This window comes from Macaca mulatta, chromosome 10 (assembly GCF_049350105.2).
Source record: "Macaca mulatta isolate MMU2019108-1 chromosome 10, T2T-MMU8v2.0, whole genome shotgun sequence".
Classification (NCBI taxonomy): domain Eukaryota; kingdom Metazoa; phylum Chordata; class Mammalia; order Primates; family Cercopithecidae; genus Macaca; species Macaca mulatta.
The window spans coordinates 72,073,189-72,145,277 of record NC_133415.1 but is presented as its reverse complement, the minus strand read 5'-3'; the positions used below and the strand labels follow the sequence as shown (position 1 = coordinate 72,145,277).

At 38.1% G+C, this 72,089-nt stretch overlaps 1 protein-coding gene across 10 annotated transcripts; it reads left to right on the top strand.

The window, feature by feature from the left end:
* Positions 1 to 33,563: 33,563 nt before the first annotated feature.
* On the top strand, positions 33,564 to 69,199 carry BTBD3 (BTB domain containing 3). 10 transcript variants are annotated; one of them, XM_077949120.1, is made up of 6 exons: positions 33,564 to 33,701; positions 34,749 to 34,823; positions 60,930 to 61,197; positions 61,686 to 61,776; positions 62,316 to 62,434; positions 65,230 to 69,199. In XM_077949120.1, the coding sequence occupies exons 3-6, from the start codon at positions 61,055 to 61,057 to the stop codon at positions 66,260 to 66,262; spliced, it is 1,386 nt and encodes a 461-aa protein (XP_077805246.1). In that variant the 5' UTR covers positions 33,564 to 33,701; positions 34,749 to 34,823; positions 60,930 to 61,054; the 3' UTR covers positions 66,263 to 69,199. The 10 variants fall into 10 exon arrangements, with proteins under 10 accessions (XP_077805246.1, XP_001082699.3, XP_028684018.1 ...); XM_001082699.5 differs by lacking the exon at positions 34,749 to 34,823; XM_077949116.1 differs by lacking the exons at positions 33,564 to 33,701; positions 34,749 to 34,823 and adding an exon at positions 33,749 to 33,839.
* The last annotated feature ends 2,890 nt before the right edge of the window (positions 69,200 to 72,089 follow it).

Sequence of the window (72,089 nt, the reverse complement as noted above, 5' to 3'; positions counted from 1 at the left end):
TGGGACTATAGAATTTTCTACCCTTCTCCTCTCCCCAGACTTTACCACACATCACCAAACACCTGTTAACAGCGGTTCCTTTTACCAAAAACATCACATCTGGCTATCAAGAAAAAATGACAAGGCAGACTAAAAGGTAAAAACCATAGTTTGAAGAGCTAGAATGAGCACTGAAACCAGAGTCAGTGATGGCAGGGATGTTGGAATTATTAGATCAGCAATTTTAAACAACTGTGATGATTATGTTAAGGGCTCTCATGGAAGTAGACAACATGCAAAAACAGAGGAGTAATGTAAGCAGATCGCTGGAAATTCTAGGAAAGAATAAAATGGAAATGGTGAAGATCAAAAACACTATAACAGGATTGAAGAATGACTGAATAGATTTATTGTTAGACTGGATACAACTGAGGAAAGAATTTCCAAGCTTGATGATATGTCAATATAAACATCCAAAACGGAAAAGCAAAGAAAAAAAATACCTAAAAAAGAGGACTAGAATATCCAAGAACTCTGGAGCAACTACAAAAAGCATAACAAATGTGTAATGGGAATAGCAGAAGAAGCATAAAGAGAGAAAGAAATAGAAGAAATATTTAAAGCAATAATGCCTAAGAATTTTCTTCAAATTAACGTCAGACATGAAACCACAGATTCAGGATGCTCAGAGAACACCAAGAATGACAAATGCCCAAAACCACAGTTAAGCATATCATATTTAACCTGCAGAAAATCAAAGATAAAGAAGAAAACCTTTAAAGAAGCCAGAGGGAAAAAAACTTCTTATCTATAGAGGAACAAAGAGAAAAATAACATCTGATTTATCAGAAACCATGCAAGTAAGGAGAAATAAATGGATCAAAACGTTTAAGTGTTGAGAGAAATTAAAAAAAAAAAAAGCCCACCAACCTAGAATTCTGTATCCTGCGAAATTAATCATCAAAATTTAAGGAGAAACGGAGACACTCTCAAACAAGTAAAATGAGAGAATTTGTGGCCAGTAGGCCACCCTTGCAATAAATGTTAAAAAAAAAAAAAAAAAAAAGGTGGCCCAGTGTAGTGGCTCACGTCTGTAATCCCAGCACTTTGAGAGGCTGAGGCAGGTGGATCACCTTAGGTCAGGAGTCCAAGGCCATCCTGGACAACATGGTGAAACCCCGTCTCTCCTAAAAATACAAAAATTAGTTGGGCGTGGTGGCATGTGGCTGTAATCACAGCTACTCGGGAGGCTGAGGCAGAAGAATCGCTTGAACCTGGGAGGTGGAGGTTGCAGTGAGCCAGGATTGCACCACTGCACTCCAGCCTGGGTGACAGAGTGAGACTCTGTCTCAAAACAAAACAAAACTAAACAAAACAAACAAACAAAGGTTCCTCAGAGACTGGGAAAATGATATGGGTCCGAAAGGAAGAGCATTAGAGAAGGTATAAGTAACGATAGAAAAAAAGATTATAACAAAAACAAAATTAAATCACCTCAATACATATACATATAGAAAGGATGTTACATGAAATTAAGCTTACATTCACTACGTTTATTTGAAAAACTCTTGAGCAAATTAGGAATAGAAAGAAATTATGCTGATTTGATAACAAGTAGAAAGAAGAAAGAGAAAGAAAGAAAAGAAAGAAAGAAAAAGAAAAGAAAGAAAGAAAGGAAAGAAAGAAAGAAAGAAAGAAAGAAAGAAAGAAAGACAGACTATAGCGAGCATCTAATTTTATGTGCAGATTTTAAAGTGTTTCAGAACAGGAAAATAAATAAATAAATAAATAAGCCTGCTATTCCACCTCTATTCAATATTACCCAGTGAAGTAAAGTAAGAGAGCTATAAAGCATAAGAATTGGAAGGGAAGAAATAGAGCTGTCAGAATTCAGAGCTAATATGATTGTCTGCAGAAATTTCCCCAAAATCTATAGGCATATTATTAGAATGAATAACAGAGTTTAGCCAATTTGCTGGAACAAAATCAATATGGAAAATTTAATTGTATTTCTATAATCCATAAATATATTAGTATATATAAAACATTATGTCAAAAAATATTTAAAGTAAAAGGCAGAATTGCTTGTGACTTTCTATGAAAACAGCTAGATAGAATATGGAGTTAATTTGAATCTATAGATCTATTTAGGCAGAATTGACATCTTAACAGTATTGAGTCCTTTGATCCTTAAAAGTAGTATATCTATTCTCTTATTTAAGCCTTCTATAATTTTCCTCAGCAGTGCTTTGGAGGTTTCATTATACAAGTTTTAAGTATTTCAGATTATTATGTATTATACATGATAGATTTTTCCATTTTATTTTCCAGTTGTTCATCACCAAATTCACTTATTTCTAGTAGTTTTAATCCTACTATGTTATTGCAGAAATGATAGTATACATCAGTAGAGATAGATCAGCATTTAACAGCTATTCCTATGGAAAAAAAAAAAGTGGATCCTTTACCACACACACACACCCACACACACACACACACACATAACACACAACACATAAAAACACACACAAAATCTTCAATGGACTAAAAATTTGAGTGAAAGACAAAACAATTCTCAGAGACAGTCCAGAAACCTTTATTTATTACATTGGGATAAGGGAGGGTTTCTTAATTAAGACATAGAAAGTGCAATCATTGAAGGAAATGATTTTGTTTGTTTGTTTTTGTTTTGTTTTGTTTTGTTTTTTTGAGATGGAGTCTCGCTCTGTCGCCCAGGCTGGAGTGCAGTGGCACGATCTCGGCTCACTGCAAGCTCCACCTCCCAAGTTCACGCCATTCTCCTACCTCAGTCTCCCAAAGAAAATGATTTTTATGTCCATCATAAAGAAGTGTACAGAATAGGGATTAGTATATCATACTCTAGAGACTAATGGCTTCTTTTTGAATCCTAGTTCTGTTACTTACCACCAATGTGAACTTGGGCTATTTACTTATGCTCTCTGCATCTGTTCCCTCAAAAGTAAAGTGGGGTTGATAATAGTATCCACATCGTCAAGTTGAGATGAGAATTAAATGTGTTATTATAGGATAGTAAGTGTTATACATAATATTGTAAATGTGTATACAATAAAATGTTTTTAAGACAGAAATGAGAGTGAAAAGTCAAGCTAAAAACTGTAAGGTATTTGCAACACATAAAACTGACCCAAAGTACTGGAATATCTGTCTATCTGTATTCATCCAGCCATCCATTCATTTATTCATCCACTTATCCAACTATTCATCCATCTATTCTCTTCCTACAACTCAAAATGAAAAGGCAGTGAGCAAGAGACACAACAGGCATTTCCCACAGAAGGAAGCAAGACTTTTCGAGAAAATTTTGTCATTGTTCAAGGAAGTTAAAGGTGACCCAACAATGTCACTCTTAGGAATATACCCTGGGAGAAACTGTTACAGCTTCGCCTCAAGAGATTTATACAAGAATGTTTACAACATTGCAAACACATGCACACACACAAAAAAGAAAACAGACAAAAATTTCTAGTAAAAGTAGATTGGATAAATAAGTTGCATAATTCAACTTTTAGTAAAAGTGAGCAATTGAATATATCCACAAGGATGACCCTCAAAAACATATTAAGCAAAAAAAAATAAGTCACAGAAAAATACCTAGAGTTTTATTCCATTGATATAAAGTTTAGAATGTGCAATATGAAGCAACAGGTTGTTTAGGCATAAAATATATGTGATAAATGAAAAAGAAAGGAGAATGGTAAAACAGAGCATTCAAGCTAATTACCTCTGAGGGGACTGGTAGGGGTGGGATTGGAACAAAACATGGGGCATGGGGTACTACAATTCCAGTAGAAATGTTCTGCCTATCAAATTGGGTGACTGGTACTAAGGTGCTTATGGCATTATTTTTCTTTATTCCCTCATATGTCTTATACTATATTATTTTATACATACTCAATGTTCGATAAAAACAACCACAATCAAATGCTAATGCCATCACTAGTAGAAAAAAAGTATTATCTACAACGTTAAAGAGACTACAGGAAATAAAAAGGAACAAACATTGATCAACATAGCAAAGGACAAGAAAAAGAAAATCCCTCCAAAATCTGGCAGTACAAAAGTCAAACTACAAAGTGACACAAAAAGATCAGCCATAACAATTATAAAAATTTTAGTTATAGCTGTTTATTATAAGACCATCATTTTCAGATTATTCAAGATAAATTTTAGGAGAGAACTTTATGACAACAAACAGAAAAAGAGAATTATAGAGTTAAATTTAAAATTTTAATTAAAAAATAAGAAAACAAAACAAAATTCAGCTATATGGAGAAATGTATTTCATGAAAATACAAACAACACATAAACAACAAACAAATAAAGAATAGCAATATAAGCACTAGCCAAAATAAAATTTGAGACAGAAAAGTTTAATTTGAGCCAAAGGGTTCATTTTATTTTCCAAAATTATTTTTAAAAACACATTGAAAATAGTATAGTCCTGACTCTGCCAATTAACAATCTAAAAATGCATAGTTGTTTTTTATTATTCATGAGGTAAATAATTGTGTTTGTCTACTTGCTAAAATGTATTTGCAGCCCTCAAAATCAATACTTGTACATTTTCAGTCATTCACTGGCAAGTACAGAGCAGCAAAAAATGTACAAGTTTTTGTTGTGGTTAAACTAAGCAATGCTCTACCTTCTTATTTCAGCTCTCATACTCTAAACAACTATCTTTTTTGTGGTCTATTTAGCACCTTTTTTACATTTCTGTGCTTATTTCTTATTGATCTCACTGTTTAAAATGGCCCCCAAGATTAGTGTCTAGTACTTCTAAGCTGAAGAAGGCTTGAATGTGCCTTATGGAGAAAATATGTGTGTAAGATAAGCTTTGTTTAGGCATCAGTTATAGTGCCATTGGCCATTGAATATTAATGAATATATATATATATATGATAAAATGTCTTTAATCAGAAGCATATGTAAAACAAAATTACATATTGGTTAGTTGATGAAAATATGACCAGAAGCTTGTAAGAACCTAATACAACATTTCCCCTAGGAGCAATGTTTCAGTGTTTGCTAATCGTCTTTGCACCATATTGATAGAACGTAACTGCCTTAAATAGGGAGAATCAGCTGTGTAAAGCACAAATCACAATCATAGTAGGAGAATTTAACATGTCTCTGAGAACCAAAAAATCAATTAAATAAAATTTAATTGAAATATAGAGATCTGAATAATATAGACAATAAACTTGTTTTGGCTCTTGGTGTTCCTCTCCACCCAAAGGAAGTTCTACAGTTACCTCACACAGATGAACTCTCCAACACCGCAGACAGCTGGATCCTTACCTCTTTACCATCAATATCTTTTCTCTAGTCCAACTTAGTCACCCACTCCACTGGTCACATCTTAGATATTGGCATCATCAGAAACTGCACTATTTCTGAAATCTTGATTTTAAACATCTTAGTCTCTGTGTACCATCTTTGCTCTACCTCACTCACAAACTCATAAACCCCCACTGCTACAATTCCTTAACTCTTCAGAGACTGCCAAAATACAGACCCCATAACTTTTTTTATTCTCTCCTGCCCAACCCTATGTCCATGACTGCTCAAGATAACCACTCCCTTGCCAGTATCCCCAGATCTCTTTTCCTCTCCCAGTCTCCCTCTAACAAATGATCTCTCTTCAAAGCTCCAATTGGCCAGCAGCTTGTAATTTTTTAGGGCTCCACCAGAGTGTCAGTTCTTCTGGACAGCCTTTCCAGACAAGCCTATACAAATTGAGTACAGCTTGGTCTCTGCATTTATTCCTTTCTTCTTTCAAAAAGCTTATAGAGGCTTGTAAATATTTTAATAGACATGTGCTTTTTCCTCCAGTCTTTTATACTACAACTTCTGTACTGTCTTTTAGACACAACTTCTGTACTCATAAGTTTCATGAGTACAGAAACCCTGTCTTGTTCTCCCTTCATTCCCAGTACCTAATATAAAACCTCGCATACATTAGAAACTCAAAGGAATGGTTTTCTAAATTTTTACCCTATAAACAAAATACATCATTTTTAAATGTCTATCAGTGGAATGACTACAAAGTTTAATTGCATATATAGATATCCATATAACCTTAATTAATTCTATCATGTGGGAATTGTGCTACCTACATGCTTTTTCCATGCCATAATAAAACTAAAAATACAATAAGGATAAAATAACCATAGCTAAATCTAACTAACTGGAAATCTAAAAACCTTGTTTTTAATAATTCTTGGAGAGGAGATAAAAGGAAGATTAATGAGGACAGTTAAAAACATTTTATAAATTAAAGAACATTATGTATCAAAATCAACTGCATAAACCTAAAATTGTCCTCAGAAAAAAATGTGCAGTGTAAAATGCTTTCTATTATTAAGCAAGAAAAATTAAAATAAATTAATTAAGTATTCATGAAAAGAAGCTGAGGGTAAAAAGCACTAAAATGAACACAAAGTTAATTAAATTGAACTAATCAAGATAAAAACAATATTGGAGATAAAAAGGAAAAAGAGAAAATTATTCGAACACACCAATTCAGTAGATAATCTATTGTCAACTGCACAAAAGGAAATAAAACATAAACAGGTATTAGAAATAAAATTAGGCATATAAACAAAAGGAGGAAAATAAATTTAATTGCAGGAGAGTCTTTTTTTAGCTAACATTTCCTCTTTGCTTTTTCTAGACTTATGTCTAAGAGCCAAGCTAAGCAGGAAAGTTTCATGACAGTTCACACAATGGTTTTCCTATATAGGCAAAGATGTCAACTTCAAAACAGCCTCAACAATGCCTGAAAAATCCTGCCAAGTTTCTCTGTCTGGTCCTCAATGACAAGGCTTCTACATTTTCCCATTGGGCCTTCCCAACTCCCTGCCAACTTCCTCCTATCAATAGCCTGACCTTCAACTTCTCAGAGAAAAGTGCAGCGACATTACCTTTTCATGTTCAAGCCCTTTAAGATGTTATACTCTGTTACTCACCGATGCATCTCAAGCACCTCAGACAGTGCCTGGCTCAAAGTTACTACTGAAAATACATTCAAGGAGCGAAGGGATCTCAGATCTGCACCCATCTGCAATCATTCCCTCTCCACCATCTTCCATTTCAAGGGGAGCAGTGTCTCTCCTCCCAACCCTGGCCAAGACTTCAACCCATGCCTGAACTCCTATCCTTTCCCAGCTTCTCAGGAGTATTATATTGACAGTTAAACTGTTTTGCTTTATTATTTAAACTCTAAATCTAATTATTCCCAATAGTTTCTCATTTAAAACATAACTTAAGTCTTCTCATTTAAAACATAACTCTCCTCAGACCAACATCTTCCCTCCACCTTTTATCTCTCCTTCTTATCAACTTCATAGATTTCCTGAAGAATTGTTTACATTGGTCTCCATATACCTTGGATCTCTGTGTATCCAAGTGTTAGCAGCATCTCATTTTGAAGAATAAAAGCATAATGTGTTTCAATTTTTTTTCTTCCTGTGACTTCATTGAAATTGTTCTTGTCATGAATGGTCTATACATCCAAAGATTATTTTTTCAGAAGTCATCAAATATAAGCCTTAGTCCCCATTTGGAGTTGTTAACTGTCCCTTCCTTCTTAAAGTACTATCTTCCCTTTGCTTTAGGAAACCATACTTTTCTGGTTTTCCACCCACTTCTTCAGAATCTTTTTCTGAGTTTATTGCAGATTCATTCTCTTTTCCCCAGCCAGTAAATACAATGGTCAGCAAGACACTTACTCTCCAACTTTACTCTTGCTCAAGTCTTACAACTCAGAGTTTTAAGTACTACCTACAAGCAAATGGCTTAAAGTTTCAGCAACAGTTGAGGTCATTTCTCTGACCTCCAGACCTGGACATACAAGTTCCTTCCTCTATCCTTGCATACTCACTACAAATTTCTTCAAACTCAAAATCTTTGAGAATGTTGTCCTATCCGGGTAAACAACAAAAACAGTTTATCTACTATTTACAACATATCTGACACCAAATTTGTAAGGTTTCTTTTTCATACCAACCACTTGTTTGAATGATGGTATCCCCTCTCAAATTTATGTTGAAACATAATCGCCAATGCAACACAACTAAGAGGTGGTGTGGCCTTTAGGAGGTGATTAAGTCATGAGGGCTCTGCCCTAATGAATGGAATGAGCATCCTTATAAAAGGATGCTGGGTTGAGGGGAGGGCTCTCTTACTCTTCTGCTTTTCACCACATGTGCGCACAGCAGATACAGCAACAAGGCACCATCTTGGAAAAAGAGATCGAGCTATCAGACACCAAACCTGCTGACACCTTGATCTTTAACTTCCCAGCGCCCAGAATTGTGAGCAATACATTTCTACTGTTTATAAATTACCCAGTTTTTGATATTTTGCTATGGCAGCAAAAGCAGACTAAGACATCAACCAATTCTCCAACTCTGGGGACACCAACTGAGTTTCAATTCTGACATTGACTACCCAGATTTACTATAGATCCCCCAGGTTAAGGACTCAGTCCCACAGGACTTCTCTCAATTTTATACACCAACTGCAAGTCCCAGGTTGTCATCCTGTACTTCTAACCAACTGACTATAAATTAAGGGTTCCCAGACCTCCCACGTCAGGTTAGATAATTTGTTGAATGTCTCACAAAACTCAGGGAAATATTTACTTATGTTTACCAGTTTGTTATGAAAGATATTATCAAGGATCCAGATAAACAGCCAGAAGAAGAAGTCCACAGAGGAAGATCTGAAAAGGTCTTGAAAGCAGGATCTTCTGTCCCTATGGAGTTGGAGTATGCCACCCTCCTGGCATATGGATTCTTGTACAAACTTGAAACCTCTCCAAAATCCATCCTTCAGGGTTATAGAGTCTTAATTAGGTATGATGGATTAAGCCAATCTCCAACACCTCTCCCCTCCCCAGAGGTGAGAAAGTAAGGTTAAAATTTCTAACTCTCTAATCATGTCTTTGTCTTTGTGGTGACCAGCCCAGTTCCTACAGCTATCTAGCAACCGCAGCCATTAGTCATCTAATTAGCATTAAAAAAGTCACTCTCATTTCTCTCTGGAGACTCCAAGAGTCTTAGAAACTATTACGTAAGAAGTCAGGGACTAAGATAAAATATTATAACAAAAGATGTTCCTCACCCCCTACCATCTTCTAAAGGATTTTAGAAGCTCTGTGCCAGGAATCTGGAAGAGATTAAATATATATTTCTTATTATGTCATACCAAGTCAGTTCTAAATAAAATTATATACAATCAAAGTAGAAGAGTCTAATCCATTTGACTGCATTTAAATTGGCCTACAAAATATTGCGTATGCCTTTGGGTAATATGCAATATTAGGAAAAAATAAACTGATACTAGTGATATTGATAAATTAATATTAACAAATTTCTCAGTCACAAAACAGATCTCACTGACATCAATTTTGGGAAAGATTTCCATCAGGGGCATGAGAGGTTAGTGGAAATCTATGCAACCCTCATTCCCCATGTTTTATCCATCGCTAAGTTCTGTAGCTTGTTTTCCTTCCATAGGCTTCTTGCTCCTTAAACTTCCAGCGTGCGTTTTATTCCACTCTCGGCTCATAACTCATTTATTTTAATGACAAAATTGAAGCACCCTAAAACACTCTTTAAGTTCCCACCACCTTAACAAATTTAGAAGCAAAAGGGCCCATGCATCCTGGTTTCTTTTCTGTTAATTAAAGATAAAGTTTCTCCTCCTCCCATCTAAGGTAATTCCTCTCCTTGTGCCTTGGATGTTTGCAATTTCTCTCTCTCTTCTGCATCCTGTCTTTACCCTCCTCACAAATCATTCCCTTCAACATTCAAACATATCATAATTTCTCACAACTTAAAAATGTTTTCTGTGTTCCGATTTCCATTTCAGGTAGTATGTCAGTTTTGTTCCCCTTTGTACTAAAGTTTTGGGGGAAAAAAATTGTCCCCTCTTTCTCTATACTGCCTTTAATTTCTCTTCTTCACCTCTTAGGCCATCAGAATTAGACTTTCAGGCCAGGTGTTGTGGCTCATGCCTGTAATCCAAGCAATTTCGGAGGCCAAGGTGGGCAGATTACTTGAGGTTAGGAGTTTGAGACTAGCCTGGCTAACATGGTGAAAGCCCATCTCTACAAAAAATACAAAAATTAGCCAGGCATGGTGGTGCATGCCTATTCCTAGCTACTTGGGAGGCTGAGGCAGGAGAATTGCTTGAACCCAGGAGGTGAAGGTTGCAGTGAGCCAAGATTGCACCACTGCACTTCAGCCTGGGTGAGAGGGCTAGACTCTGTCTCAAAAAAAAAAAAAAAAAAAAAAAAATTAGTCATTCAGCCCCATCATGCCAACCAAACTGTCATCTCTAATGTAGAGTTCAGGAAGCAGAGCTACATCCAGCAAAAGAGGCTGAAAAGGGCACGCCAGTGTGATAGGAGGAAATAAGTGTGCTGCCCTGGAAATCAAGGAGCAAAAGTAATTCAAAAGGAAGAAAACGATGGCCTGATTCAAACACTGCAGAGGATGGAATAAGATGAGGAATGGAAAATGGCCATTGGACTGGGCAATCTGGAGGTCACTATGACCTTGATAAAAGTGAATTCCATAGAGACACTGAAATGAAAAACTTAATAAATGGGCTCAAAAGAGAATGGGAAGTGAGGACTGTAACAGAGTCCCCAAGGTCACAATACTCAGGGAGAACGCACAATGCTCAGCATATCGTTGTGTTTACGGTTATGATTTATTGCAGGAACAGGACACAAAACAAATACAATTGGCAAAAGGAAGACGTGTAAGGAGTGAAGTCTAGGGGGAAATCAGGCATGAGCTTCCAAGTGTTCTCTCTCAGTAGAATCACGTATTTAATTCTCCCAGCAATGAGTTGTGAGAAATGTTACCAACTAGAGAAGGTCATTAGAGTCTCACAACCCGAAAGTTTTATCGGACACTGGTTGTGTGGGCAGTCTTTGACTGATGCATACCAAAATTCCAAATTCCCAGAGTGACAGCAGGTGTCTGACATGAACCATATTGTTTGTGTAAACAGTTTGTATCCAATGAACCACTCTTATGGTTAATGGTGGTGGGAACTCTCCTGAAATCCAAATTCCATTATAAGCAGGTCATTTAAAGTCAGGCTTCTCATATGAACTCTTTTCTGCACAAGCAGAGAGAGTAAGCAGACAGAAACTACTCTTCTGATGAATTTTGCTACAAAAGAGTTAAGAGAAATCAGATGGCAGTTGGAAAGAATATAGAATGTTAAAGGATTTTATTTTTTATTTCCTTATTTTTAATATGAGTGAGTTTCCCGGATGTTTGCATGATGACAGCAATGATACAGTAGAAGAGGAAATTTGGTGAGGCAGGACAGAGGGGGATATTTGAGTGGAAAAGGAGAATGGGATTCAACTCAGAATTAAAACATAAGCCTGGCGGGGTGCGGTGGCTCAGGCCCCTAATACCAGCACTTTGGGAAGCCAAGGCCCCCCGCTCTGATCACGAGGTCAGGAGATGGAGACCATCCTGGCTAACATGGTGAAACCCCGTCTCTACTAAAAATACAAAAAAATTAGCCAGGCGTGGCAGCGGACGCCTGTAGTCCCAGCTACTGGGGAGGCTGAGGCAGGAGAATGACCTGAACCCAGGGGGCAGAGCGTGCAGTGAGCCGAGATCGCGCCACTGCCCTCCAGCCTGGGCGACAGAGCAAGACTCCATCTCAAAAGAAAGAAAGAAAGAAGCGTAAGCCTACGAGACAACAGGGTAAGTTCAACCATCATATGAGTAATTATGATTGTCAATAGACATACTAAATATGTGTCTACTTTAGTTATAAATTGTATTAACAAGAGAGTTTTGTATGGTGACAACTAATATGATTAAGTATACAAAATCAATAACTATCCTATTTAAAAAATCTAGTGAGAAAGGAAAGATCACCATTCATGGTATCAGTAGGAAAAATACACTTATTTGGTACATGGAGAACTTATATGAAAAAATGCTGTAAAATATCACGAACAGGCATAAAATAGGCAAGAATAAGTGGAGAAATACATCAATCAATGTTCTTGAAAAGAAACACTAAATATTGTAATAAAGTATTTTCCCCTCAAATTAATTTAATCAAATGTACTCATTCAAATCAAAACCAATTTCACAGTGAGGAAGGTTAAAATAATGATTTAAAACTTTTTATTAACTAAATTATCCTCAAGTTATCTGAATCAAATTAGGTTTATTGATTCACATCAAAATTAATTGGATTTTATAGAAGTCAAGCAAGTACTAAATTTTTTCCTCAATATCATTTATTTTGTATTATACAAATAATATATATTGATTGTAGAAAATTTTAAAGTACAAATAAGAATGTTTTAAAAAACACAAAATACAACTATCCGGAAATGTAAGACCCAGCAAACAGCCCCTTCCTCTTTACATTTTATTGCATGTTCTTCCAAGTTTTTCTTAGGCTTGCAGTCCTTGACATGCATGGTTCTGATATGCAAAACTTTCTGTTACCATAGTTCTGTTGTAAGTCAGTCCCGCGCATCTTAGGTTGGAATTTCAGTCACTGCATTATGTTAACTGTGAGTAATTGCATAAACTACAAACTTTACTTCTTGCTCTTCTGTCCACCAATCCCTTTGCATATAACATATGCACCTCAAAAATCAGTGACCAAAGATAACACCTCTTTCAAAGTCTGTCAGTAATTAGTCACTGCACATTTGTTATTCAGCTCATACACAGACAGCAAAGCTTATATGATGCCTCTGTGTTTCCCAGTGATAAACCCATGTAACGTTTTATAGAAATGGATAATTGAAAGAGAGAATTGACCAATAAAGTGAAAGATCAGCAAAGAAACGAAGAGTCATCACGTTGGAAGTGCAATTCAAATAGAATGTAAATGGAATTATAGAAGAAATAGCTAACCCTGGGAACACTGGCACTGTTGCCACTGAAGAGGAGTTTAGTGGGGGCAAGTATATACACATGAATGAGGAGTGTAGTTGTGACAGGAAGGATGAAGATGTCCCAGAGAGGATGATGCCAGTAAAAATACTTGTGTTAAAGAAACTCTCAGAAATATTTCATGACATTGAAAGGGCAAAAGATTTCATGTTGGAAGCCCATCCAAACTTAAAGGGAATATGACAATTGGCCAAGGCATAGAAAAGATGCTTGCTCCATGTCAAAAGTTACGTGACTTCAAGGCAGGCACTATTCAAACTACTCTTCATAATTTTTTTTTTTTTTTTTTTTGAGACTGCATCTCGCTCTGTTACCCAGGCTGGAGTGCAGTGGTGTGATCTCGGCTCACTGCAACCTTCACCTCCTGGGTTCAAGCGATTCTTGTGCCTCAGCCTCCAAGTAGCTGGGATTAAAAGCATTTACCACTATGCCTGGTTAATTTTGTATTTTTAGTAGAGACAGGGTTTCACCATGTTAGCCAGGTTGGTCTTGAACTCCTGCCCTCAAGTGATCTTCCCTTCTCTCCCTCCCAAAGTGCTGAGATTACAGGCATGAGCCACCACACCTGGCCTATAATTTTTATTAATCAATAAAACATTTTAATTCCTAATGCTTCTAATGTGTTATATTAGAGGGTATTAAATAGACACGGTCATGCCTTGTGTAATGACATTTTGGTCAACAATGGACTGCAATGATGGTGGTGCCATAAGATTATAGTGGAACTGAAAAATTCCTGTCATCTAGTGACATCATAGCCGTTGTACCATTACCATGTAGTGCAACACACTGTATTTTTTATGTTTAGATACACAAATATGCACCGTTGGGTTACAACTGCCTACAGTATTCAGTACAGTAACATGCTGTACAGGTTTGTAGCACAGGAGCAATAGTCTATATCATACAGCTTAGGCATATAGTAGGCTATACATTCTAGGTTTGGGTAAGTACACTCCATTATTTTCAAACAATGATGAAATTGCCTAAGGAGGCATTTCTCAGAATGTATTCTCATTGTTAAGCCACACATGACAGTATTTCATTTCTGTATATAACTTAGACAGCAAGAAACAATTTGTGTAGTCATTTTTACAATTTCACACTACCATACCATGCAAGGTGTGCCAGTATATAGGAAATTATTTCCTTCTTTCTCTTTCCCTCTCTCTTTCTCTCTTTCTTTTTCTCTCCTTCTCTCTGCTTCATCTCTTGACCATCTCATAATAGTGTATGTACTTTAACAAAAATGGGGCCATAAGGAAACCATTGTTTTAAATTCTACTTTATTGTTTCACATATAATACATTATTTTCACATTAACAAATATAAATAAACATCATTTTACATTTAGTAAATGCAGAATATTCCACTGATTGACTGTGCCAAAACTCATTCAACTATTCTCTCTAATAAACGTTTAAATTATTGCTTTTGTTTAGTAGTATGGGCAGAGCAGCAAAGAGCTTTCTAGAAGCTTAATTGCTGAATCAAACAGTATATGTATGCATTTTTAAATTTGATACATACTGTTGAACATATTACTAAACTGAATTTCCAAAAGTTACCCCAATTTATACTTCCAAGAGTGAAGAAGAATCCAACGCTCAGAATCCATATCAACAGTAGCTATTTTTAGCCTTTTTAATCATTGATAATCTGAAAAGTAAATTTTTTTGCATTTTTTAAATTGTTCCACTGAATTAAATTTGTGTGGTGTCATGTTATATATATTGGTTTTTATCCACAGTTCCTGTCTCCTAACTTCTACGGTACTTTTTATACTCTTGAGCCACTTTAGGCCTCAGGAAACAGAATCTCTCTCTCTGGCCTTCTCCTGACTTCTTTCACCCGCCCAAGGCAGGACTCTAATCTGATCGTGAGTCAAAAGACCCTCATTTCAGAGAGAGTCCTGCCCATAGTCTGGAGGAGGGAATGCTTCATGGAGAGACCTAGAAGAATCTGAACAGACAGGTCTTTCTGGGTTTAGATCATACTGTTTTTGCCCAATCACATTTTGACACAGTTACTCATGCTTCCATCATGGACAACCGATGAAGTCTCCATAAAAGGCCCAAAGGACAGGATTTGAGGAGCTTCTGGATAGCTGAACATGTGGAGCTTCCTGGAGGGTGTGTACCAATGCATCTCTTCATTTGTATCCTTTGCAATATCCTTAATAATAAACTGGTAAACGTAAGTTCTGTGGGCCATTCCAGCAAATTAATCGAATCCAAAGAGGGGATTTTGGGAACCTCAACTTGAAGTTGGTCGGTCAGAAGTTTTGGAGGCCCAGACTTGAGACTGGGGGGAAAGAGGGGGTGGTCTTGTGGGACCGAGCCCTTAACCTGTAGAATCTGATGCTATCTCTGATGCTATCTCTGTCAGAACTGAGTTGAAAGACGTCGATGTGGTGTCCACTGCTTGGTGTGTGGGAAAAAGACCCACATCTTTGGTCACAGAGGTCTTCTGTGTTGATGATTATTGTGATGTGAGAGCAGAGGACAAATTTAGTTTAGGAGAGTTTTTCCCCAACACAATTTGTATTGGAGCAAAATGAGAGACCGTGGCAAATTTCTGTTTTCCATTCAGAAGCATACAATTTTAGGTCATATGGTTTAAAGTTATTCATATTCAAAGAGACTTTTTTGCAGTTCTTCAAAGACAGCTTTTATAGAATCCGATGTTATCTCAGCCTTTACAGACTAGAAAATAGGGGCTACCAGAAACAGAATACAAGTTTTAGATTCTATGTATTGTTCTTTTTACTGACCTGTTTGCCATAGATGTCTAGGCATTCATCATAATCCACTTGGATGTTGTTGTATGCTAAAAATGCTTCCAACACTGGAATCCCTAGAAAACAATGCAGGGATTGACACATATTGATTTTGACATTGACTTTATATCAGGAGTAAAAACATAACACTAAGAGTGGACAGAAGTAAGGAAAAAAAAGTTAAAATAAAAGTGAGCAATAAATCAAATGTACTTAAATATCACAGGGTTAATTATCAACTTTATTACAACAAAAACATCTTCAATGTTTAGCAATAGCTTTATATTTATTCTGTGATAAAATGATACCCTTGCTATTTATGAGGTTTGGGTAGCATAGTAGATTTTTAGTAGTTGGGAAAATTTTAACACTGGAAATGTTCAAATTTCCAAGTTTTCTTGAATCCTCAAAAATTCTGATAAGATGAGAACTCTCATTCTTACATGGCAAATACAGACAGGAGCTGAAAAGTAACTGCTTCCTTTACTAAAGAACAAATTTAGTAATGTCTAACTTAACTTCTTTTTTCAATTATATCGCCTGCCTACCCTTTGCTTAAGAAAATAAATCAATCTCGAACCTCCTTGTAAATTTATATTACTAGAAAAAACAAAAGAAAACTCATTATGGACCTTGATTAACCTATCAATTACACTTCAAAGGGATAGCAAATAAGCTTATTATTCTCTTTAGACATTTTATTTCAGGAAATTATTTTTTTCTTCAACGTTGTTCTGCTAAGTTCTTTCCAACTACCTGACCAAAGAGATGACCTAATGCTGACATACCCTGAGTAAATGTGCTGTTTAGGGCTTACACAGGTTTCCACAGAAGTTTCCATGGTCCTAATGAAAGCATTTATCCAACTTGATGTCACTGGACTCTGCTTTGCAGCTGAGAAACTTAGTCCTTTTATTTATCAGCCCCACAAATATCAGCCCACTTTTCCCTAAGAAGAGGGTATATGTAATCTGCCTAAAGTCACTCTCAGTATTTTGTAGGTAAATGTCAATGTCCTCTGAGAAGGTTATGCTCTTCCACTCCAGATGTAAATTATTTGCTTCAGAATTGACTTGGCTCTGAGAAAATTCTTAAAATGTGTGTTTTAGATAAGTAAGTAAACTTATGGCCCTTATTCCTTTCTACCCCCAAGTAACCTTCAAATTCTCAAAGGAAGGAAATAAAGAAAGACAGGGTACAAAAATATTTAACCAGCCATCAGGAGGATGATCCTCCTCTAACCCTTCCCCTGGATCTTGCTGAGGCAGGACACTTCACACCCAGGTATAACACACACTGTTGGAACTGTGCTGAATTTCCCCCCAGCTTCTGCACACTCCCTCCTCCTCCTCCTCCTCCTCCTCCTTCTCCTCCTGCTAGTTCTCCTCCTCCTCCTCCTCCTCCTGCAACTGCTGCTGTTCCTTCTCTTCTTCTCATTTTCCTCCTCCTTCTCTTTCCTATTCCTCTTTTTCTTCTCATCCTTCTCCTTCTCCTCCTGCTTCAACTTCTCCTTCTTCTCCTTGAAATAAGGATCACATAAGTTTATTCCTGTACCTACTCACAAAAAAATCAACACGAATTCCAAGAAAATACAAAATTGGTGTGTTGCTTTGGTCACTTAGTTATCACAAGTTACAATCAGTGTTGTGATTTGCCAAAAGAATGAACATTTCTTGTTAAAGCTCTACAAATAACAAAGTACAATATTCCCTTAACTTCCACTACCATTCCATTTCTAGAAAAATCAATCTATGCTAAAACCATGCAAAATGTATAATTTGTGTTGATATGTAAAATGGGGTTAAGTTCTAGGTTAAGATAAGTGGTTTTTTACCTCAATGAATGTCTGGTGGAATATTAGATTGCCATGCTACTGGGGACTTTTTCACTGTATGATGATGAAAACACCTACATCTTTGTCTCTAGCCTATTAAATGACACTGTTGCCTCCTATTCTTTTGACAACTAGTAAAGCCTCTGAAATTTTTTGAGACATGCCCTAGGACTGAGCAGTATCTCCCTGTTGAGAATGATTGCCCCAGACTTTCTCGTTAACAATAGCTGGAAAACCCCCTTCATCCCAATTTCAAGAGTTCTGCTCTCTCAGTGGACATTACTTCTCTCTAGATCATTTCCTACTACCCTGGTACTGGCAATTCTTTAATTCCAGTAGGACCTACAATTCAGTAAACATAGTGCTTCTTCGCTGTCCCTCAACCTCCTCATGTCCCTCTTCGCCCTATTTAAAATCCATTTGTTTCTTACACTTTGTACCTGGGAACTCCTTCCAAAGGCTGCGCCTGAGCTCTGCAACCACTTTCCCCATTCATAGCAAGCCAGAAGTGCCTGGGAGTATGGCGTGTTTGCCATAGGCAGTCAAAGACTGATTGGTCCCAGAGTATAAAAACCTCGTTCCTTTGCTCCAAGGCTTGACAAGGCCTAAGGTGTGATTAATTTATTCTCCAGAACTCCCCCACTGAATCAAGGCAAAGCAGGGAGTTCACCTGTAATCACACCACTGTGTGGCTTATTCTCCTTCCTTGCCCTGCATCCTTCACTCCTTTGCTGGTCTTTCCTGGGGAACATCTCTTTGTTAACAATTTGAACATGCCTATTCATCCCGAAGCCTGCTTCTGGAGAATCCAACCAAAGATACTGAACAGAATAACAAACAACCTCACTTCTGAAGATACGTGGCAGGACTTCAAGGAATGGTCTTGTACTGCTTTACAAAGTCGAGACAATGAGCACCTGGAATCTTAACTCATCTCTCCCTGAGTCTATCTGCCCAGAGTTAGTTATGCTACCCTAATCTTTCTTAGATAAGGAACCCTTGGAAGATAAGCACATCCCTCAAAGCAACCATCACCGAGCAAAGACACTGTGCTGGCCCAGCCGTTTCTGTAAGAAGATTCTAGAAGAACTCCAATTTTGAGTCTTATTTATTTTACAAAGATTAGAGAGAATAAAAGATAGCTAGCTGGTTTCTCATTAAGGAAATAGAATTCGTCATGGCAATGAACAGAGGCAAGAACAATCTAGGGTTAGAATGTTGTTTCTCAGCTCCCTAAAATGAATGCTTGTTAATTAGGTCCAATCACTCTTTTCTCGAAGATCTCGTAGCACATTGTGTGTTCCTTAATAAAGTCTCTTGTTTTGATTCTGTGACATACAGCTACATTTTTACTAATTGCCAGGGGTCTTTATCTTCATCATCTTTATAGATGCTCCACAACAACTAACTACTTGGTCCTCCCAAAGTAAGCTCTCAGTAAATGTCAGTCTGTTGACTGACTCACATAGTGATTGACTGAATATCCTTTTCATGCTCCTGTTGTGGGAGGGTATAACTCTCTTATTCATCAAGTCAATCACATTCTCCCATTAGCACTAGTGTCTGTCTTACCCACCCTTCTCTCTCACTTCATCCCTCCTGTCATAGCCCAGGATCAGGGCTGTGGTATATCTCACCCAAACTCTTGAAATTTCAGCCCTGTTGTCCTCCCTGTCACTGATCATTTTCAGCTCCAGTCCAACTTTCTTATTGTGGTCTCACTCTAAAATCAGAGCATGCCACTCATGTAAACCCTTTAGTGCGCCCTACACGCCTCTCTAACTTCATTTCCCATCACACCTGTGATCCTCTTATAAATTCCAGCTTTTCTGAACAATGTCCCAACATGCCACCTCTTCCAGAGGCATTTCCACAGGCCACTGCCTCGAATTGGAATGTGCACCCTCTTCCTGTGAGCTTGGGAATGCCCCCTCCCCTCAGTTCTTTTCAGCTCCCAAGTGCCTTCTTTGAAACCTTGTTACTTCTCTAGGAAAACCCATGAAAATTCACTATTATTGGCACATATCTCCAATGCAGTTGTCCAGACATGGTAATGAAATTTCTGTTTGGAAGTGTTTTTCACCCATAGACTGTGAATTCCTCCAAGAAGGAGGTTGTCTCTGTTCTGATTTGCATTCCTGGAACTTGGTAATGACAGGTTGAGGGAGTTTTGCACAGAAAAGGTACTCAATCCATTCTGGTGGAATGCAGGGAAGAATGAGGGTTGACTAGCCATTTCTTGAGAACTTCGTTTATTCATTCATTCATTCTTCATTCATTCATCTCTTCATTTTGATTATTATTTTATTGGGTGATTCCTAAAAATGGGTAGAGTATTATAATGGAAGCTTGTGAGAGACCTAATATCATAAAACATGAGGCTACTTGTCAGAGCCAGAAACACTGAAAGCCAAGATCACTTATCTCAGGATTTTGCTTACAGCCAACCATGTAAATATAATATAAATTTATGTTATTATAATATAAATAATATAAATAATATAATTTATTATAAATATAATATAAATAATATATAAATATAAATAATCATAATAACATGATCTCACATGCATATATCACTTAACAGTTTTAAAGTACTTAAATGTTTTCACTCTATTTATCACATTTTACGTCATCAGAAAAATTTGGGAGAGGCTTCTGGGTTATAATCACCCCCATATTATTGACAGCAGAACTGATTACATGACTTGTCTAAGTTTACTTGTGTGATGGAGTGTGAAAATAGGTCAGTTTTTCACCCATTTTGGTGCCTATGGTTCTGGCTAGATAACTTTGCAATACTCCTACTCGGACTCCGGCTCCAGCCACATGACTTTCTTTAGTCCATGGAATGTCAGTGGGTCTGACAGGGTCTTGAGGGGTCTTGAAGAGATCCTGTACAACTAGGCTTGCTCACTTTTGCCCTCACCATAACCATGGAAAGGACCTGACCAGGCTAGGCTGCTGTTAACAGGGAAGAAAGAAAACTACCTACAGCAGAGACCAGCCACATCAGTCATCCCAATCAAGGTTAAGAGTCCAGATATATGAGTGACCCAGCCAAGACTAGAAGAGCTGCCCAGATGACGTCGGACTAAATCACCAGCCCTCAGAGTCATTAGTTAATTATATCTTATTGTTTTAAGCCTCTTAATTTTGAGGTGGTTCTTTATAAAATATTATTGTGATGATCCATCCATTTAATAAAAGCAAAGGTAGAACTAGAGAAGATAATGACTAAAATGTTATTTTTATAGCAGTATCTCTTTATAGATACTGGATGCTCTGTTGGCCATTAGTGGCCCAGGCATTGAAGATGCAACATATCCAATTTAAAGAGTTTCTATTTCCCTCCATTCCCTGAAGGATTATCCATCTTGAGTAGCTCTGTGACTTCTCAGTGGGAAAGTACAGAGATACTTATTTACATCATGGACTTCTCATGATTTTCTAACTTCCAAATTATCTTTCTTATTGGAAATGTAATTTTTTAATAGCCAATTATCCCTAGCTACCCTACATTGAGAAATATGTACCTAGTCCAGTTGTGAGTGGCGACCTATGGAGATGATGGCATTCACTCATGGGAGGCAAGACAGAAGTTTTATATGTAAGTTTCAGGGGCAGAAATGTAAGATATGAAGAGATGGATAGAGAGTCTGTAGAGGAGGTTTATTCCAAGTTCCCTCTTACAATCAGGTATGAAGAGCCCAGAGAGAGAGAGAGAGAAGAAGATCACAAGGCATGAGCTGAAATGAGGGATTTGGATGGGGCTTGGCCAGCTGGATCATGGCAGGATTTGGGAAGGAGGCAGAGATAATGCTCTGGAGCCCAAGTAACAACCTTTTTCAGTGGAACATGGGTCTCATGAAATGAGAACAGAATGGAACACAGCATATGCTTGTCAGTAGCCTTGGACTTTAACAGCAGTTGAACAACTGACAAAATCCATTTTGGTGGGGGCACAATACTTACTTATAGGGCTTGGCATCCATGATTCTGATGCAAGCACTTGTCACATGCCTTATGGGTACCAAACACTGATGAAATGAGAAGATTTCTACAGATTCAATGGATAACCCAGAATAATTGCATGACTTTGAAGTGGGCGTTAACGCCCTGCATTTATGTAGGTGTGGGCAAGGGGCAGCAAGTTTTGGTGTTAAAATAAATGTTTAACCTACAGGCTGGTGATGTCAGAATATTTGGGTTTCAATTATTAAAATTAAAATTGAAACAAAATATCACCATGATGTGTTACCATATCTAAGAGAATGGCTGTGATGAAAAAGGACAGATAATACCAAGTGTTGACAGGGATAAAATGCAACAGAAAGTCTCACAGAATGTTGGTAGGAGTGTAAATTTGTACAAACACTGTTGCCCAGTACCCACTAATGCAGAATCTATGCTTATTCTCTGACCCAGCACTTCTGCTCTTAGATATAAACTCAATAGAAATATGTACCTATGTTCACCAGAAGATGTATAGAAAAAAAGTTCATGGCACTTCTTCTTGCCATAGGCAAAAACTGAAGACAACACAAATGGCCATCAGATGATCAAATGAATAAATAAATTCTGAATTGGTCACACAGGAAATAGTATAGAACAATGAGAATCAACAATTTGCAGCAACATTCAATAATCTGAATGAAGCCCACAAACTTAATATTGACCAAGAAGAGAACATCAGAGGACATGCGATATAATTCCATTTATATAAAATTCAAAAACAGGCAAAATGACACAGAGCTGTCAGAAGTGAAGATCATTGGTTATCTTGAGAGAAATAGGCAGTGGTATCTAAAAGCGGAATGAGGGGTTTTGGAGAGGATGGCTATGCTCTGGTTCTTGATCTGGGTGCTGGTTACGTGGGTGTTTTTAGGTTATGAAAATTCGTAGAGTTGCACGCTTTTGATTTGTACACTATTCTGTATGTATATTATATTGGAATTAAACATCAAGTGAAAGTAATATGATGTGATAAAAATGTGGTTGTCTTACAAAGAGTTGACACTCTGTGTCTTCATTGCTGAACTAGTAAATTACGATCTCTGAGTTTTAGCTTTCTTGTTTTAAAAATGGGGATAATGTTATCTGTTCTGTTTATTCATGTGGTTGATTTAAAAATCAAGTGAGTTAATGGACATTTAAATAAAAGAAGCTTTGTAAATGGTATAAATGTATACACATGGAAGTTATCCTTATTGGAACAAAAGCAAAAGAGGGTTGTCATTTTAATGTTTAAATGATTTTGCACTGTTAAGGAATACCTCCCTTTGGCAAATGATAGTAATTGTACGTGTTTTGGATCAAGTTTTAAAAAGCAGGTTTGTCAATTATATAATAGTCTTTAATGCACCCAGATTGTTGCTTTTGTTTCAGAAAACAGAAAATTACATGATAGCTTGTAAATGGCACACTCAATTTCACACACTGAGAATGCTTGGAAAGTGAAAGGTCCACACATAATGCAGGAACTCAAATTTAATGGCATCAAATGATACATAATTTGAGGCGTTCAACCACATTTGCAGAAATTAATCACTGAGTGTCAGCGTCTTTCCATCCTTCATGACTTGGTACATCAAAAGAAAACTGCCCTTTTTTGCCATTGCATTACTAATCAGTAATAGTTAGTTCTTTCCATTTAGCATTTCAATCCTATGTTCAGCATCTGGAAACATTTTTAAAGGTTAAACTGCTACTCCCTTATTCAATGTAGTAAAGTTTCAAAAACCATAATGAGCTTTCTTTTTGTGCCTCCCAACATGCTTAGAATCACCTTTAGAAATCAATGGAAACTTTGCATGTTAGAGTAAAAACTGAAAGTAAAGATTAGGAGAGAAAACTAGAATGCATGACCTGCAGTTTCTTCCTCTTCCACTGATGTTTCTTTAGATCAGGGTTTTCCAACAGCATCACAATGGAACTTTGAGGATGGCTATGGTTATGTGCATTGTCCTGTGCCTTGTAGAATGTTTAGCAGCATTCCTGGCCTCTAAGCACCTGATGCCAGTAGCACCTCTCCCCCAACTGTAGCAAGCAAAACCAAATATTTCCAGCTATTGCCAAATATCCCTGGGGCAGGGCAGGTGTTGGATAGTCTGTAAAATCTCCTCCAATTGAGAATCACTGTTCTAGATGAATATCTGCTAGGACCTTTGTCTTCAGATCTGCTTCCTCACATCTACGCCTTCATGCAATTTCTTCCAGACTTTCTGGAAATCATCTGCATCTAAGGTGCCTTGATCAGAGAGTATACACGTAGCCTGATGGTTTCGCAAACCCTGTATTTTTGCCTTGTTCACTGGGCGCAGTGGGTCACTGTCTACTATCTCCACCTTCAGAGCATACTTCTGTTGAAGGTATTAAAATTTGAGAGGATCAGAGAGGGCAGTAAAGACAATATAGGAAAGAAGGCAATCCTTTAAGAGAATAAGGTAATATTCAGGTGTGCCTGGGAAAGACCTTCATGATGCTATGCTGTGTGTCTCTGCGTACCTGGTGCATACTGGTGTAAGAGTCTCTTACACATTCAGGTGCAAGAAGGATGACTTCCGATTACCAGCAAATAAGATTCTTTGCCTTTTCTTTTCTTATTTTTTTTTTTTTCCGGCCATAGAACCATGTTCAGCTCATGAGCAGGGGCTGAATGTAGGTGCCAGGAAACTAGTTTTCTGAGAACAACCCACAGTCTTCGATAGATGGAAACTGGCAGATAATGATTTCAGTTCTTTTGTCCCTTGATGAATGGGAGTTAGTAAATAATGATTCCAGCTCCCTCCACCCTTCATCAGGATCATCAGGATATCCCAGCCAATTCCCCCAGGCAGGATTGAGCTCCAGCTGACCACAGTAACATGGTTGCCTCCTCTTGTTTGTTTCACTTCCCTACTTCACTACAGTTTCCTCTGATCATTGCAGAATAAATTACTTTCCCTTGAATCCTGTTTAGGAGGTTGGTTCTGAGGAAAACTAAAGCAAGAGCATGTGGTGGGATATGGATTTGTGCTGTTACATTTGCCTCCTGTATGCTCCAAGACTGTGAAGCTCATCTTGAGAGAATCCAAATCCATGGGGCTTCTCCTGGTCCAAGTATTATTTGATCAGAAAGAATACTTTCTCCAGTTATACACAGAGAATTTAGTCTTTTCTTCCTTGCTAGGATTTGCATAACAATACATATTTTCAAAGGGTAAACAATATAACATAACTAGGTGATGTTTTCTTAGTCTATTTTGTCATTTACTCAGATAGGCATAAAATGTTGCATGGTAATTCAAAGCTCTTTAAATCTTATAAGGTTATATTCTAGGAACAAATAATTCACGATGACTGTATAACGGGGAAAAGATAATTCTATAGGATTCTGAAACACCACAGACACAAAATAAGTCATCCTAGAGGAGAAAATGTACTTGTTTTACTTTTTAAACATAGTTTAGTCATATTTCCAGTTGATAAAATGCAATGCTTTTTACTCTAACGTCCAAGTTTGAGAATCTCTCCATATACAACTCTTTAGCATGTTTGCATCAAAATTCAACCAGAAATGATTTTACATGATGAATTGAGCTGATTGTGAAAGACTGCAGTTGAAAATGTACATGCAAATTACAAACGTTGACTGGACAATGAGTGGCAGGAAGGGAACATTTATCAATACTGTATGCCTATGAGGTCTTATTTATCTAATCTTTTTGAAATTAGGTTGTCTTTAAACATTTTTGGAATTCAAGACAAAGCATAAAGTCTTTTAAACACATTGCATCTGTTTACTGACTGCTTACTTGAGCAAAGATTACAGTCATTTTTATTATTTATTCATATACTCAAGTTTAAACAGGCATTTTAAAAGTATAAAAAAGACTGACTCACAAAAAAAGAAATAGTTCCAAACAACAGGATACTAATAAAACTTGAAGGGAAGACATTTAGTTTGAAAAAAAAAAAGATATTCAACACTGCAATAACTAAGATAATGTTTCAGAATGAGAGCAACTGGAATGGACAGAATAAAACATGGTAGGGCTAATTGCATAAAGCACTATGCATAGCAGAGTGAATATGCTAATACCGGTATCCATTCCCTTTGGTAGTGTACTCCCACATTGACTCTGGGCTTGTCCTTGGGAATTGCTTTGGCCATTGAGACAGTGGAAACCTGATGCAATCAGACTTGAACGTGTACTTCCTGCTCCACATAGTCTCTCATGCTCCAGCAGGCTAGCCTGGTTTTGTTCTCAGAGCAGTGGCAGCCTTCCAACAGAGACCATATGGAGCAGTACTGAGTTGTTTCATTTGAGGCTGTCCTAGACCAACTAGCCTCCAGGTATCCACCAGCTAAATGTCAATGCTTGAGAGAGCCTAGGAGAGATTACTGGAGACTGACCCAGAAACAAAACTTTCCAGCAGACCCACAGACTTAATGGAAGTAATGAAGATGATTTTAAAGTCACTAAGTCTTGAAGTACTCAGCAATATTAAGTATACCTACTAGGTACAGATAATGAATAATCACTGGAGTAGAAAATAAGATGGGAAATATTTGTTAAGCAGGTGGATTAGCCTTCATACTTATCATTCAGGGTATTGGACGCAAGAGTTAACACACCAAATAAATATAGCCATGATGAAAAGTTTTCCTGACCCACTGTCAGAGACACTTTCTCTATTAGGAGGTTTGCTAAACAATTACAAAGTTAAAAAATCTTTGGGACCAACTTGGGTTCCAGAATTGATACAAAAATTATTTTAAAATAAAGATATTTGTGATTCAACAGATACAGAAAGAAGGTTTCCCAGGGCTTCCCTTATCTCAGTAAAAACAAAAGTTCTGGGAATGAGGCTGCTATAAATCCCCTCTCTGAGGGAGTTTTATGGCTATGAAGAAAAAAATGGAGAAGACCATTTGGATCTGCATAAACAAACAGCGTCACAAACTTTTATCTCCCATTGGTTTTCCTAGAAACCCATTTGTTTTTCCCATAGAAGTCTTTTCTCCACACACCATAAAATTATGTATATAAACCCTCATCTTTAGCTATTTATAGAGCCACAGCTTTCGTGCATTCCCACATGCATATGGATACACTTTGTTTATTTTCCTGCAAATATGTCAGTTTCAATTTAGTTCACATGTCCCCAAACACTGAACTTAAGAGGGTAGATGCAGTTTTTCCTCCTCAATAGAACACACCCAGAAGTCCCATTACTCAACAGTTCAAGTGCTGAGACTAAATTCTCACCTGGAGGCTAGGCATGATGTGGCTCAGGCCTCTAATCCTAGCACTTTGGGAGGCTAATGGATCCCTTGAGCTCAGGAGTTTGAGACCAGCTTGTGCAACCCTGGTGAGAGCCATGAGGAAACCCTGTCTCTAACAAAAAATTAAAAAATTAGCTGGGAGTGGTGGCCTGCACCTGTGGTCCCAGATACTTGGGAGGTTGAGGGCCAGGTGGAGGTCTCAATAAGCTGAGATCGTGCCACTGCACTCCAGCCTGGGTGACAGAGTGAGACCCTGTCCCAAAAAAGAAAAAAAAAAAGGAAAAAATCCTTACTTGGAATCATTCATGTTACATTTGAACCCATGGCCAAATTAAAGTGTTGACATTTTATTAGCAATTATTAATTTTATTAAAATATACCAGTGATGTACATATACCATGTATGCTATTTCAGCACCAGTATGTTTCAACATGATTTTTAGATAATGTTGGTTTTAAATAAAGAAAATGTAAGAATAATTGCCACGGATTTCATACTTGCCACAGATTTCATAATATCAAAGTTCTGATCATGCTTTTCTAAATATGTAAATAAGTGAGACTAGCAATTCTTAAACGTTGCTACATATTAGAATCACCTAAATACCTTTAAAAAGACTCTCAATGCCCCAGTAGCACCCCAGAACAAATATGCTGGAATTATGGAACTGTGATATAGATATCAAAAGTGTTTCCCTTGAACCTGGGAGGCAGAGGTTGCAGTGAGCCGAGGTCATGCCATTGCACTCCAGCCTGGGGAACAAGAGCCAAACTGCATCTCAAAAAAAAAAAAAAAAAAACTTCAAGTTTGTCAGGTAATTCCAATGTGCAATCAAGTTTGAGAATCAACAACTTAGTCCTAGATCTGTGCTTTCCAATACAATAGCCCTGAGTCACATGTGGCTAACTTTAAAACAGTTTTTTCCAATTCTGTGAAGAAAGTCATTGGTAGCTTAATGGGGATGGCATTGAATCTATAAATTACCTTGGGCAGTATGGCCATTTTCACGATATTGATTCTTCCTATCCATGAGCATGGTATGTTCTTCCATTTGTTTGTGTCCTCTTTTATTTCACTGAGCAGTGGTTTGTAGTTCTCCTTGAAGAGGTCCTTCACATCCCTAGTAAGTTGGATTCCTAGGTATTTTATTCTCTTTGAAGCAATTGTGAATGGGAGTTCATTCATCATTTGGCTCTGTGTTTATCTGTTATTGGTGTATAGGAATGCTTGTGATTTTTGCACATTGATTTTGTATCCTGAGACTTTGCTGAAGTTGCTTATCAGCTTAGGGAGATTTTGGGCTGAGACGATGGGGTTTTCTAAATAGACAATCATGTCATCTGTAAACAGGGACAATTTGACTTCTTCTTTTCCTAATTGAATACCCTTTATTTGTTTCTCTTGCCTGATTGCCCTAGCCAGAACTTCCAACACTATGTTGAATAGGAGTGGTGAGAGAGGGCATCCCTGTCTTGTGCCAGATTTCAAAGGGAACGCTTCCAGTTTTTGCCCATTCAGTATGATATTGGCTGTGGGTTTGTCATAAATAGCTCTTATTTTTTTGAGATACGTTCCATCAATGCCGAATTTATTGAAAGTTTTTAGCAGAAGGGTTGTTGAATTTTGTCAAAGGCCTTTTCTGCATCTATTGAGGTAATCATGTGATTTTTGTTGTTGGTTCTGTTTATATGCTGGATTATGTTTATCGATTTGCATATGTTGAACCAGTCTTGCTGAATAAAATCTTAAAGGAATAAGGGAGATAGAACTTCTAAACAATAATCAATATTGTTCCTGCTAGCCATTTTATTAAATTCGGATTTTTTCATGGTCAAATATTTTTCCACAGATGCTCCTCAACTTACAATGGAGTAACAGCCCAAGAAACCCATCATAAGTTGAAAGCATAGTAATTGGAAAATGCATTTGATGTACCTAACCTACAAACATCGTAGCTTAGCTTAGCCTATCTTAAATGTGGTTGGAACACTTAGCTTAGGGTTGGGCAAAGTCATCTAACACAAATACTGTTTTATAATAAAGTGTTCAATATATCATGTAATTTGCAGACTGTAGTACACTGTAGAGTATCAGCTGTTACCCTTGTGATCAAGTAGCTGGCTGGGAGCTGTGGCTGACTTCTCAGCATAGTGAGAGAGTGTCGAACCAAATATTGCTAGCCTGGGAACACGCTGTAATTCAAATTACAGTTTCTACTGAACTCACACCACCATAAAGTCAAAAAGTTGTAAATCTAATCATTAAAAGTTGGGGACAATTTGCTCTAAGAAACCCCTACATTACTATTCTCTTTATTGAGTGGACAACAGTCTACCTGCGATACTGATGTGGTTGAATTTTTTTGAACAGCATCAATAAAAAGAAAGACCATGAAAGGGAGAATGCTGCATATGAATAATGTATGGCTAATTCTGTTTTCAGTCTAATTTTAAACCATTTAGAGCTAGCATACACACACACATACACATATATATATATACACATATATATTTATATTTATATATAAAACTCTGGCCCAGGATATATTTTAACTTATTTCACATCTCCTAGTATCATGCTATTATTCATCAGGTATGGAGACAAAAGTGACTCCATCTTGGATGCTAATCTACAGTGTTAAATTCTGATCAGCCCCAGTCCCGTGAACACCACCTGATTGCTACTTTATTTACTGTCCCTAGTGTAAGAAACTCTACTCCTGCTTTTAGAGTAAAGCAACCTTGATGTTATCACACAAATTAGAGATTGTGACACACATAGCATTCTTTCTTGTTTTGGAGAGCTGCCTTTCATTGTCTTGCTGGAAGATGTATACCTTTTCCCTATAGTAGATAAACCTTGGGTCTGGGGAGTAACAGGTGCAGAGATCTACTTGTCTTGTGGCTACCCAAGGCCATGCTTCTGTCTCTAAGTCCCCTAATAAATTCATCAACACCAACAAACTAAATTTGTCTGCCTTCTCTTTGGCTTCTTGGCTCCTTTAGCATTTGGGGGTCACTTTGCTTATATGACTCTTTCATGGAACATCAGATGAGAATTATCATCCATGGCTTGAGACCATTTCTTTCAATTTCTAAAACATTTTATTTTGTAGTACAGGGCTTCCTTTAGTTCCAGATACATTTATTTCCCAAGTCACTGTGACAAAACTTGTAAAATTAATATATTCACAAATTCTCATAATAAAATACCTTTCTCATTATTTAAAATATACTAAAATGTGTATTTTCCCCAAATCATTTGTTTTTGTCACTCCTGGAGTTTGTTTGTACTTATGCATGGTGGAGTATTTCGTTGTCAGCCAAAAGGAAAAAGGAGTCACCTTGTGACAACGCTGGTTATAGGACAAACATGATTGTCATCTTTGTCCCCCTGGTTAATGGTTTCCAACTCAATCATTCATCACCCTTTCATAAATCTAAGCCCTACCTTTTGTTATTTTCATGTTAGTTTTTATGTATTTTGCTCATAAATCTTCATTAAGTCAGAAAAATTACCTGTATTTTTTGTTTTTCACTCTAAAGTTAAATCTGCCTTAAATGAAACAGCCAAGACAAATAATGAGGAAGAAAAGGATAAACTGTTACATTTGAATGGATTGTGCTTCTCCTGCTTCACCCTCTGAATGTGAACTCAGAAGTAAAAGAGTCAGTGGAATGAGAATGTTGACTTGATATTTACCAACTTTGCTCAAAACATATTTACACGATGCTCATGCATTTCATTGGCTTTCACCATAAGAAAATATGCAAAGCTGGGAACCACTGTGGAGACATGATTAGGAAAGTGAGCCCTCAGCATTAAACTACCTGAGCAAGGTACAATTGGCCCAACCATTTATGTTCCCCTGAAGGCACTTGTCACATTCTGCCTTAAATTATAGTTACAGTTATGCATTTTTCTATGCTATTTGATAAATTCTCTGAGGGCAGGATGCTGCCTAGTACATAAAAACTGGTAATATTTGTAGAATAAATGGAATATTTTAAGCACTTTTGCATGCTCCCCAGAACAATCAGCTCATCCAGAAGCCTATTCACCAAACACATTGATTGAGTGCTCTAGCATGCACCTACTCTGTGACATTGGAATTATTTCAAAAGTAAACTCCTTCCAGGTTTCTCCTTCCTAGTAGCAAGCAGAGTGAATTCAAGTGGAACTCAAATTGGAGTAAACTGTTTAGCTATGACTTCATATCGCTGCTTTGCATGTTTGGTGTTGGAGAGTACAGCTAGAGTCTATCTTTAGTTAATGGTTCTTAAGGAATTTATGCAAGTAATTGTAATATTTATCACATTTTTAGTGTGTCAGAGCTAGGGACACCAAAATTTTCTTTTACCTCTTAAATCTGTTTTTTACATATTTATTACCCAGTGAACTGAGAAAAGGCTTTCAAAGTGCTAATATCTATCCTATCTCTTTGTTTTTTCCCTTCAGTGTTCATTCACAAGTAATAGTAGCTGTCATTTACTCAGGTTCTGCTATGAACTGGGTGCTTCACGCACTTGTGTTTAATTTTTTACAGCCTCACAAATTAAAGATTATAATGCTTGTTTTTCAGATGAGAATTAATTTACATAATTTTCACAACCTTTCAAGGTGTCTTAGCCAGAGTTCTCCAGAGAAACAGAGGCAACAGGATGGATATGTATCTGTGTATCTATTTTAAATATATGTCAATTTAAAAAATTCACCAAATTGAGTTTCAAAAATCTGATTGGCTTTTATTAGCAATTCATGAACTGGGCAGCATCCAGTCTACAAACTAGAAAGAAACTGATGAGCTAAACAGAGTGGGTGAGTTTTATCAGCAGAAAAAAGAAGAGGAAAGCAGAAAAAAAGAGCAAATAGATGGTTGGTCATTTCAAGGTTACTTCTACAGATGTAAGCAACATCTTGTTGGTCTAATTGGATTTCACTGTTATCTCTCTTCTGATTTCTCACAAGGTCAGATCTTGCAAAGAAATAACGCAAGTTTTGGTTTGGTTATGTGACACTAGTATGAGTGACTCCATTTTGGACCTGCTGTCTGTTTTTTTGTTTCGTTTTGTTTTGTTTTTGCAGTTTAAGAGTGAGAAAAAGAGAAGGAGAAAGGTATTGGCTTGTATGATTGTGGCTTATTTTAAGGTATTGGCTTACATGATTGTGGAGGCTTGGCAACCCCAAAATCTGCAGAGTAGGTAGGCAGGCTGCAGGCTCAGGCAAAAGGTGCAAGTCAATGGCTGTTTGCTGCCAGTCTTCCTTCTTGCTTAGGGGAAGTCAGCATTTTTCTACTAAGGTCTTCAGCTGATTGGATGAAAATCATACACATTATTAAGAGTAATCAGCTTTACTCAAAGTCTACTGATTTCATTGTAAATCTCATCTAAAAAATACCTTCACTGAAACATCTAGACTGTTTGTCCAAATATCTGGATACCATGATCTAGCCAAGTTGACACATAAAACTTACCATTATACAAGGTAAATATCATGATCTCATGTTACAGATGAACACAGGAAGGCTCACAGATAATAACTAATTTGGACAATATAGTTTATTATGAGGTATTTGGACTTTATCAAAGGGGTTTTTGTTTTCCAAAGCCTAGGTGTCTTTCACTATATATGTTGTCTCTCAAATTAATGATTTTCCAACTGAGCAGAAATATGTTCTCCCAGGGCCAAACTCATGCTAAAAGAAGCATCTACTGGTCCTAACAGTATTGTATAGGTCTAATTTATCCACTGATACACATTTTGCCAAGGATGATGATCTAATCTAATGAAGTAGGCGCCTGTCATGATAAACATCTCAGCAGTGACATAAGTAAGGGCATCATTCTGTCCTTCACAGTCTCTGGAAACTTTTCGACCCTTTCCATGCCTGATACCAACCCTTGAACTTAGGACTCTACTACTTATTACCTAGAACATACACTACAGCATTTCATATCTCTAGCCTTCACTTTATATTCCTAAATTTTGCATTTAATCAAGCCACCACCAGGCTCCCCTTCTCCCCTTCTTCTGTGCCTCTCAATTATCCACGGAATAAGGGTGAAGTCGTGCTAAGCATTAAAGATTATTTCCAGATGAGCTGAAACTACCTTTCCGGCCGCCGTTTTCATCTTTCACTAAGAACAATACACTCAGATTAAACTCGTCCCCGACAGGGTGCATGGATTCATATGCTGTTTAAGTTTTCATGATTAACCCAACCAGCAGCTACTCTCCTTCCCCAGATCACTGAAGAGTGTAGTCGTTAGGTATTACGAGACCTCTATTTATGCACCCTCCTTATCTGTTAGAGAGAGGGCTGGCATCAGCGCCTGAAAATGAGCCCCAAAGCCAAATGTATTCGGCCCCCTATTACCGGAGGATGCGCTGTATCCCGCACATCCGCTCTGCCAATGCAAGTGTTCAATAAATGCTTAATATATTCATTGATGAATGCCCCAGAGAGAAAAAATGCAGTTTGTGGGACAAGGACGAAGTCGCCTCTCAGAGATGGGGGAGTGCTGGCTCTCCTCCACCCTCCCCGCCTCCTCCAGGCCAGGGTTCCCGCCCACCCCTCACTCCTACTTTAGGAAAGGGCAGACATTGCGCATGCCCCGTATCCAGGGCCGCCTCCGGGAGCACCGCCCATGTTGCCCCGCTCCCTCCCGGTGCTCGGGCACGCGCGCTCGCTCCCGCAGAGCGTGCCCTGCGTGCGAGTGCCCGCCAAGCCCGCCGGGCGCTGGATCTCCGAGTGCCCCGGCCGGGGCCTGAGGAGCGGGCACAGGGCAAGGCGGCGGACGGCTGCGTCGCCCGAGGCGAGGAGGAGCGCGGGCGGTGAGTGAGGGCGCCGCGGGCGAGCGGGCCGGCGCCTCCGCGCGTGCGCAGCGCGGGACCGCCCGGGCAGGGGCGCGCGCCCGGCGGCCGGCCGGAGGGGCCAAGCGAAGCGAGGAGAAGCTGGGCCGGGGGGCGCAGGTCGGCCTCGGACCCAGGGGTCCGGTGGATCCCATATCCGCCCCCCGGGCTCCAGAGTCGCTCGCCGCGCGGGTTGGCTTCCCGAGGGGTTCCCAGTGGGGTGCGTCGGGCCCGTGCGGTGGTCCTGGTGCCCGGGGCGGAGGGGCAGGGCCGCCTCAGCCGAGGGACCCCGGGAGGGGCGCACGAGCCCTCCTGGCAGTGCGGACGCCCGCGGGGTGCGCGACCCCGGAGGTGGCGGAGGTCCAAGCAGGGGGCGCGGTCGGGAAGCCTTGGCGCCTAGCAGGTGGCGGGGGCCGCGCCCCTCTCCCGGGGAGGCGCGCGGTGGGAAGCGGAGCAAACTTCCCCTAAGTAACTTTCCTGAGGCGCTGCCGGCGGGGCGCGGTGAGCAGGGTCCGTGGGGGACTCCGGGGACCGACGCTCCGGGTTTGCGCGGCCTCAGGCGCCGCGGCAACCCAGCGAGTGGCGGCGGGCGATGGCGGGGGCGGCTTCCTCCTGAGGCTGGAACTCGTCCTCCGAGTTCTGAGTGGCATTCGTGGCCCGTTTGCTCTTAAAATAGACGTATAAGTTTGGTGTTCGGGAAGAAGGATGTTTGCTCTCTTGGGAAGAGAAGGCTTCTACCTCCTGGCGTTTTCAAAGAAAGTATTGTTCCGGCCTGCTGGGGATCCCTATTTATCAAGCAGCCCATTGTCCTGTGTGTGCCTGCTGAAAGCGAGCTAATTCTATTATTAGGCCTCAAAAGACCAAGGGAGATCACGGTGCTTTTTCTTTTTTAAACATTCCCCGCCACCTCGCCAAATCCTGTAATACGGCTTCCCCAAACTTGGCTGCACAGAGGAGTCGCTGGAGAGTTTTAAAACTCTTCATGCCTAATCGCACACCAGACCAATTAACACAGTGTGTTTTTTAAAGATCCCCAGGTGATCGCGCAGCCGAGTTTGGAAATACTGGTTTAATGTAAGAAAGTCAAGAGTTTAGTTTCACATAGTAAGTAGCATGCGGTTTGTAATTGGTGAGATGAAACTCAAATTCATTTTCCTAGACAGGAACTCACAAAGGGGGGTTTGTTTCCCACCAGGGAGGGCGGGAAGTGTCTCTAATGGTTCAAACTTTATGAACTATAATGTGACTCTAGCACTCAAAACAATTGTTCTAAGTGCTGTTTTGAATTTCTGTTGGGGTTACTAAGCCCGCTTTCACTGACCCCATGCCCAGCCAAAGGCTTTCCCCTTCTTTTAACCCTACCTCAGTCCTCCACTCAACCCTCCGCCAGATCCCCTGTTTTAACTTTAACCTCGGGGAGGATCTTCTTCCCCTGTAGGTTACTGGCTTTACAGGGTTACTGCGGGTTCCCATAGCAACGAGTCCTCCAGGGGAAGTGGGCGGGTCCTCTTACCCTTGGGTTTCTGAATAGGACTCTTCCTTTTCAGAAGATTTTTGAATCACCCTTTTTCATTTCTTGGCCTCAGCGCAGGTAAGGGTGAACTTATGCAGTTCCAAGATTTTCTTTCTAAGATACTTACAGATTAGTTATTAATGCCGTTGTATGGGATGGTAACTACTAGCAGCTATGTTCTTTCTTGATTTTTCATTCTTTTCCAATCCTTGCATTGATAACTTGTTTAACGGGCTTCCAAAATGAAGTGGAAACAATGTTTTCTTTTCTTCTTCTTTTTTTTTTTAGCACGTTTTCTTGGAGGTGCACATGCCTAAGAATTGTATGCACTATTTCTCTAAAGTCCTAAGTTACACCTTATATTTAAAAATTAAAGTGAAATATAACTCCACATCTGTGCGGAAAACTTTTGATAATCTGTGGCAAAAATGCTATTAGCTTTTAAATTGTTTTGTTCCTAGAAAGTACTCTGCCTGATAATCTGTGGCAAAAATGTTATTATTAGCTTTTAAATTGTTGTGTTCCTAGAAAGTACTCTGCCAACATTCTTTACAAAATATTAAAACTGCTTGTAATATTATACTTTAACAAAGGAAAGGCACAATTAGGCTACACATTCTCCTACTTACCTGCTGAAACACATGCATCCAAAGATGAACTGGAAAAAATGTTCATTTTTTTTTTAACGCTCAAAATAGGTCTTCTATAGACATCTAATTCCCTTTTGCCTTGCAAGGAACTGTTAAAACTCTTCTGAATAAAATAGTACAGAAATGGGTCATTTACACATTTGTTTTTAATTGTTTTTTTAAAAAATCTTTTAAACTTTGCTCTGTAAGTTACCAGAATTTAGTTAATTCCAAAATGCCTTTAGGATTCCAATGATTTTTGAGTTTGTGTTGGGAGTTGAAATGGTTTTCTCTTACTAAAATCTATTTTATGTGCTGTTTAAATTTCTGTTAACTGGGCTATCAAGCAAATTCTGTAAGGTGAATTTTTCCCGTTTACTATGAGAAAGGAATAGTGGTGGAAACCCCTCTCATGTGATGGACCTTGTAGTTCCAGCAGAGATGCTGGGCTGCTAAAATAGTGATCTCTCACCTAATCTTCCCTTCTTTCATCACACATTTAAAAATTACGTTTAAGCCTTTTCAATTTAGTATCTCTTTCAACGTAGTTGTCCAGTCTCAAATTCCTTGAAGGTGTGCATTAATGTACATTTATCGACATGTCCTTTGTTTATTCAAATTAAGCAAATACAGTTGAGAATTTCTCTTGTTGCTTTGTTTCCCTTAAAAAAATTAAATAAAAAAGTATTTCCTGTTGGGAGACATTTTGGGAATCACTGAAAAAAATAAAGTAAAAATCACCATCACATCATCCAGAAACAAACAACTGGTAATTAGATGATGTGCTTCCATTTTACCCTTTTTGTTTGTCTGCACAGACATACTTCTAAACAAAATTGGCTTTTAATTTTTATCTGTAGTTTTAAATATTCCTCTCATTTAGTATGAAGTAAATATTAGAGATGTTTCCTTTTTGCATAAACCCTTTGAAAATAAGGTTTTTAATGATGAGTACATGCAAGTTTATTGACCTAGTTTTCTGTTGTTTTACGTATTATTTTTATTTGTAGTGGCTGAGAATACAGTATTAAACCCTCTGGTTGCAAGTCCTACCATGGCCACTTCCTAAGTAACCTTAATTACCTCTTTAATCGCATTTCCTTGGAATAAGGGTCATGGTACCTGCACCGTAGAGTTTTGGTGAGATGGAATGAACTAAGTAGAGGAAGGCCAGCAGGGTTGACCAAAGGATGTAGGCTCAGTAAGTAAGAGTGGACACACAGGTGGAGCTGAGAAAAATGCCCTTGTCTGAAAGTTTAAGTATTTCAGACTTACTCAGGTTACATTTATAGCAGTAGAAATCCTGGGGCAGAGGTGAACTCTGTTATGAGTCTTGTGGCTTGTTGCCAAATTGCTTATGCTGTAACATTCCCTTACAGAGTGTATGGTCTACCTGTAGTGTGTCAACACTCCAGTGTTCATCATCTTTCCTGATTTTTCTATAAAAATATGATATTTTAATTTTTTTTTGGTAACTATTGAAATTGATAATCTTTTTTTTTGTTTGTTTTTCTTTTGGGAGCTCTCTCTTCTGGTATTTTGCCTACTTTACTTTTAAGTGGTGATTTTAAAAAAATGACATACCTGTTTTATATAAAAAAGATTGCACCTTTATCGTATTTTTAGTGGGTTTTTTTTTTTTTCTTCAAAGGCCATTATTTAATTCACTTTTTGGCATTTTTCAAACAATAAAATACTTTTATTTCTATGTAAACAGGTCTCTACCTTGTCCTTTATGATTTTTTTCCTTGTATTTGTTCATGCTTGGAAAGCCCAGAAAGACCCTGCAAATGGCCCCAGTGAAAAATTCAGGAGAAGCAGTAAGCAGTCAAAAGTGGCTGCCGCTGGGGAGGAAGACTAAGGCAATGAGGAAGACCACTCATTTTACAATAGGGCTTTTAGACTTTAAAACTGTATGCATGTATTAAATTTAATCATCTTTATCTGAAAGGTGAGATAAATGAAGCAACATTTTGGAAATATAGTAGATCTTTTTACATTTAATTCTATAATTGTACGTGGATATGAAGCACTCCCATACCGCTGCCTCCTCCTCCTTTTCCCTAGTTAGTGAGTTATACCAGCACTGTTTGTTAATTAGTTCCTCCTTTCTTCTTTGCTTTGTGGTCTTTATTGTTTTTTAAGATCTTGACTAACTGGGGTCTGCTTCGGTTTTAGGTCTCCTCATTTGTGTGTTGATCTCTAGTCTTAATGCCACATCTTTTTAATCATAGATTTAGAATACTTAGAAATATCTGGCAGAGCAAGTCACACTGTCCTTTTAACATTACAATTATATGCACCTGTCCTTTCAGATAAGGATTATTGTATTTAATACATGCACGGCTTTAAAAGTCTAAGAGGCTTATTGTAAAATAAATGGTCTTTCATCTGCCTCTTCTTCCCCATCTCTTACTCTCCCTCCCCAGTGGCAGCCAATTTGGACTGTTCACTGTTTCTCCTGAGTTTTTCACTGGGGCCGTTTGTAGGGTCTTCTCGGGCTGATCAGAGAGTGGTCTTCCAGTAAAGTTTTGCACTGAGGAAAGAGTGTAGGTTCCACTGGTCATGGAGGAGTCTGGCTGGGGTTTCACCATTCTCTGTGTAGTCACTTTGGAGAAGGTTCACCATGCAGACTTACCTATTTACCTACTCTTCCAAGAACAAATCTCTAGTCTTGCTGGGTTCTGGGGTTGTCTGCCAATGGTCTACAGTGAGGAGGTGGGGAAGGCATCTTGGAATTTTAGAGCTTCTCATACAGCTTTTACTAATCTTATTTTAACCCGTCGCCCTTTTACCCTCAGTCTTTTGAGTAGACTGGAGTGAGTTCTTCCCGGCTTTTCTCACTGTTAGTATAGCATTCCCTCTCTCAAGTTGGCTGAGACAGTTGCCACTTGTCCATCTACTTTCTACTTTCATGATTTGTAGTTTCTATTTCAATTCTTTAAGTCCTTGGGTCTCTATGTTTTCTAGAAAGATCCCTTACTGTCACTTAAGTGGAGTTTAGGGGAAGGGTGTAATTGGATATGTGTGTTAAATTTGCCATCTTAATCTGGAAGGCTTGGAAGATGAATCCTTAGAACTAAAAAAATATCGGATCATGTTGCATTTTGTTTGTTTGGCAAGGACTGCCATCTGTAATCAGTATTTCTTTTAAGGGTCATGAAAGATTATTCAGACCTTTTATCTCTCAGCAGAGTTGTTTTCTTCATCTGAGTCCTAATGTTTCCTGTTAGAGTTCTTAGGTATCTGTTTTTGTTACTTTGTGATGGGCTTTTCAGATTGGCTGTTGGTAGACTAAGATGGTGGTTGATTTTGGTGTATTTATTTTATAGCTGGCACTTATGCTAAAAGCTTTGCAGTTTATTTTTGTATGTTCCCAAGTTATATAATCAGTAGCAGATAATGACACTTTTATCTACTTTTAATAGTTAAAACTTTTATTTTGGTTCGGTGGCAGTTTGCATTAGATTTAGCTTTCTGTAACGTTATAACAAGTTTCTGGAACATGTTTCTGGAACATTATGGAATAGTAATGGTGGTAATGTACAAACTTGTTTTTGTTCTTTATTTTAGTAGGAGAAAGAATAGTAGAATATTGGCTTTTTGGTTTATCATAGTTCTTCATCAGGACAAAGAAAATCTGTCCTTTCATTTCCAAGTTGCCTAGAGGTAATTTTATGTTTTTAAGACATGGGAATTGAATATTAGCAAGTGATCATTAGCATCTGCAGTTTATCAACTGGTATTTCTAAAAAGTCTACTGATTTGAGTCCCAAATATTAAATTGGATCAAAATTTTTCTTATGGATGGTTCTTTAGAAAAACAAGTTGAATGCCTGGGAAGAATGAAGTATAACATATTCAATGCATGAGCATATTGTCTTGGTTGTGGTGGTATAGGAGATAGTCACTAGGGAATTTTCACAAGCAAATATTCCAAGTTATATCTGACACTCAAGTCACATCTTTACCTGTTGGCAGTATTTGATGTAATTTGTTATTCCTTCTGTTTTAATATTCTCTCTTCATTTGTTTCTTGAGGACACCACACTGTGTTGTCTTTCCTTCTATACCGCTGTCCTTCTGGTTTCTTTTCAGTTGTTTTTAAATTTGTGCTGGTTTTGTCTTTTTACCTGCCTATGAATTTAGAATGTGCCAAGGCCCCGTTCTTGCCAGCTTGTTGGCACAAATAGTCACAGGGCTTTAATAAAATACTGTGCAGCTACTTAAAACTCCTAAATGAATATTTCCACCTCAGACACCTCCAACTACTTTTTTGACTTCTTAACATGAATATGTGAAAGGTACTTCAACCTAAATATGGCCAGAACAAAATTTCTGATCTTTCTCTGCAAACCTACTCCACCTGTAGCCTGCCCCATTTTATTAGGTTGGTGCAAAAGTAATCGTGTTTTTTTGCCGTTAATGGCAAATTACTTTTGCACCAACCTAATGGGTGTTAGCTCCATTTTTTTCAGGTTATTTAAGCAAAAACAAAACAAAACAAAACGTGGAATCCTCCTGACTCTTCTCTTTCTCTCCAACTCTATTTCCAGGTTGTCAGCAAATCCTGTTCTGTCTTCAAAATGTCTCCAGAATCAGTTTAACTACTTTTCCCATCCATACTACCAGCGTCTTTATCCAAGTCTCCAGCATTTCTTTCCTGGATTATTGCTGTGGCCTCCTAACAGATCACTGGTCTCCTTTTCCTTCCCTGGCTTCTCTTTAATTTTCTATCAGCTTAACATCAGAGTGATCTTTTAAAAACACAAGTCACATTATGCTTAAAACCCTCCAGTGGCTTCCATGTCACTCAGAATAAAGTCCAGTTTTCTTACAATGATTCATAAAACCTTACATGATCTGGGCCGGGTGTGGTGGTTCACGCCTGTAATCCCAGCACTTTGGTAGGTTGGAGTGGGCAGATTGCTTGAGGTCAGGAGTTCAAGACTAGCCCAGCCAACATGGTGAAACCCCATGTCTACTAAAAATACAAAAATTAGCCGGACGTGATGGCATACACCTGTAATTCCAGCTACTCGGGAGGCTGAGGCAGGAGAATCTCTCGAACCTGGGAGGTGGAGGTTGCAGTGAGCCGAGATCGTGCCATTGCACTCCAGCCTGGGGGACAGAGTGAGACTCTGTCTCAAAACAAATAAGGAAATAAAAATTAAAAATAAAGCGCTACATGATCTGATTCTCACTAACTGACCTCTTCTCCCACTTGTCTCCCACTCAGCGCTTTCCATTCCAGCCGTCCTTACTTCCTTACTAATCCTTGAACATGGCAGGTACATTTTCATTTTAGGTCTTTGCATTGGATTTTTTCCTCTGCCTATAATATTTTATCCTACCCCCCAGCTCCCAGATATATTCATGGTCAACTCCCTCATCTCTTTCAGGTCTTCACTAAAATAGCATTTTGTCTGTGCGATTACTCTAGTTATAATTGCAATCTGCATCCCGTATGTCTCTTGCAGTGCTCTGCATTTTATTTTTCTATCGCATCTATTACCTTCTAAGTTACTATGTATTTATTTACTTATTTTTGTGAATTGCCTCTCTTTCCTACATCTGCTAGACTATAACTTCCTTGAGGGTGAGTATGTTTATTAATGTGTCCCAAGTGCCTAGCACATAGAAGATGCTCAGTAAATATTTTTTGAATAAATGAATATAGTCTGTCTTCTCCATTTTTTTCAGTGAATTTCCCATAAAGCAACATATGCATAGTGTTTTAGCATTTGTAGATCTAACATTGACTTATCCCACCAGCAAGGGAGAAGTTCAAGAACATTTGTAATTCATAATGGAGATAATAATACAGAGAGTGTTTATGAGAATTAAATAGGGTGCTCTCTGTGAAGTACTAAACTGTACTAATGGATAGGTCCAGGTCACTTAACTGACAAAAAAGCCTAACCAAATGCCCCGATTCACATCTGAATTATGTGAATTGTATTCTAGAATCTTCTCTGTTTATATTTCAGTTTTTAATCAAGAGTAGGCATGGCATCACCTGGGAGGTTTTCAAAACATACCTGGTTCCCTGGTAAATATCAGTGATATACTGTTACTATATTTTGTTTTTTAACCAGTCTGCAGTATTTTGTCCCTTAGTGTGGGCAATAACCATTTGCTCTTCCCTTTTTAATGCCTTCTTGCTGTTTGGGACATCTTTCATGGCCCTTTTAATGCCTTCTTGCTGTTTGGGACATCTTTCATGACCCCTTCTAGCCTTTTTACCTATGAGGTTCTTGCTGAAATCACTTCTAAGGTGATTTTGAAATCCTCAGAGCCACCTAGATGCATATAATTTAACCTTTTACTAAATCCACAAAATCAAAGGATCTTAGTCCTTTACCTTCAGTTTTCCAGACAAGAGAATGTTGTAGTCATCCTTACAGCAATCCTTATATCAGTCATTTTATTATTTTTAAAATACTTGATTTTTATATTTTTCATATGAATTATATTAAATAATTATTATGCCCCCTGTAGTCCTCACACAAATCTGAGAAGTGGATGAGCACTGTATTTGATCTCTTGGACACTTCTCGTTATTTTCCATGGCTCCTGTGTGTCAGACCCTTGAAGTATTTGCATTCTTTTCTGTTCTTTTTTTTCTAATTATATTTTATTTTAACTTCCAGGATACATGTGCAGGACATGAAGGTTTGTTACATAGGTAAATGTGTGCTGTGGTGGTTTGCTGCACTTATCAAGCAGTCATTTTCAAGTTTTGCTTACTGTGTTTCTAGGCTCCTTTTGTGTCCTTCAAATCCAGGAATATCTCAAAACCAGACTCCCTTTCCTTCTCTTTCTTAATAGAGCAAGAAATATTTGTAGATTTTTACTGTGCAAGCAAGTGGTGTGATTTGCAAGAAAAGAAGATGATTATTTTAGAGATTGTTTATGCAACTGAAGAATACACAATGAACAAAAACCATGATGTATGTTGTCTTTAGAAATGGATAAGCCCAATAGCTGTTACCTATACACAAAAATGTGAAAATTTTCTTCAACTCTACTGTCAAAATAATTCAAGATATACCTAGCTCCTTGTGTATATTTGATCTCTCCTTAATTTTTCTATGATGCTAGATAAGTAAGAACATTCCCCATATTTAATTAGGTGTAAACATTTTAGCAATGATTACCATGCACATTAGAAATAAAATTTCACAAGTTCCAGTGCTTTTAATGCATCTATCCTACCTGATGAATTTGCCTTGCCTTTGTAACTCTGACTAGATCTACTTTTTGTTGTCGTGAAGACTCATTCTTTTGAAAATAGTACTGTCACAAATTCATTTTATACTGAACCCTAAGTATTCAGTACTGCTGGCCAAAGCTGAATGGAAAGCATTGAGCTATGTATCTTTCTGATGATAAGTCACATTGCCCTCAGTTTAGGCCATTAATGGACAGCCCAGTTAGAAAACACATCTTGCTTAAAGTTCTACACCTGCTTTGGAGACTCTTGTAAGTATTTGTTGCCTTTGTGAGAGTTTTTGTCTTTTAATGCCACCTAATTTCTTCTACTTACCTAGTTTTTTTGAAAGCAGCGGTCTTGCCTACCCATCACCAGCAAACATACCTACTCTATAGTAAGGGACTGATTTTGGCCCTCTGCTATTATTTTGTACTTTAGGTCTCTGTGGATAGAGAAGGACTTCTAATGTAGACTGTCACCTATTTTCAGACCTTTGTTCATGGAGAATGTAGCAAAAAGTCAAATTCAATAAAGTCCATCTACTTTTTATTTATTTTTATTTATTTTTTTGAGACGGAGTGTCACTCTGTAACCCATGCTGGAGTGCGGTGGCGCCAACTCGGCTTACTGCAAGCTCCGCCTCCCGGGTTCACACCATTCTGCCTCAGCCTCCCGAGTAGCTGGGACTACAGGCGCCTGCCACCATGCCCAGCTAATTTTGTTTTTGTATTTTTAGTAGAGACGGGGTTTCACCATGTTAGCCAAGATGGTCTCAGTCTCCTGACCTGGTGATCCGCCTGCCACAGCCTCGCAAAGTGCTGGGATTACAGGCTTGAGCCACCGCACTCGGCCAAAGTCCATCTACATTTAATGTGTTGTTGGAGAATGATCTGTATTCCTAGAAAACCCGGAAATTGGTAAAATTCTTAATTGAGGTTATATCAGGTGACTTTTCCCAAAATAAATCTTATTTTCAATGGAAAAAAATGGTGAGAAGCTACCCAGAAGTCCCTCCTTCTGCTCAGGATGCAGGTTCAGGCTACAGGGAGCTGTTGGTAGCATTCTCTTGCATAGCCCCTCCCCGCTCCACCACTTAGACACCAGTGTTGGTGGAGGTGCATTCCAGAGTGCTCTGGCTCTTCCTGTGGTTTTTTCACCGTCTTTTGTGGCCTTGGGAGACAGGATGAATAAGTGCTTGAAGCTGGAGCTCATCTATTGGAGGGTGGGTTGTTACTGAAAGTGGTCGGCAGTGGAGGGAGCATGCACATGTGCAGTCACTTGTGCAGTCACTTTTGATCCCTGTGCAGCCGCAGTCAGTCTCTCATGGCGAACTTCCTCACCCCTCCCCAAGATGATTTCAGCACCTATTTAATAAATGCTGTATAATTTCTTTATTTAAATTAGTAGATTGTGTAGTTAATTTAATACCATTCAACAAGTATTTCTGTGGGATCAGTGGGGATCAGCTCACGCGTACTTGAATTTTTTTTTTTTTTTTTTTTTTTTGAGTCAGAGTCTTGCTCTGTCCCCCAGCTGGAGTGCAGTGGTACGATCTCGGCTCACTGCAAGCTCCGCCTCCTGAGTTTACTTAACGCCATTCTCCTGCCTCAGCCTCCCAAGTAGCTGGGACTACAGGCTTCCGCCACTACGCCCGGCTAATTTTTTGTGTTTTTAGTAGAGACGGGGTTTCACTGTGTTAGCCAGGATGGTCTCGATGTCCTAACCTCGTGATCCGCCCGCCTCGGCCTCCCAAAGTGCTGGGTTTACAAGCGTGAGCCACCGCGCCCGGCCGCGTACTTGAAATTTATTACTTTGTTAGCTATTTTCTCTTATCAGTGATCTCCCCAAAATGTCAGAATGAGTTCTGAGCTCTTAGCTAGCGAATATCTCCTAGCAAGTACTCAAAATCGTCACCAGGCAGTGACGGATTTGACTAGGTGGGTGTGGGTTAGGGATGTCAATATATAATGGTGTTTGGGTTGGCTTATAGGAAAATGAGATGCTCAAGATAAGGACAACCTATATTTATTTTGATTTTACGGTGTTTCTATAGTATTATATAGTTATTGAGTGTGAAGTAGTTGTGAGGATCAGAATCCTACTAAAATGTACAACCTCTTAAAATTTTTTTAAGAGTTAAGATGGGAAAGTGTTTGGAGACTAGCTCTAGTAAAAGACTTGAACAACTTGAGCATAAAGAGGCACTGATGCCCCCCCGACTGCGACCTCCCACCCGCACAGTTGAAAATCCATGTGTAACTTTTGACTCACAAATGCTTAACTGCTAAGAGCTTACTGTTGACCAGAAGTTTTATTGAGAACATAAACAGTCAACACATATTTTATATGTCATATATATTATATACTACATTCTTACAATAAACTAGGGAAAATGTTATGAAAATCATAAGGAAGTGAAAATACATTTATAGAACTGTACTGTATTCATCAATATTGTGAGTTTACATCATCTGTTTACAAGATGAGTCATCTCTCTGAAATGGTGAGTGACCACAACTACAGACCTCAATCTACCATACATATCAAGCAATTCAACTTTTTTCTTGTAATGTATTTTCTATGCTTCTTGGAAGCACTTCCAGCATCACTAGTGGCACTTTGTATGGGTCTCGTGGTGTTATTCGTGGTTTACTGTATTGCACTAAACATGATGAGAAATACGCAAGAACCACCAGAGATCACATTTTACTGCCATAAGCAATATATTGGGGAGTGAAAGTGCTCATGCTGAGATGATTAGCGTCATACGGCATTTTAGGCAGATACTGGCGACACTTGAGTTCACCACAGGAGTAACAGGAGATGGCTGTGAAATTATTACAGTAGAATAGTATGTACTACAGTTATTTTTATGCCTTTGTGATTTAATGCTGCCTTTTTACATTTGTTTACATTTCTCTGGACTGGGAATGGCACTATATACCGTCAGTATGTGTGTGCATAAATTTTGATAACTCTGATAGATGTGTGTATGTTTTGTGGTAGTAAATGATAAAACAGATTAATAGCTACATGTTTTATCCATTAACAAAATACAAAACTTAAAAAAAAAGTTTTGATATATCTAGGCTGTGCAGTTCATCGGGTTTTTTTTTGAATTGTTACACAAATCTCCCACTAATTTTCCAATATAGTTATTGAAAAAAATCTAAATATAAGTGGACCAGAGCAGTTTAAACCCATAGCATTCAAGGGTTCCCTGTATTTTTAAATGAAATGTTATTGCTGGTAGATTAAGTATTTCTTTTGGACTTTGGAGTCCTAACCTAAACTTTATTTCCAACAAATCATTTTCTTCTACTTAGTATGTAGGAATATTTTGATATTGTATAGTGTCAAATGCCATACTCTGTAGATATAATATTAAAATGGCCCTGTAGGAAGAGGCAGTTTCTGCCTGATATGTCTCTCTTTAAATGAAAGAAAAAAGTTAACAAATTATCTTAAACATTGGCAGCCATACTTGCTTTAGGAGAACACCAAAGATCGCTACCCCCGATTCTCCTAAGGAAATACGATGTAGGAGAAAGCAAATTTTCGGAGAAAGATGTTTGTTTTCTTGCTGGTTTATGTGAAGTTTGTAGGTGTACTTGTCTACCTCAAAGCTCATTTACAATATTTTTCTTAATGTCTTCAAAGAGGATGTCAATTAATACGATCTTGCACCCTGTATTCTGTGAGTTTTCTGAGGTTGGGGTATTAACGAGATGCCAACCAGTGCCATTGAACAGATGGAATAGTAGCTCTTTGACTGCTTTTAATTTTTTTTTTTTTTTCCCCCGAGACGCTCTTATTGCCCAGGCTGGAGTGCAATGGCACGATCTCGGCTTACTGTAGCCTCCACCTCCTGGGTTCAAGTGATTCTCCTGCTTCAGCATCCTGGGTAGCTGGGATTACAGGCGCCCGCCACCACGCCCAGCTAATTTTCTGTATTTTTAGTAGAGACAGTGTTTCGTCATATTGGCCAGGCTGGTCTTGAACTCCTGACCTCGGGTGATCTGCCTGCCTTGGCCTCCCAAAATGCTGGGATTACAAGCGTGAGCCACCGTTCTTAATTTTTGTGGCAGAGATTGGTTCTTGTATCCTTCATTCTGTCTGTAATGTGCAAAAATATATTTTGGAGTGAATGGTTGAGAATTGTGCTCTGAGAATTAGTTACTGTTTTCTAGGAGAATAAAAGGGAAAAAGCAGGTATGTGTAAAAACTTGGCCCTGATCTTGTATATAATTCATTAAGAATTTTTTTTTGTTGTTAATAGCTCTATGAGTCCATTCTAACACTGCTGTAAAGCAGCTACCTGAGACTGTTTAATTTATAAAGAAAAGAGGTTTAATTGGCTCACGTGTTTATAGGGGTCATATCTATTAATATTTAGTCGAAATTAAAGAAAAAAATTAAGTGTTTATTTAAAAATAAATGTTTTCATTGAAGCATATGAAGGAAATCTGGCCTCATACAGATGTATAGCTGGAAAAGAATATTTTAATAGCATTTTCAGATGATTGTGGATATTTGATACCTCACCAAAGCTTCATAAATAGTAGTTTCTTAAATTGCCATGTAGAATCTAAAACCATATCAGTGAATGTTTTGTACACTTGTTATACTTTAAATCCATTGGTCAGTCTTGTACTTTGGATCTTTTACCAATGCATGATTTTATATTGTAATTGCATTCTTATTAGAAAAGGTTGGTTCACTGAGTTATGCAAATCTTTCAAGTGTTGACACATTTCATTATACAGTATCAAAAATCATGTTCATTTAATATCACTACTCTTATCAGAACAGTCTTTTGAGTATCGGGAAGCTGTCAGGCTCGTGGTGGTGTAATCAAGGTTTCCAAATTCTAATTTTTGCTTGAAGCCTTGAATTTTATTATCAGCGATAAATATTGTCAGTTTTCCTTGCAGTGACAGGCTCACTTCATTCATTTTTGAGAAAATGTCTGCCAAATACCTTAGTCTGAATAAGCATACTTTGCTTCTTCTGTCAAGTAACAATGGTATTTCAAGAAGAAAGCTGCTGGTTTGACTTGTAACACAAATAGTTGTACACATGTTTTTTCTCAAGGAAACCATTCTATTTCAATTTCCCCAGAAATGCTTTGTGCACACTTCCCAATTTCATGATGTAGAATATTTTAAAAGTGTGTACTCAACAGCTGAAGTTTAATAAAATCAATAATTTTTACTGTTGCATCTCCCAGAGATTCCCCATGAAACAATACGTTGATTATTGCAAAGGGGAATGCACAGTAGCTATTTTGCATTTACCCAGGCCATGTTACCACTATGCCTAAATCCCCCATCATTCAGGTGTGGGTGAGGAGGACTGGGGAAAAGTAAGGTGACTTTACTGCTCCTTTGGCACTGTTCATTTTTGCTCAAGAGTCACTGGGGGACCTTCAGATGGCTTAGAAACCAACAGCATCAATAGTAAGAAAAGTTACAGAGCCAACTATGGGGCAATTTCTATGTTTTGTAGTTCCTGGAGAAACTCTTGCCTTTTCTGTTAGGAGCAAATGATCCCTATGGCAGTCTTTGTTCTGCATCACCACTAGCAGATGTTGCTGGGAGGTTGCAGAGGGATTTGGTCACTTGTTCTGCTTAGATATTTTCTTGACCAGTGCAAGTCAGAACTGCTTAAAAGGCTTCATACTTTTAATTCATATACACATCAAACGACAGGCACACATGGAATGAATTTTCCTCACCCTGCCTTCTAAGAAATATACTTTTATAGCCAGTGAATTCGTTATTGAAAAATTCAAGCAGATTTATTTATTTATTTATTTAGGCCAACATGAGTTTAAAACAGTTTGTTTACATTTTCAACACTCTTAATGGTTTTTAAAATCATTGCTGGTGGTAAAGGTTCCATAAACACACTGGCCCAGCAAGAGACTTTCCAGCTTTGGCCAAAAATAAGTTATTCCACTACTGATACCATAATTTCCATTTATTTTTACTCCTTTTTTTTTGAGACGGAGTCTCGTTCTGTAGCACAGGATGGAGTGCAATGGCGTGGTCTGTGCTCACTGCAACCTCTGCCTCCCAGGCTCAAGCTGTTCTCCTGTCTCAGCCTCCCAAGTAGCTGGGATTACAGGCACGTGCCACCATGCCTGGCTAATTGTTGTATTTGTAGTAGAGATGGGGTTTCACCACGTTGTCCAGGCTGGTCTCGAATGCCTGACCTCAGGTGATCCTCCCGGCTCGGCCTCCCAAAGTGCAAGGATTACAGGCGTGAGCCACCACACCTGGCCTGTTACTTCAATGTTGTAAGGGAATGTATAGATGGAAGTTGAGAATTCTTTATTTTTTTGTAAAAAAGTCAAGCACCTGATTACTTGTCTGATTCCTCTCGGTGAAGTGAGACACAGAGACTGACACATGTAAGCACTATACTTTTCTGCTTGTGCTTTTGCTCTGCAGTAATCTGAAATGAGACATTGCCCATCTTAGAATTGTGGTGTATTTGCAGGGGAGGCATGCATTTTCCTACTGTCCTGTACACACAAGCCCATTTTATTACTTTGTTTGAAGATTGGGTATGTCTAATGTAGTGGAAATTCATCGATTCAATGTTAAGTACAGATGAAACACATTTCAGGACCACATTAGAAAGTCTTTTTAATTATCCTTTTTTTTTTTTTTTTTTGATTATTCATATGACTGCTTTCCTCTTTTCACGTGAATTGCTGAGAATTTACAATCCTTTCCAGTTCATTAAATCATTAAAATGCTTTACTAGCACTATAAATAAATATGCCAGGCCATGAATTGAGGCTGGTTGATAAAGGCAGCTTTGTCCTGTTAATAGTTCTTGTTCCTGGTTAACCCGCACTTCCCTGTGAATATCTATATTACGTTAAATTTTAGACTTTTAATGTTGCAAAGCCTTACTCTAAGCATGTAGGGACTTGCTTTAAGTTGAGCTTTGGTGTTTACTGTTGGATTAGCTGTGAGATTAATGTAGTATTATAATACTGCATTTGTGCTTAGACATGTTCAGGAGAGCCCCAGGACACATTTAATAGGTATTCAGGTTCTTTGCCACTCTACCTAGTCTAAGCTTGCATTTCAGTCAGCTAGAAACACCGTACACCTTAGTTTCAGACCGTTTTGATCTAGGACCAGTTGCACTCCACAAGTGTGATCTAGAGTTCTCATTGGACTTGGAAGGATTGGGCTTTAACCTCCTTTTGTATAAACATTGAAAGCCAGGTGTGTGAGCATGGCACTGTTGCAAATATGGAGATGCAGTCCTCAGAGTAAGCACACTTTAATCAGGCAACATAAGGCAAGATAGAATGTGAGAAAGTACTGCAGTTGGGCATGATGAGTCTGGAAGCATCAGGAAACTTTCCTTGCTGAGGTATCCTTTGGACTGCATCTTGAAGAATGGGTGGGTAGGCTTTTGATAAGTAGGGTCGTACAGAAGAAAGCGCAGTGAGGATGGCAGGAAGCAGTGGACCATTTGTAGTGTGGGAATAGTCTGGTTTGCAGGGTGGGTGAATGAAGAAGATGAGTCAAAAGATCTAATTGTGAATTGAGCCAGGTCTTGGAGCTCTAAAATGAATTGCAAACCATGCTTCCTCTCACTGGTAAAGGTGAGGTGGAATTTCTTCCCTTTCTCTGGGGCAGATGCTTGCTTGCATTCCTGTGGCATGTAAGAAGAGACCTTCCTCAGTTTAGATGCTAGCCCCTTAGGGAAGAGCATTACAGAGTACAGTTAAGATTTGACCACATGCCTCTTTTTGTCTCATTTATGATGCTATATTTTAAATTTTACAAGAGGGTGTTACTTCAATCAAATACTGACATCACCCAGGTCTCTTAGTAGACCTGGAACTACGTAGACCTCTACTACGGAACTCTTAGTAGAAATCATGGCATTTCCACAGATGACAAGTAAAATCCTTATGCAGAGAGACCTGACTCAGGTGTAAATTGTGATCACTATTTTCAGAGATTGTCCTTCCTTGGTCTGGTTCCAGTCATCATCACCATGGATCTAGTATGAGTTCATATCTCTGCTAACTGTGGTGGAGTGGTTGCTTCTCTATGTATTATTTTTTTAAAAAAAATTAAGATACTGACAGTTGAGTTGCCACTCTTTGAAGATGTATTTTGGCTTTAATGTTTTTAATCTGTTTATTATGGTTAATGTTCATATGTATTATAAATGCTGTCCTCCCTACTGTTATGTGGTGCAGAGATTGAAGAAACTCAAATTTAAGAACACGTTTTCGTGAATAGTCCCCACTTTAAGGGAGACTTATTTTAGCATTATTTCATGAGCAGTTAGTTTATTTTACTCTAAATCTCTGGGCAGTTCAAGTACTGACCTACTTATATAGTAGCTCTTAATTAAAAAAATAATTATTTGTATTTTAGAGAATATTATTAGAGAATTGAATTATTTTGACATACTCTATTTTCTTAGTTCTAATACATGTGATCAAGCTAGGTATAGAACTGCAATTTTTATTCTGATTATAATAGCATGAGAGGTTGAAGCAACAAAGAAGTACTTTATCAGTGTCAGATTATTATTTCCTGCAGCAAATGGTGGTAGTCTGTGAATGTTACTTGGTGTTGTTATATTTAAAATTATACTAACATTTAAAGTACACTGTGCCTTTCTATTGTGTGCTTCACAACAGTTGATGGGGATTGTATACTTTTAAGCTAATTAAAAGCATAAAACGGCCAGGCGTGGTGGCTCACACCTGTAATTCCAGCACTTTGGGAGGCCTAGGCAGGTAGATCACACGAGGTCAGGAGTTTCGAAACCAGCCTGACCAACATGGTGAAACCCCATCTCTACTAAAAATAGAAACTTAGCCAGGCATGGTGGCACATGCCTGTAATCTCAGCTATTTGGGAAGTTGAGGCAGGAGAATTGCTTGAACCCGGGAGGCGGAGGTTCCAGTGAGCCGAGATTGTGCCATTGTACTCCAGCCTGGGCAACAAGAGTGAAACCCCCCTCAAAAAAAAAAAATAGTAGCATAAAACATATCTTTTAATTTGGTTCTAGAAGAGCTTTTACTTTGAGTTTTTGCCAGAAACTGGTTTCTATAATAACGCTGTGTAATGGCCTTCTAATTCTACTTGAATTTTTTTGTTAGGGAATATTATTGTTACTTATTTTAGAAATGTATGTGCCTTTTTTTCATTTTTATTTGGTGATAGCTACTCGAGAGAAGGTATGTTAGAAATTGAGTGTGAAGCTGCGTTGTAACTTCATGGATGTTTATGTTTTCCCACAGCAAGATTTCTCAGATTTCACTCAGCATAGCAGACCTCTTAGTGTTAGATCTTGTATTGTTTGCCCAAAATAACTAGATTTCATTCTGATCATATATATTGTAAAACAAAGGAAGGCATTTCATTAAATAGAATTAATTGAGACCTTGTGGATATGTGTATAGTGATTGTCAAAATGTGAAATTGTAACTGGTCTTTTCTATGTGGTTTTGCCAAAAAAAAAAAAGTTTTTTCTGGCCTTGCCTTTCCCAACCTGTCCTGTTCATTTTACAGTGAGCACAATTTAAAATCTAAGATAATTGATATCATTCAGGTGTTTTGGTGTTGATGGTTAGGAGGCAGTAAATTGTAAGGACAGGAGACTTCATAAGTACTGAGTGACTAAAGGTATAGAACTTACACTTAGAACCGCACTAATAATCAGGACTGACGTAGAGTATCTGGTTGTCTGGATTCTTTCTTCCCATGCCATGTGTTCCTTGGAAAAGGTGTTTTTCCCAAATAGAACAAGATACTCTGGTAACCAAATGAGAGAAGCTTTGGACTTTGATGATCTGATTGAGGAGATGTTCTTGGTGACTATCTTTCGAATATCAGAGAAAAAAAAAGCTATTACTAGCCAAAGTATAACATATCTTTGGAAACACTTTTCTTTTTCTTTGACCAAAACATATTATTTTCTTCTTCTGTTTTTTAAAGCCAACAAATGACCTGGAGAAAGCCACAGCAATGGTTGGGTGAGGTTGTTCCATTCCAGCATTCCCAGTAGGATTGAAGTCTTCTATTGGAACAGCCCCATTCAAGCCTTTTTGAAAGGGACCTGCTGAGCCTTGATTTTACTTTTCTTTGGATAGACTATTTTCAAGTACCTAGTAGAGAGTCATATATATATAGGGATCATTTTATTACGATAATGTTTCTCTCTCTTAAGCTAACATGTTAATATGGATTCTATTTGTTTGAAAGTAAGCAATGTCTTCTAAGGAGTCATTTAGCTCTAGATTTAACCTATGTATAAAGTAGTTTTAAGTTAATAAATTTTGAATTGATTGATAAAATATCTTTAGCAAGTATTACCCAGAGAGTTACAGGCTTATACTGATCAGTTTTATGTACATTTTATGTACAGTTTTATGTACAATTGTGTGGCATGAGAAAATATTAGAAATGCATTACATTAATGCTGGAACTCTTACCCGTCCTGGCAATGCAAATTCTCATTTTGAGATTTCCATCTAGATATTCTACCATATCAATGGTTGTCATAGTAGCAGTCTCAATTGAGAATTGTGATTATATACTTTATCAAATAACTACTTGATGAAAGCTCAATTATTCTAATGTAGTTCAGCCAGAATTCTGAGCCATCATCTTGCCTGGTTAAGGAAATAATTAAGCAATCTAAAAAAAAGATTTCTTTCTTTCTGTTGAATTGTACAGATTTTACCGTATTTCACTGACTGGAGGGTGCCATCAGGTGTAAGACATGCCATTACTTTATGTACCACTAAGAAAGGAAAAAAAAAGCCTAATAGTTATACTCATGAGATGACATCAATTAAAAAACACAAGCCAGTTTTAGAGATGTTAAAGTGGCAAGGGTAGGAGAGGCACAAGGAATGTACAATCCATAAAATACGGCACATATATACATATAGAGTTTTAGTTGGCTATTGGTCATAATCATATTAAAATGTAAAGAAAATTAAGCAAATCGCTATTTCTGCCAAATATTGTACAGATTTTTTAAATCCTAGAAACCTATAATTGGAAAAGATAGGCGATCGTGTAGTCAATACTTACACCTGAGGAAAGGCACCATGAGATCATCTAGAGCAGAGCTGTCTAATCTTTTGGCTTCCCTGGGCCACGCTGCAAGAATTGTCTTGAGCCACACATAAAATATGGTAACACTGATGATAGCCCATGAACTAAAAAAATTGCAGAAAAAAAAATTCTCATAATGTTTTAAGAAAGGTTACGAATTTGTTTGGGGCGCATTCAAAGCCATTCTAGGCCTGTTGCGGGGCTGTGGGTTGGACAAGCTTGATGCAGAGTATGTAAAATGTAGCAATTGATTGCCTTTTTATTGAAGTACCTTCAACTTTACAAAAGAAAGTATAATATTCCTTTAAATAGCCATCTTCAGAGTATCTCCTGGTAAACTTTATATACCCCTTTTCAAGATCACTAAATGTATGGAAGAGAATAATTTGGGATTTAGATGAGTTGTTTAGTATTCCAAACGAGGTGCACACTGAGACACAGTGTGTATGTAAGAGCTAGAATCGTCAAATGTCACGGTAAGTGCCATATGGAATTTTAAAAAGAATCATCGTTCCCTGCCTTCTAAGAATTACCACATTCTACCTTTGGGCATTCCCCCCCACCCCCTGCCCACCCCAAATCTAAAGTACAATTCAAGGTTAACTGGAGCTCTATGTGGTGAAAAGGTGACTTAATGAAACTGACCATGAACCTTATCCTTGTGGACAGCACTGAAGTATGCCTTGACCAAATACTTGGCCTTAGTTATCACCCTTAGTGCTGGAATTCAAACTGGGTCATTGTCGAGAGAGGCCAAATTGAATTGCTAGTGAGATATGGCTGGGTGGCTAGATGGACTACTTGCAGGAGGCTGTCTCAGGAGGTGGGTGCAGCAGTGCATCAGCCAACAGGTGGCCTCATGGAGGTTTGAAGTCCACAGTGGGCACCCAGCCTGAAGTGTGGGTTCAAGTGCAGGTTTGGAAATAATACTGTGGGATTTGGACATTGGGTGTGGACCCGATCACAGTGCACAGCACAGATCTTGATTATTATTGAACCTTCTCTGCAAAATCAGATTCACAGCAAAATGGGACCTGGTTGGCCCACAGGTGGGGCTAGAGGAAGCCTGCAGATAGGATGAAATGTCAGTAGCTGTAGTGTCTGAATGAGTACAAGGATGAGGAGCTAGATTAATCTTTGAGTTTTTGTGTTTTAGATGATTGCATCACAAATGTTTCCTCCTTTGGGTACAATTGCTGCTAATGGTGAGAGCTTACCTTTGTAAAGTGTTTTTGACTAAAGTGCTTTCACAAAACATATAATCTTGCCTTCACAATAAACCTGAGGGAGAAGCTGGGTCTAATTACCCCATTTGGCAGATGAGGAAAATGAGGCTCACAGATACTAACCTTAAGGTCACTTGTTATTGGCTCTTGCTTTTTTCACTATGCTATGCTGCCAGCACTTGACTCCATATTTGTTTCCAAATTTAGAAAGCATATATAGTCTGTTTTCCAGCAGCTGCTGCTGACTTTGGGGACTGCCAACATTTTGTTGCTTATCTTTTTACCTCCCAAATCAAAAGCATAATTTTTGCTCAGTATTGAAGGGACAAACAAGCAAAAAACAAAACACTATTCCCTCATAACTTACCAGGTTAAACTACTCTCTTCTGTGAGGTTATGTTACTCACTTTTGGAAGTGGTAGGTATTTCTTCAGTCTACCTTACCTTGTTTAAACCTCTGTTAACCTCACTGCTATTACTTTTTAGGTGCCTTGTAGTAAACCATGTACAAGTCCAGACAAGGAGTCCAGAGTTAGAGCAAGTTAAACAAGAGTTGCCAGCATTATTAGTTGTTGACATAGAAGTTGGTGTTAACCGTGAATAGCTGGTTTCTAACTTTATTTTACCTGGAGAGCCTCTTCTGTTTTCGAGCAGCGTCCTCACTGCGGTTCCTTCCTTCCATCTCATTCCACAAGTATCCTTTCCGCATCGTTACCTGTAGTGTGCCCCTACAGGGGTGCAGACTACATATGTTCATGGTGTTCATCTTTGTAAACTTTAAAAGAAAGCTTTTTATTTTAAAGTAGTTTCGAAATATAACAATCATATGTGAGGTAATTACTATGGGTGAATATTAGAGTGAATGAAGCAAACAACATGACAAGCCATGAGATCCGCCTTGTAATCCAGGTGTTGCCCCACTTCTTTACTATGGAATTTTCACAAACCCCTTAAACTTCTGACACCCAGTTGCCATACCCGTGAGAAAAGAGTTGCATTAAATGATTTCTGGAATCCCTTTCAGTTTCAAACCTCATTCAAGTCTGCAAACTGAATATGTAAGATTGTATTAAATAAAGGTAGGATTGCTGACAAACCTTCCAGTGGTGAAAAGGATGATCTAAGTGAGCTTAAATTCTGTTGATAATTTTGTTGTGATTGAGAATTGAATGGAAATAAGTTAATAGTGATTCAGCTTTCTGGCAATTATAAAATCAACTGAAACCCACTATTATTAGCTAACCTTTTAAGTTTGGTTTCTAATCTTGCTCACCACTGTATGCCCAACACCTAATACATGGCTTGGTCAGTATGTTTTATTTTGGGAATACTTTCATACAAATTTGATGGGCTTCTTGGCCTATATTTACCTCATTAGGGCAGACAGCTCTAAAATTCAGGAGGTCTAGAAACAGGTGATAAAATGCCAACTGGAAAGAAATTTTAGGAGTAAAATGTGGCAGTAGGCATCAGGCTGCTATCCTTTTTTACCCGTCAACCCAGTGGGTGATGTTTCTGGGTTACAGACTCAACCGATGGAGTTTTAACTATTTATATTTAATCAAGGAGGAAAAGAAGCCATAATTTGTATTTAATGTAGTAGACAATAGAAATGAAAGAATAAAGTGATACCAAAATTTTGTATATTCAAATAAGTCTTAAAGTTTTATAACATTTTAACCCTAACATTTTATTGTATTCTGGGTTGCAATTACTCAGGGCTGATGAAAGCCATCACTTCTCTTTCTAGAAAAATAAATGCACACATACTGCCAATTTCACATGAAGTTTGAAGAGTTTCATGAACTTGTCGTCATCTGGTGGTCCCTAGTCCAAATTCTTGATAGAACCTAGTGTGTTAAACCTTAAATGCCCTTACAAGTAACCTAGACCAGCGTTTATTAAACTGTGGTCATGAGATCAGTTGAATGGATTATGACCAACATTAAAAAGAAAAGAAGAAAGAAGAAAATATGAAATATCAGATTGTATATCATAACACGCTAAGAGTAGGTTTTGTTTTTTGAACCACCTCTTTCCATTTGTGTGCCTGTATGTGTGTTTATGTTTAGTACTAAGTCAGAATATAAAATGCCTTTCTGACTGTGGATTGAGTGTAAAGTTTGAAAAACATTCATTCTGGGTGAATCTCTTCCATCTTATAGCTGAGGAAAACTGAGGTCCTTAAAGGCTAAATGATTTGTTCACATACTCCCCTTTCTGTATTTTAAGTGGCCCAGCCAGGACTGAACTAGATTGATTGCTGATTTTACCATGCTACATTGCTAATTTGTTGAAATAGAATAGTGAAGTAGACCATTTTAAAATACTAAGTGATTTGTCTGCTTCATAGTTGACATTTTTTAATTCCTTATTTTTCCGCCTGAAATCATCACTGTCATTATCTTTTAAAATAATTGGGGCCTGTGCTTCCTTTCCAGAAAATATCTTGGTCCCTCTCAGTTGGCTGTCTGCACACCTCAATCCTGGAATTTGACATTTGGGGCCTAATCAGAAGAATTTTAGAACAAGATGTGAGGGGTTGTTAAGTTTTTAATGTCCAAACCAAATTAAATTATTTTGAATTATTTTCAATTCACTTAATAGTTGAATGCAACATATGGCACCAGATGTTGGTACTGGATCATTGGGAAGACATCTAGTAGTCGGCAGTTATCTATGTGAGGTTTTTTTCAACCTTGAATACCATATGAAATGCAGATTCTGATCCAGAGTCTGGCTGAGATTGTGGGTTACTAACAGGCTCCCTGTAGATGCTGCTGCTGATCCTTCAACTGCATTTTCAGTAGCAAGAACCTGTATTACCTGCCTTATTACCGTGGTAAGAAAAAGTAGCTGTCAGACAATTTTTTTCTCTTGATTTTAAACAGCCATGCTCATCAGTCCTTACATACATTGGAGTAATAATGCCCCTCTTTGTAGCACTGTTGTAGATGATTCACATTTAGCACTACTTCATTTAACTAGTATTGTCAGAATTTTCTACAAAACTTACTTTTCTAAATAACTGAAATCTTTAATTTTAGAAAACTTGTTCTATAATATTGCATAATTCTCTTTCTCATAAAGTTACGTGCACTTTACTTTTTTTTCTTTAACTTAGTGGTGTAAGAGCCATGTTTTTTGGAGACTTCTTGGTGATGGATATTGAGCTATATGCAAAATGAGTAAAGATCACAAACCCTTCTAAGTTCTTGTATCTGTGTTTTGTGTTTTTTCTCTTTTGTCTGCATCCAGCTACCAATTAATAGTATGTCTGCCTCAAAGCAGCTGGTTTCCCTTTCCATTCTAATTGATTACTTCTGACCTGAAAAGCCAGATACTAGATTTGTTAGAAATATTTATGAGATTAATCCCAGTTAGAAAGGCCTACCTGGCATGGGGGCTTTCCTGTGAGGAAGCGGTCAGGAAGTTCAGTAGCACTTGAGCAGGAGAGAAATCCTTTAGTATTAACCCTATTCTGAATAATTAGGTCAATAGGAGCTTACTTGTTCTTGACTTTATGTGCTTTTTAAGCTGGTTTCTAGATCCCTCTCTAACATTGTGTGTTAAAAGTGCGTGTGAAGATGATTTGGAGGCGTCTGTATGTATGTGTGTGTTCTGGTATTGAGAATATGATAAACATAATAAGCAGTGCTTCAGGATCCATCTAAAATGGAGACAGGTACCTGCTAAAGGCCGTGGTTCTCTTACAGAGGCTTTGCAAATGGTGTTAAGAATAATAACAACAATAAAGAGGATATTTCTTGGTTCAATTTAGTGTTCTAGGGATTTAAAGACTGATTTCTGGTGACTGACTTTAGCAGATTATTAATTATAACAATAACAATCATAACTCTTGTTTGCTGAGCCCTCACTGTGTCAGGCAGCCATTCAGACAAATGTTACAACAAGGAGGGCTGTGGTCATGAAGGGTGCATTTGCCTGGGGGGTAGCAAATGGCTGCTTTGAACAAATGAGAGTGATCCAAATAGATAGGGGTGAGATTAAATATTTCCATTAGTCCCTCTTTACAGTAAATAAGCATATGTAGAACCTATAGCAGGTGTTTTTTTGTTTTTTTACTCACCAATGGTAGAAATTGTTGGAGGGTTCACACCCATAAAAATCAAATAGTAGCTTATATTCTTCTAATTCAAAGCAGAGAGAACCTGTTTGCATTTTAATTAGGTGGAATCCGAACATTTATCATTTTGAATAGCCTTGTTATTGGTTCTGTGTTAGAAGTTGTGGATTATATTCTTTAAAATTAAGACAAGACTAAATGTAGCCTTAACAGTTAAGTTGAATTTTGAGATCCTGAACAGGACCCCATCTGAAATATTTTTAGTGAATTACAGACTTTAAACATTGATCAACAGATTTGTTTTTATTTTTGCTCCTAGAATTTATCTTATGCTTCAGTGTGCTTAGGTGTACTGGTATAATCTTAATCTAATTAATAGTATTTTGTGACCTGAGACTACTGTCAAAGTCCGTTATAGAAGCTAGAAAACATTGGGAGGTAAACTGAACACATGGCCTCAGTTCTCTTATTTAGCACTAGACTATGACTTACACTCAAAAGAGGCTAAGAAAAAGAAGAATAACATCCTTAGCCTTTAAAGTGTAATAAATGTGTTTTGCTATTAATAACGCTTTTCAGTTTATAGACTGGAGGATTTTGTTTTAAGTATTTGAAACTAAATGCTGCCGGGAAAAAGATTTTAGTAGAAATATAGAGTAGATATCTGTCCCTACCCTTTGTTAATTGATTCTGCTTAACTGGGAACATAATGTATGTCTACTGAAGAGAAATCTGTGGGCATAAACTCCTCCCTTCCTGTTGTCAAATATATTTCATATGTTATTTATCTTATTTAAAAATACAGTAGAGGAGAAAATGCAACTGCTGTTCCTTTAATATCAGAACTATGCATGTTACAATAGGTGTCACTGTTTTGCTTGGTCCAATCATGATTGGTGACTTCAGCTATTGGCTCGGAGCACTGGCTGTCTGACTCCATCTGCAGGGCTGTAATACCTACTCTCCTCCGATCCATTCACCACACAACTTCAGCCGGCTGAACAGACTCACGCAGCTCCAGACCATCTTGCTAACCTAATTCAGAAAACAAGTGCTACAGCTCTGTGCCTGTCATCTTTGCAGTGTAGCATTTTCAGGTGATCTAGGAAACAGTTATTTTTATGAGCAAATAAGAGAAACAGGAATCATGATGGGGATATATTTAACAGACCCAGTACTGGATAAAACTTAAAGCCAGTTTCTATTCAACATAGTGAAAAGGTCACCTTGCCTGGCTGAGAAAAGCAGCAAAATATCAGCTTTGTTGGTTTCAGTTAACCTCTTAGCTCGGGCTAATCTCTTTTCCTTGATGCTCAAACCAATTTGGGATATCTAACTCTAAAGAGAGACACACTGTACTCATGGTAGATGACAAGGAAAAGAACATGAAATGTCTCACCTTCTTCTTGATGCTTCCAGAGACGGTAAAGAACAGGTCCAAGAAAAGCTCGAAGAAAGCAAATACCAGCAGCAGCAGTAGCAACAGCAGCAAGTTGCCGCCAGTTTGTTATGAAATAATTACCTTGAAGACTAAAAAGAAGAAGATGGCTGCTGATATATTCCCCCGTAAAAAGCCAGCCAACTCCAGCAGCACCAGCGTCCAGCAGTACCACCAGCAGAATCTCAGTAACAACAACCTTATCCCGGCCCCAAACTGGCAGGGTCTTTATCCCACCATTAGAGAGAGGTAAGTGTCGGGCTAGTCTATTTACTTTAAAAGTTTTCCTGTGTTGAAGTTTCTGCTTTTGCAAAACCTATAATGTATTTTAACACAAATCTGTGTTTCCTCTTTTCCCAGAAGCTTTTTATTGGTAATGGAAAATTGCCTTGTATCTTTTCCAAAACAGTACAGCTGTTTTCCTCTTAGATAAAAATGTTTTTGCAAGCTGCAGCATTTAAGTGACAGAGTTGTCTGTGGGCCATAGAAAATAAGAACCTTTTATTTGTCCTTAGCTTTATTAAAAGTTTGTATAACTTTTATTTTAAACTTTAGTTACTTCCTGTGTGTTTGCAATGATTATGAACAGTTGTTTAGTTAGAACCTTTATTTGTTGTTTTGCCTTGAAGTTACTGAACTGTTGCTTAGCTTGCAAGTCTTTTGTGGGTTTTGTATATTGGGGAAGGGGTATTAAAAATGCAGGCTGCTGTGAATTAATGAGTTGCCTCTGTTTATAGAAATGCGGTGATGTTCAATAATGATTTGATGGCAGATGTACATTTTGTGGTTGGGCCACCAGGTGGGACTCAACGGTTGCCAGGACACAAAGTAAGCAACAGCTGCATGACCGGTTTAGTCCTGACGTTTACAAAGAGGGACCCTCTCCATAAGCCTGTAACTTGGTGTGGGCAGCTTGCCGATGTCAGGCAGTGCATGTTTTACTCGATTAGGGAGAGAGCGCACCCTCTCCAGAGGGCTTTGCCACGCTTAATTTTTTCTTTGTTTCCTTCTATACTGCTTTATATCTCACACATCCCCTCTTAACCCTCCAGTCATGGGAAGTTGTTGTGACAAGTCAGGAAAGTCGTATATTTACCCTTCTCCTAGAAATCAGTTATGTAAGCTTTTATTGTATGTATTTAGTAATGAGGGGACGTGTGCATTAATCTCTTAAAGCTTTGAAATAATTAGCAGCATGGTCTTATGCTTCCATGGCAAGCTACCCTGTGTACCTTGGCTTTTTCAAAGCAGTGGGTTTAGGTACGCTATGTTTACTAAACCTGATTGCCTAGGGTTGTTTTTCTGCATTGATTTGCTGGAAATGCCTTCAATTTAGTGTATGAAATAAGATTTCCCTTTCTACACAGTATGTTTTAGCTGTTGGGAGCTCTGTGTTCCATGCGATGTTTTACGGAGAACTTGCAGAGGACAAAGATGAAATCCGTATACCAGATGTCGAACCTGCTGCTTTTCTTGCTATGCTGAAGTAAGCATCATTCGTGTTTTTGGAAAGAGTTTGTTTATGCTGTATTTGTACCCTGCTGGTTTCACAGAATTTAAGTTCTGCATAACAGAAAAGAAGACTGATGAAGAAAGAGGGTGCTGCTTACCTTATAAATGTTTTTGGAAAAAAACACTTTATCTTTCCGTGGAAAGCATATGGAATTATGCAGCATTTATAATCACACCTTGACATAGAATTTGGGAGCAAGTGGCATGTGTAGTGTTGATTTTTAACAACTTAGAATTAAAGACAAATAACTTTCTGGTATTAGCATTATCTAATAGAAGATGTTTTCTCTGAAAGCATTGTGTGTGAAAAAGTCTTTGAAGAAGTAAATGTTCTTGCTTCACAATTTCAGAAATTAAGTACCTTATTTAAGTACCACCAGTTGGGAGATTTCTGAGTATTTTCTAAGAGTTATTGTCTCCTAAGAGCAAATGAAAAACTTACTATCTGTTGAAATAATCTGATCTTTGTGTATACATACGTATACATACTCATAAAATCAGACACTCTCAAGGTTAAAAAGTATTTGCATTTGATATTAGAGGGGAAACCTTAGAAAGATATGGATAGTCTCGTACAGTTTCATGTGGATTTATACAGAAAAACTTTCATTTGTAATATAGAAATATGAAACTGTAAGATACGTTATGTATTTATAAAAAAGATAGTTTTCTGTCTGGTGGATCTTCTGCAGGCTCCAGTTTATGTTAACCACGTTATAGAATCAGCTTCTTTATCATATACGGTACTAGACAATGTGGTAGTCCACCAAGTGATCAAAATCTAGTTATTATTCTAAATAGTATTTATATGATTTTTCCTAATCTTTATTCTAGCACAGCAAAGTTATCACTTTAAGGTTATCGTTATCTGTTGCTCTAGGGATTTCAGTTCATTGGAATAAGTAAAATATTTGTTGAGAAAAGTATTCAGTGGGTCAACAAGTTGAACAATACCCCTACATATAGTTAAAATGTTGCCGTACATTACTGTCTCCTGAAAAATAAGTACTATGGTTAGTTCTAGAACCTAAAAGTATTTAATTCCTTATTCATTTTACAGTATTGAAATCTAATTGTCACTGACAAGAACTTTCACAGTGGGAGATAGGGAAATTAAAGGCAAGTGAGCATGTGGAGTACCAAAATGTAAACTAATCTGCTACTTTTAACCTTTATAATCTTTTGGAGATGTATGTACAGAAACCACTTTTACCTGCGAGGATCCCCACTGCGTGAAGTCAGCTTTATATTTTTTACAGCGTTTTCTGTTGCTGAGGAGATTGCTAGCACTAGTTCAGCATTTTGTCTTCTCTGCAATCAAGTAGGATGTTGTATCATTCCTGATGTATACATAATTAGGAAACATGAACAAGAATGGCAGAGAATTACATCTCACCTAAGTCATTTGATTAATCATTTGACAAGTATCTTTTCCCACAGATGCATTGCCTACAGTATATGTTGATACAGCTTTATAAAATTATACATGCAGTCCACAGAATGTAAGATCAGAAATGAGTCAGGTGCCATTTGCTCTAATGCTGTAGTTGTGAAAGTGGTGGCCTGCTTCATCGAGTATGAGTAGCCGGTATTCCTGGGGTTGTCAGAAAAAGAGAACAGCTGCTCCCCCTTGACAGTTCCAGGGTGAGAGCTCGAAAGTGCTGACCGTGCTCTAGGATCCTCCCCAGGGTCCTGGCTCGCGGTCAGAGCATCACTGAGTCGCAGGTGTCTTATCAAGTGGCCTTGCCATCAGTGGGTGACTTAGCCTATCATAGAAGAGAAAGGTTCCTGTGAGCAAAAAGGCAGGTTTCATTTGTGATCGTGGACATTTTTCTCATTGCCATCCTTGTGTTTTTGTACTTCCTTATAGAAGCTATTGCTAATTTCTTAAGTTATACGTGGTTCGCTAAGGTGAAATACAATAACTAAAGGAAAACTCAAGATAAAGTAGCTGTAGACCTCAGTTAGAAGAGAAGCAGATGATGACTACCTTTCCATGCCTCTTTGGGAGACTGCTACTGTCTCCCAAAAAGTATATCCCATGAAGTGTTTTATCTCCTGAAATAAGGACAGAAGCACAGAATTAATACATATTTAAGCTTTCCTACTTTGTCTTTAAATATATCTGGAAATAATGTAATCTTTAATTCTGAAGGTAGAAGGAATGTGTGGAGAAGGAAGAGTTTTGAGTTTAAAAAACAAAAACAAATAAAAAGTCTATTGCTTTCTATGTAAAGTTAACTGGAAGACAATATTGCAGTCCATACTTGATAATCCTTTGAACTTGGAACTATTTGGAAAATATTTAATCTCAGGTTTTATTTTGTGTTTAGGAAAACTCCAAAAGCATGAAGATGCAATAATTGCTCTTAAAATATAATGAGACTATTCTTGATTAAATATAATATAGTATATATAGTAGAATTTTGCTATTTTTTTGTAATGTTGACTATTCAATATGCAGTTCTTTTTCAGTTTCAATAGCTTCTGTTTTGTTGAGATGACACTGAGTGCAGCTTAGAAAATAGAGGCTAGAATGGTAGCACAAAGTTAATATCTTTAATTACTTTACAAACTTTACTACTGGGTTGAAATATTAATGATGTATTAGTATGTTTCAGATGTTCCTTTACTCTCCAAATATATTTGTAATAACTGTCACATAAGATGATGTTCTCAGAACAAACTTGAAAGTGGTTGTATCTTTTCAAATGAGTGGTTGTACTCATTTTGTGAAAATTCCACTTACATGTTATGTGCTTTTTACAGATATATCTATTGTGATGAAATTGACTTGGCTGCCGACACAGTGCTGGCCACACTTTATGCTGCCAAAAAGTACATTGTCCCTCACCTTGCCAGAGCCTGTGTTAATTTCCTGGAGACCAGCCTGAGTGCCAAGAATGCCTGTGTGCTCCTTTCTCAGAGCTGCCTGTTCGAGGAGCCAGACCTGACCCAGCGTTGCTGGGAGGTGATTGATGCCCAGGCTGAGTTAGCTCTCAAGTCTGAGGGATTCTGCGATATCGACTTCCAGACACTAGAAAGTATTCTCCGTAGGGAAACTCTGAATGCCAAAGAAATTGTGGTTTTTGAGGCAGCTCTCAACTGGGCTGAAGTAGAATGCCAACGACAAGATCTAGCGTTGAGCATTGAAAATAAACGCAAGGTCCTAGGAAAGGCACTTTACTTGATCCGCATACCCACAATGGCCCTCGATGATTTTGCAAATGGTGCTGCACAGTCCGGAGTATTAACTCTCAATGAGACCAACGACATCTTCCTCTGGTATACTGCAGCCAAAAAGCCTGAGCTGCAGTTTGTGAGTAAAGCCCGCAAGGGCCTTGTCCCCCAGCGCTGTCACCGATTCCAGTCATGTGCCTATCGAAGCAACCAATGGCGCTATCGGGGTCGCTGTGACAGCATCCAGTTTGCAGTTGATAAAAGAGTGTTCATTGCTGGCTTTGGGCTGTATGGCTCCAGCTGTGGTTCTGCAGAATACAGTGCCAAGATTGAACTTAAGCGGCAGGGCGTTGTCCTGGGGCAGAACTTGAGCAAGTACTTCTCAGATGGGTCCAGCAATACCTTTCCGGTGTGGTTTGAATACCCAGTGCAGATTGAGCCAGACACCTTCTACACAGCCAGTGTGATACTGGATGGCAATGAACTCAGCTACTTTGGACAAGAAGGCATGACAGAAGTTCAGTGTGGCAAAGTGACTGTCCAGTTTCAGTGCTCCTCAGATAGCACCAATGGCACTGGGGTACAGGGAGGGCAGATCCCCGAACTTATATTCTATGCTTGAAAACTCACTTCCTGAAGCAGCGTGAGCTCCAAAGTGCACATCTGGTTCCAACTTGCTTGATGCTTAGCTCATCTGCAAATATGTGATCAGTGCCGGTAATTTGTAATGAATGAAGCAGTAGGCAGATTCTAATTTCTTTTAACCTTTTAATTATGTACAGGCAAAAATGCAGCATTCCGCTTTTAACTATATGCTTAAAAGAGCTAACGTTCTTATTAAGGCTTTGTGGTTTTTAGAGTTGCGTCTATGAACCTGGGGAGATTATGTGCTTTCCCAAGCGTTCCACCATCCTCTCAGTTTTGTCCCTCTGAAGATAATTTTGGATCACCTTGAATTTCCTTTTGGATGCTATTTGATGAACAGAAATAAAGTGATAATAAGAGTTATTTTTAAAAAGAACTCCTCTTACCCCCCAAAACAGATAAACCTCAGTGTACAATTTTGAAAGAAGTTTTGCCTTGTAATGAGTAATAATTTAGAAAGTAGACAGTGGTCATGTTTGGCTCTTGTTTTATTCCTTTTACATTTGTTGCTTCTGGGATTTAAAAAAAATTCTAAATTCATAAGATTGTTGGGTATTAAACACTTCAGAGTATCAATGTAAAATTGGAAAATAAGGAATTGGGGGCATTTGTTTAGGCCATGACTTCTACAAGCAGATTTATTTTCTTTTAGTTTAGAAGACAAAAAATTTCAATACGGATACTTCTTTTAGAAGTAAATTTTTAAATTTTATTGTCAGTAGAAAAAAGTTAAAGTCCTACTTATTTAAACTAAGACAGTTTAAAAAGGAAGCCTAAAAAAGACTCAGACTACAAATAATTGATGGCACATAAGAATATGCAGTTTGAAAAAGCCAAACTCTTCTCTCCACTTAGCTTTTGATCCCCACTGTTTGCTTATTTGTATAAGTCATACTGTGTAGAATTTCTATTTTCTTTCTCCCCATTAAAAGAGGACCAAACAATTCTTTATACAAATGGAGTAGCAACTAGTTTTGTAGCACTACATTTAATGTAATGAGATACCTTTGTTCATTTTTTAAAATTTGAAATATTACTTTACCTGATCCACTTTGATTATATACTATATTATTTGTTAATTTTAATTTTCTCCTGTTCCTAGACTGCTAGAATCTGGCCCCTGGCCATCTTAAAGTGCCAACATATGCCTGCAGGGTTTGTAAAAAATGGTCTGGAGTGACACATTTGATTATACCTAATATTCACTGCATCAGCATCCACATCTAGCTCTCTTACTTGTCCACAGATAATGTAAACAAAGCAGGGAAAAGCTTATTAAAAAATTCTCCTTCGCTGCTGGCTTGTGCTGGTTTAGTGCCTGTGTCCCTGGCAGTGTCCAGTGTGTTCGCTTCCAGTTGAAGTATCCATGTGTTTCTGGGCAGCTTTCCTGCTCAGTGTGATCCTGAGATGGCTTCCCCCCCGCCACCCAGAGTGTGGTCCTTGGCCGCCTCCTGCTCCTGCTCTGCAAGCCTGAAACTGGCTTGTCTGGAGCCAGGAGTTAGTCCTGGGGTGTGTGTGTGCCTGCGCACCCATGCGCATGCAAGTGTGTTTGCCAGCTCAGGAACTGTCTCCTCTCTACCTGGCTAGTAAGAGGTAAGACAGTAATGGTCCTCCTGCTGGCCCCAGCAAGGCCCATAAGTGACTGCCCTTACTTACTCACTGTGCCTCTGGGCCACTTCTTCCCCTGTAGATGTGGGCTTGTTGCCTTCAGCTGACTTCTCTGAGGGAGGAGAACACTGGATTATTGGAAATGTTTTAATCACTCTTGCCATTACCTACATCTATTAGCATTGATGATGAAAAGCTGTTACTGATGATTATAGATTAGTATTTCCAGGACAACTTTCTAAAATTATAATTATTTTTTATTAGGGAGCTGACAGGTAGTTTGGCAAAGCATTGATGTACAAAGGTACATTTTCAATTAAAAAGCATACTTCTACAAAAGATTTGGTTTTTAAATTATGGTTAAACATTTCAGTAACTCATAGCTACCATGCAAGTTGGTAGACCTTATAAGAAGGCACTTGTTTTTAAGCCAGAGGAGAAGAAACTTTAATTGCATCCTATCAGATTGTTGAGGTGGGTGTGATAGTCTTCGAGTGCAGAGCGTTCATTCACTAACACTCACTGTCAGTGCCCATGTTAGCTCACTGCCTCCATGTGACTAGCGAGCTGCTGGTGAAAGTCGTGTGAAGTCCTGTACACTGTGTATAATGTAATTTTATGTTAATTGTTAATTACTTTAAAAAAAAATCTACCATCTGATTGGCTGGAACCGAGAGCTGTGGGTAAAATTTGAAAATTGTATTTAGAGTAAGAAGTTTTACATTTTAAACCCTATTCTCCTTTATGCATTTTCAATGAAATGGAATGAAGGCTAATGTGCTTGCTTTATTTTCTTTTGTAATCTTGGATTTTGTAGCTTTTAAAACTAGAAACCATTGTTCTAACAAAGCAGGCAACTCTACTCTATAAACACAACTTTATTAAGCAGAATACACTGTAGATGCTTTTCCCCAATGTATCTGGCTGACAGTCTTTGTCGTTGTTCATCCTGGGGATAAAGGGGAACTAGGCTAGCAGTTCTAATGTGACATTCTTTAAGCATATCTTAAAATAGCATTTAAGTAAATGGTCTAATTTCTACATAATTATTGCACTGAACTGTCTTTTTTGTTTATTAAGGTGTTTAAATAAGCTCAGCTAATTCAAGACACTGTAGCCACTTGTGCATCAGCGTGCTTGAATTTAGTAGCTTACAGCATTATTTATGAAGGAAAAAATACATAAATATGAAGTACCTCATGTTGAATGTTATTGTACTGTATTTTTAATGTAACAGTGCAGATCTTGTTAGACACATGAATGTGTATAATCATGTTAAATGCAAATAAAATAAAACTAGTTCATAGATTTGTTTTCCTTAGTGTTTTTGTCACACCCTTGAAATAGTCAAAAATTCATTCTGGCACTTTTGATGCCACTACATTTTGCAGAGATGGTTTCGCAGAGGCATTTGTTAGCTAAGTGTTCAGATATCTTTGATCCCTAAAGAAGTAAAAATTTGAGGCAAAAGGATAGCAGAACAATGAATATGTTAATGACTTGCATTGTTCAAAGCCTGACTGTTAATGAGGAGTGAATGGATGCATTTATATTTCTGTTATGGAATTCCTGGTTGGCCGGTATTCTGAAGCTATAGTTGCTTAAGTGTCTGGATCTTCCTGTACTAAGCAGGGTGTTGATACTGAATGACATCTGGCTTCTGATATGACCAGTGCTGCTTTTTCCTTTGTTACGGTAGCTTAAGTCTAGGAATTAAAAAAAAAAAATGGCATGTAAGAATTTTGAGTATAGTTTTTACATGCTCAACTAGTTTTCCATTATATTTCTTTATATCAAGTATTTATATACACACACATCCACATACTCATACATAATTACACACATACACTTTTTTTTCCCTGCAGTTTCTGATGCTTTTCTACTGCAGTTTAGTGTGAAACCCTGTATATTTGCTTAACCACTTCATCTACTCAGGGTTCAGTTTCCATAGCCTACCTGCCCAGAGGAGTTTTGGAATTACTCCAAAGAACAAAGGCACTGGAACTCCCCACTCTCATCAGTTCAATCACAGTTATAACCTGAGTTACAAAGATCTTTAATCTCTGAAAGCCTTAGCCATTATCTCTTCTTTGTTGCCACTTAATCCATATATGTTTATTTTCATTATGCCAAGACAATTGGGAACAATCCTTCATTGTTGGGACTTGGGATCTACATGTCAAGGACACTGTCTTCCCAGTTGACTCTGTAACTTGCCTGTGAAAGCCAAGGGCTTACACTTGGAAGAAAGCAGGAAGGAGAAAAGCATTCCTGAAGAACTAAATGGTATAAAATGTGGAGGCCAAAACAAGCAAGTTGCCCTGAAAACCTGTAGTTAAGTGTTTATTAGAGCAGGGTTTTGAGTGCCTTTGAGGTGCTTCAGTGAAGATGAACACACTTTGTGGATTCCTCATTAGTACATTTCAACATTTTTATGGAACCATTTACATTTATTGACCAACTATTCCCTTTGCTCTACGCTTCACTTACCCTCTTCTTTTCAGAATATGTGTTCTAAAAGACTAATACCAGGGAAAATTTCCAAAAATAGCTTCTTCATTTATTTCCATAACCAACATAAACACTGGTGAAAAGCTTCTCAACTAAGAAATTGCCAGGGAGGTGAGATGGAAATACCTGTGAAGAAGTGAAGACTGTGGCTGTCCCTGCCACACTTCAAGCAGTGTAAGGCACTGGCAGCTACGGATTGGTCTCCGGAGAATGCACACTTTCCGAACTTGGGCATCTCCCCCTGATGCCTCTTAAATGTTTTTTGAGACGTGAAGGGCAGTAGGGAAGGTGTAATTCCTATGTTTGCCGACCCGAACTATCCTCATGATCATTGTTTACATGCCCATCTACTTCAGTGTCCGGTGGACAGCAGTTTTACTAGCAGATGCTGCTGTTTTATGCTCTGCCATCCAAAAAGTCCCTAACCTCAAGACAGGTAGTGAAACAAAACAACCCACTCTTTGTCAAACTTGTACTTTAAATACATCTGTGTGTAGGACATAATAAAAGTTACCTAGTAGACTACTAGCCCTTAAACAATACTCTTAAGATCTCCCTTTAAGCTGTTGGTAGTAACCAGAGTGGGCATGTGTTCAAAGTTACTGTAAGGATGATGTCCTTTTTTACTTCATATGACAACAGTACGGAAAGTTACTTCAAATTAAGACATATTTTTGTTTTTATGACTGGTGGGCAGTTTTATATTTAGTAAACTCTCTTTGATTTCAATGGTTTTAGAGTAAAATTACACCTGAAAGAAATTAAAGATAAGTCATACTAGTGGCCTCCATGTTAGCTTTGACATGGAGTACTGCAGCAAATTAGTGAGCAGCCTGGAGTATGAAGACTCTTTTGTGAGAAACTAGGAAAGTCTATAAAATATTTTGATATGTAGCAGCCTTTACTGTGGCTATACGATATGAAGTTTCTTTCCTAAACTATGTTCAAAAAGTCAAAAGAAAGATAGTGACTAGGGAAACACAAATAATCTTTCAAAGCTTAAAGCAGAGGGTACATTCTGCTATACTGTAGAGTATGTAAAAATGTGCTTTTGAAAGACATTCTAGTTGTCTTAGGGAATTTTCATTTTTGTGCTTGTCTTAATACTAAACTTTAAATTATTTTAGCACCCCTTATAATTGTGTTGATACAGTGCACTGAACGTTAACTCAAAATTAAAGGCTGTCATAGATCTTCAGTCTTCAAGAAAAACTCCAAGAACATTTGGAGGCATTAATGGAATAAAGAATAATTTTTTTAATTTTGTTGCATAATTTAGCTCCCCAGAAGAGATAGAAGGTTTAATGAATCATTCAAGGGATCAACCCACCGTTCATTCATTCACCAATCATTTATTTATCCTTTGCTTCATCCCAGGCAGTCACAGAGGTGCCGGAGAGTCAGCGACCAGTAAGAGGTGATGCGGCATGCCTTGGGGTAGAACAGGAAGTTTCCCAGAGAAAATGACGCTTGAGCCGGGTTATAAAGGATGCATTAGAATGATCTTCGTGAAGACTGGTGATGCAAATTGTCATGAGAGGGAAGGAGGGGGATGAAGGGAATTCTGGAAGAGGAAATATCAGTGGGGACAGAATGGCAGACAGCTTAATACAGTTCAGTAAAGGGAACCTGTGGAAGAATGAGGCCACCTACTGTGTACCAGGTTTGGAGTAGGATGATCAACT

What these genes read in the sequence shown, in the direction of transcription:
- BTBD3 (XM_077949115.1), top strand. Translation starts at nt 60,872, where the DNA reads ATGGTAGATGACAAGGAAAAGAACATGAAATGTCTCACCTTCTTCTTG. An exon ending in TATCCCACCATTAGAGAGAG is followed by an intron (nt 61,198 to 61,685) that starts GTAAGTGTCGGG and finishes CTCTGTTTATAG; the next exon opens with AAATGCGGTGATGTTCAATA. An exon ending in GCTTTTCTTGCTATGCTGAA is followed by an intron (nt 62,435 to 65,229) that starts GTAAGCATCATT and finishes TGCTTTTTACAG; the next exon opens with ATATATCTATTGTGATGAAA.